Source organism: Candoia aspera, chromosome 5, assembly GCF_035149785.1.
Source record: "Candoia aspera isolate rCanAsp1 chromosome 5, rCanAsp1.hap2, whole genome shotgun sequence".
Lineage (NCBI taxonomy): Eukaryota > Metazoa > Chordata > Lepidosauria > Squamata > Boidae > Candoia > Candoia aspera.
This window is the reverse complement of record NC_086157.1, coordinates 41474311-41546399: the sequence shown is the minus strand read 5'-3', so window position 1 is coordinate 41546399 and position 72089 is coordinate 41474311.

Sequence of the window (72089 nt, the reverse complement as noted above, 5' to 3'; positions counted from 1 at the left end):
TGCATTATACTGTAGATGAATACAGAAAATGCTAATAGAGTATACACAGCATTTTCTTCCAATTACATTTTTTCCCTTTTTTGTTGGCAAGCACAAAACACACTGAATTTAAGTATTTGAATAATTTCATTTGGGGATTACAAAAATAAAATGAATTCTAACTATTTGTTGGAGAAAATTAATGCAATTCAAAATACAAAAGAAACAGTAAATTGCAATTATATGAAGTCCCAAACTAAGTATTATTTTCATGAGCATCTATGGGTTAAGGGAAAGGGGGACAAATGACAAAATGTGCACTATGTTATTAGACAAATTCCTTGACTTACACACAAGTATGTAACTGTAGTATTTATGTGGTGGCATCACTGCATGTGTGTCACCATGTTGGCATCTTCACAATCTGTACAGATGTTCCTAATTACCTGTGCAGATTGCTATCTCTGGATTTTGATTATTTTATTCTCTTTGAGACCATCAAGAATAGCAATCACAATTTGCTTGAGGAAAAAAAAAACAGCCTTTGGCAAGATGAGAAGAGGCTTGAAAACTGAGCAGTGGTAGCAGCATTAGAAAGGCGATGTGAAAAGGAGGTTCTGCATACTTTGTAGAAGCTTGTTTTCTGTTGTTAAGCAATGTTGGGCCAAAAATTAAACAAGGTGCATTTAAAAAATGTTAACCACACACTTTTACCTCAAGGAAACTGAGTTTGAAAGAAGAAGTGGATCCAATCTGGAGCCAGAAAATAACATTCAAGATTACCTTTGCTAAGGAACTTGTTGGATCAATCTAGAGTAGCTGGAGAGCAGAGAAGACTTGGATCTAAATCTCAAAACAAAAGAAAGGATTCAAATGAAATAACAACAGTACTGCAAAGATCTGGGATCCATTTTCTTGTCCCTCCTTAACTATGATCTCACTGCCATAACATGCATTTGGGCTTAAGCCCTTCAGAAACTGCGTCTCAGGTCTATGCTATGTCAGAGTGTGCTGGAAAGCATTTGGCCTTAGAGAGCAGAAAAAACACACATCAGGCATTTCTATAAAAATAAATGTATTTACAGAAAGCACAAAAACATAAACAGTTTCATATCCAGATATTCTGGATAGGCTTAAAAGCTTATTACATAAACATATTTACAAGCTCATGCATTCACAAGTGCAGAGCTGTGACTGGAACGAAGGCTGTGTGGAAAGGAAACTGAAACAAGTCCAGGCAAGCTTCCTCTAGGCAAATCAGGAGCTTTAGCTTATATGGTCATTCTTTTTTCACCCAAAACTGAGGATACTTAAGTGTGACCTTCTCACCCTGCCAGAGTGATTTGTTACCATAGTAACTTAACTTCTGTAGCAGAAAACAATATACCAACATGCTAGCAGTCCAAGTAGCAGTCCAAGTTATTCCTTTAGGCAAGTAGCAGAGGCTTGGTGTGTCGAAGCAACTGGCAACTGTGGCTTGGTCAGTCTTCCTGTGGAATTTTGTCAGAAATCCCTGGACATTTGACTTGGTATGGCTCACCTTGGTTGCTAGGCTTGAACTTGCAGAGGCTCTCAGACAGATGACCCAGCATGGCTAGATAAGATTTTTTCATGTATGTGAGAATGAAGATATATAAAGCAGTTGCTTGTCAGAGCGAAGGTGCAAACTTCCTGTTATACCCACAGCAATTCATTACCTTTTCTCATTGTCATTCTTCAAGTGATTTTTTTTTTGCCAAGCATTTAATGAAAGTTAGCTGTTGTTGATTGTTTATGTAACTGATTTCCTTCCCTTGGGAACTACAGGGAGCTTCTTCTCCCCACTCCTGTCTCTGAATGGCAGGAAGAGAATGTATTTCTCATCTTTCACCTTGAGTTGGAGAGACCCCCACCATTTTAGAACCCATTAGCTCCCTTTTATCCTGACTCTGAACAAGAAGTAAGAGATGTGTTTCTTCCATTCCTTCTTTGTCCAAAGTTGGTGAGACTACCACCATTTTACAATTCACTGTGTTTCAAGTGGTTCAGTCTTTGTGCCTTTCTCCTTGGTCATATCATCTTATCTCCATCCTCCATCCTTCATCCTTCATCCTTCATCCTTCTCAATGAAATGCTTCTCTTTCAGAGTCCAAATTACTGGCAGTTGTAGATTTTATTGTGAGACCAGTCAGTTTGAATTTGTGAGGGTGCTGCAAAACAACTTGGCAAATGAAGTAGTATGTGTGTATATTATCTGCTGCATCCCAAGAACCCTGTTGAACCTTGAATTCTATGTTCTATAATACCATTCCTGCCTCTTGGGCCAGTTGTGAGAGATGGAAGAATCCATACAAGACTTTATCCTGAACTCTCAGTACAGGATGCGCAGGCCTGAGTATTTAATTCACTGGAAGGGCAGCAAGGACTTTTTCCATCCTTGCCCCATTTCAGTGGACTCTGCTGTGCCTTTCAGGTCTTAAAGGCAAAACAGATTTTTAATGTTATAGAACTGATTCCTCAGCCCTGGGAAATGCACTGTACATAAGAAAAACAGAGGAATTTATGTTCTACAGGAATCTTACCTTGCTGAGGCCGCCAATACTCCTATGAGAACAGTGGCCTAGGCCTTCTCTTTCTAGGTTTGTGGTGTCTTGCAATTTCTTTGATAAGATTAGAGAAGAAAATGGAAGGTTGGGATCATGGAAATTCACTTCTGTTTGGATTAGGGTTATCCAAAGAGAATAAGTGGGTGAAGGCCATCTGCTGGTCTGAGAGACTGTAGCTAGTCAAGAGGAAACAAAGCAGGGTTTTTAAAAAATGCCTTTATTTATTTATTTATACAGAACATAAAAGGGGGGAAAAAAAAGAAAACAATACTAAAAGAGGAAGAGGAAGAGGAAGCATGTACACACAAAACAGTGACAGTAGATCTACAGATGTAGTAGCAAAGGAAACAAAAGGATCTTAATTGGCTTTATTCCACCAAATCAAAACTTGGGACACGGTGGCACTGCGGGTTAAACCGCTGAGCTGTCGATCGGAAGGTCGGCGGTTCGAAACCGCGCGGCGGGGTGAGCTCCCGTTGCTCGTCCCAGCTTCTGCACACCAAGCAGTTCGAAAACATGCAAATGTGAGTAGATTAATTGGTACCGCTTCGGCGGGAAGGTAACGGCGTTCCGTGAGTCATGCTGGCCACATGACCCGGAAGTGTCCTATGGACAACGCCGGCTCCAAGGCTTTGAAACGGAGATGAGCACCGCCCCCTAGAGTCGGACACGACTGGACTTTACGTCAAGGGAAACCTTTACCTTTACCTACCACCAAATCAAAGGTGCAATGTATGAAAAGGCAGGAAAGTAATTATTCAGAATAGTTTACCTTGGTTTGATTTACCTATTAAATGGAAAATCCATTATTAACACATGATCAGAAGTATTGATAAAGCTGATCTGCTAAGGCTGATTAGCCAGCTGGCTCCCTGGAAGTACACTTGTTTCACCTGAGTATTCAGCTTTCTTTTCCCAGAACATTTTTTTTTCAATATTTCTAAGATTTACACAAAGTATATCTCTTGCCCCCTAGATTCCAGTATTCAATATCCTGTCTCAAAAGGGAATATTCAGCAACACAACCAAACTAGAAAACATGCTGTATAGCAGCTTTCTCCCTTCTCAGTCTTTTCTGTTGCATGTAGCTTCCAGAGCGACCAGATGACCTTCTCAGATCTTCTGGTCCTGAAAGTTGCTGCATCACTACTTTAAACAAACAGCTTCCTGTTATCAGAATAGCAAAAGCAGACCCCTGATATTTTCCTTCATATAATCACCTTCAGAGATCATTCTCAGAACATAAGTAGCACAGATTTTAAAAAATACACTTTTTCTTCAAAGAATGAAGAGAAAGGATTTGGTGATTTCATGACACCGGCTTTGGTGATCCTGGGGTGTTCCAGGATTCATTGTTAACCACATATAAAATGTTTTAATTAAACATAAGAAAGAATGCTTGAAAAACTTACTGAAATTATTTAAATTTCCTTAGAACTCTAACAGAGTTCTTAAATACATTCACCAAGCTGATTGAAACATGACCATCCATTTCTTTCCTGGTATATTGCAACAGTTCTAAACTTCGAAGTTTTCCAATTCAGATAAGGCAGTATTGAAGTAGGTAGACTAAGCGTTAGGGCTTGACATCAGTATAAGGCAGATTCTCATGGTCATTTTTTTTCTCATACTGCATGCATTTAACTGAAACCAAACTACAAGATCAGCAACTGATGCTTTACATTTCAAATTCTTTTATACTTATTTTATGTCTGAATAAGGTAGTATCTGAAATTCTCCTGTAAGCCTAGACACGAGATATGTTATGCTCGGCCATCTGTCACCCAATCCGATCAACCACTTTTTCTGCCAGATCACATTATCCTTCATGCAAAATACATTCCTATAATCATTGTTCCATTATTCATACCCACTTTCAGACTTTGGAGAGATTACTCTAGTCAACATTAAATCCCACATTTGATTTTGGTAAAACATATGAAACAGTCAAACACAGCATATTATGGCAGCCACCTAGCACAATGTATTCACTTTGATACTGCCGTATGTAATGTGGGCATATCGGTTTAGACTGATACTTAAAATAATAAACTTAAACAGATCCCTAAAAACGCAATCCTGGAAGTGTATATGTATATGTATATGCATGTATGTGTGTGTGTGTGTGTGTGTATATATATATATATATATATCCACTGTATATGCTCTGTGTGTGTGTGTGTATACAGTGTGTGTGTGTATGTATGTGTATGTATGTATGTATATTTTTATTTTTTATTTTTTAAAATTTTTATTTATGTCTATATTTTTTATTTATTTATAAATTTATTCACTGCCCATCTCCCCCTCATGGGGGACTCTGGGCGGTTTACAATAAAATATATGTGTGTGTGTGTGTATGTATGTGTATATGTATGTGTGTGTATGTATGTATGTATGTGTGTGTATGTGTATGTGTATATATATATATATATATATATAACTTTATTTCTGTGCTTGAACATGTTTTGTCCCTGTTTAAACAAATGAAAAGGAAACCAGGTCATGTGTGTTTGTGTGTGTGTGTAAATCAACCCTTTAAGTGTCACTGAAGAAGTGTAACAACAGAGTGTTTTGGCTTTTTATACTAACTTCTCGGTTTCACTTCTTCAATTTTAAGACATTATTTAGCAAAAGGAAGATTGAATTCACACTTTAGTTGCTACTTTAGTTTAATTCATTCGCTTGAGTGAGTAGAGCAGTCAGAGAGTGGGATATTTGTGTGAACAGCAGCAAAAACAGTCTGGTATTTGTTGCTGTTTTTTTTTTTTAAGAAAACTTTTTCTAAGAATGGTGAATGAGTCCAATCAAATCTTCTTTTCATATTTTGAAAACTGAGAATTAATGTTTTATTTTGCAGTAATGTTTATCTGTAGAGCAGACACTTTGTCAGTTCCAAGTGCATTATGATGATCTTCAATGACACTCATGCCTCAGCAATATTCATTGCAATGCTACAGTGATCCCTTCTGTTCATGTTAGGTGGCAATTGCAATCTCAAGTGAATGCATTAGTAAGGATAACACTTCTTTTTCAGTGAGCCCCATGCGCTGCCCAAAGTTACATGCTGGTCATGATTATTTTAGTTCCTAAAAGACAGTGTTCGATTCTTTTTCGATACCTTTAATCCAAAGCTGTTAAACTGCAAAGTTTGCCTGCTCATTGTGGGATCTCACCATCCTCACAGACACAGTATCAGTTGCTAACAGGAGAAAAAGAGAATGGCTGCTGAACCTGCACTGTCTTTAATAGCGGCAGGAAAGGAATGTTGGGTAAGATCTCAGAGAAGGATTTAAGTTCCCACTGCAACCAAGATCACTATTTCTCTACAACTAAAAGCCATCTGAAATAAATTTTAACTCTGTGTACACTAAAGATGATTGAGGTTCTTCCAGCCCAGCAGTTAAGGTGGAAGGATACATGAATTCTACCTCCTGGAGCGTATAAGTAGTCTTGCAATTTTTTGTCCCAGAAGCTGGACAGAAAACGGTCATTTTTTTCCTATATGCCAGTTTTGCAGCCTTTCCCAGTTGAAAATATGTCCATTTTTAAAACCTCTACATTAAAGACTAGGACATATTTAATGTCATATCTCATTTGTGCTTCCTTAGACCAAGTCCTGTAAATAATTAAAATACTGTACTTATTTCAAACACTACTACCTTATGGCACCTCTCAGTAGAAAATCCTGCATATGGGATATAACAGTCCGGTGATAATGCAAAACTTCATTTCCTGCTTTGTAGGAAATACATAATGGAGTCATTCCCTGCCCACCGCCCCCAAAAAATCTGGCCAGTAGTTAACATGCCACAGTACACATTAGGGGGTTGCTGATCTGTTCCAATTTGAATAATCAATTCAATTTTAAAAATTTAGACAGAAGCTGAGTTTCTGAATCAGTTTAAAGAGTGAACACAATTCTGTAAATTCACTTCTGAAGTTGACTCAATTGATAAATACAGCTGAATCTTTAAATTTAGTATGTGAATATGTGAATGTTTGCACAGTCCTAATATACTCTGTAAGCCACCCAGAGTTGCTGTTGGGTGGCTATTTAAATTTGTTTAATACATACATACATACATACATACATATATTTTTAAAGTGTCTTTACTGGGGAAGTGGTGGCTAAGTGGTTAAGATGCCAGGCTTATCGACCGGAAGGTTGCAAGTTCAGTGGTTCGAAACCCAAGTGCCATGTGATGGAGTGAGCTCCCACACTCGCCCCAGCCCTTGCCAACCTAGCAATTTGAAAGCATGCAAATGCGAGTAGATAAATAGGTACCTCTTCGGCAGGCATGTGACAGCATTCCATGACTGTCATGCTGGCCACATGATGGTGGAACTTTCTTCAGGCAGTGCTGGCTCTTCAGCCATGAAACGGAGATCAGCACCACCCCCTAGTGTCAGACATGACTAAACAGGAACCTTTACCTTTACTTTACCTTTGCTAGGTAGGAGAACAAAACCTGCTATTTCTTGATAAAGCACAAATATAGAAGCAAATCTTTGATTCCATTATTCAAGTCTGCCAGAATGGGTGGATTTTTCACTTAATTTAACAGACTGGATTCTGGCTAGATCAGCCATGCTGAAGTTTCAGTCACTGAAATAAGGGACAAATCATTCACATTTATTTTAAATGCCATTAATTCCAGTGGGATTGAAGTTTACCTAACATAGTTTAGATTCTTTTTTAAAAAATGGATAAACTCTATCTGAACTTTAGAGGATTTTAAAGTATTTCTTTAATCCTTATTGATATACAGGAAGTCCTTGATTTACAACCATTCATTTAGCAACCATTCAAAGTTACAACGGCACAGAAAAGTTATTTATGACCAGTCCTCACACTTATGATAGTCGCAGCATCCCCACAGCCACGTGATCAAAATTTGGGTGCTTGGCAACTGCCATGTATTTAAACAGTTACAGTGTCCCGGGGTCATGTGGTCACCATATTCAACCTTCCCTGCTTGCTTCCAACAAGCAAAATAAATAGGGGGAAGCCAGATTCGCTTAACAATCACGATTCACTTAATCACCATGGTGATTTGCTTAACGGCCATGGCCAAAAAGTTGTAAAATCGGGCGAGGTCACATGATGCCTCACTTAACAACCACGTCACATAGTGACTGAAGTTCCACTCCCAATTGTGGTCATAAGTTGAGGACTACCTTTACTACTTATTGTTCATGGGAACAACATAAGTCAAAATGTTTAGCTCCCTCTTTGGAATGCTATCATACCATCTTTTCATTCAGTTAAATATTCCTTTTTCCCCTAGGCATATGGAAGTACTGTACTGAGATGTTAATTTACATTGCAATTTTTATGTTGTATTACTCTGGGTTTGTTCATTTGTAAGGAATTTAATGTAATATCTTGTTGTGTAGTGTTTTTCATTTTCTTCCCCTGCTTGTGTCTTAGGTGAAGAATAAGATTAAGAACAGTTACAATCAATAACACATTTTTAAAGCTTGAGCAAGAGCCATTTTGGTGTAGTGGTTAAAGCTAGAAAGCGGGAGACCGTGAGTTCTAGTCCCACTTTAGGCAGAAAGCCAGCTGGGTGACCTTGGGCCAGTCACTTTCTCTCAGCCCTAGGAAGGAGGCAATGGCAAACCACTTCTGAAAAACCTTACCAAGAAAACTGCAAGGACTTGTCCAGGCAGTCTCTGAGGATTGGATATGACTGAACGGATTTAAAAAAAAAAAAAAAAGCTTGAGCAGAGATTTTGTTTGTTCGTTTCTTTTACCAGACTGAGGGCATTTATAAATAGTATCCCTCAATTGCACTGTGAAAGGATACATTCTACTTCGTCATCTTATGAAGACATAAGGTGAATGTTCTTAGCAATTATCACCTGAAAATAAACCCAAAATATGGCACATAAAATAAAAAGAATAACTTCCACGTTTTGTTATCTGTAATAAAAGTTCTGCAAATGCAGGTCTAACAGGAATTATAAGCACTATTTTCCTTCCTCTTACCTCTACACTTATATTGTTTAGTTTGGTGATACAACTCTTGGCCAGAGTAGCAATTTCAGAATGTTTCCTTTACTCAGCTTGTCTTTTCCTTTACAATTGTACCTCTCAGGAATTGAAGCTATTGTGCTGGATTCTCCAAAAATAATTGGTTAAATGTCAGATCCTGAAATCATGCTATTAAGCTGAACATCTATCTTCTTCTTTCTACAGTCGTTGCTCTTGGTTTTATTAGATGCCAACCCACACTTTGGAAATAATTTCAGGGCACTTGTCTCTTCTTCTTTTTCCATTTAACAAATATATCTTCCATCCATCAGTGTTTGTCTAGAAAAGCTCCTTAAATTCAGAGGGGTATTTGTGGGGGGGCATGTTGGAAAAAAATATTACTTTACTTTCTTTTCTTCGCAAATAGAGACTCTCAATCTGATTATCAAGATGCATTGTATTGCGAAACTAAGCAATAGCCAAGAGGTAAACTAGGGATCTCATAACCACTGAACTTACTATCTGTCTAAGGGAACTGTCACAGCTTTCAACTGAAATCGAAATTCATGAAAATATATAGATTTAAGTATCAATTTGAAATATTCTCTTTCTGTTTCCCCACCCTTCCACATTCTTTATCTTTCCTGAAACTGTATGTCTTGTAGGCTTTTGCAAAGAACTTTCCTATATATAACAGCAAAATATCCCATAATCAAAGAGACCACATTCTAAATGAAAGAAATATTCTGGATTTGGGTTGGGGGGAGTGACAAGAGATGAATGTCAAGCTATGCTGTACTTGATTTCTCTTCATTAAGCCCATCAGTGAAAATACAATACAAATGAGTTTAGATTAATAATATATTAATAAACAATATAAAGAAACAGATTGGGTTTCTGAAAATGCATGTTTATACAGATAAGTTTCTTTTGGTATGCTAGAGGTTTGATATTCTTTTTTGTTATTGTTGAAAATGTGACAGTTCATCATGCCTTTTAATATTTTTCATATTTACACAGATGCAGAAAAGTTCACATTTGGCTTTAATTGCAAAGAAAACAGAAGTTCAAGAAAATAAAACATAAAGAGAATAAAAGTATGCGGATGATAGTCAGTTATACATCTCCATCCCAGGTGAGGTAAGTGATGCGGTGGCTGCCCTCTCCAGGTGCCTGGGAGCTGTGGGGGCCTCGATAGGGAACAACAGGCTTCAACTGAACCCTGGTAAGACAGAGTGGCTGTGGGTTGATGGCTCCTCGGTTTCTGGGAAATTGTCATCTTTAGTTCTGGAGGGGTGGCACTGCCTCAGACAGACCTGGTGCATAATCTGGGGGTTCTTCTGGACTCACAACTCCTGCTCGCAGAGGAAAGGAGGGCCTTTGTGCACCTTCGGGTTGTGCACCAGTTACGCCCATTCCTGGAGTGAGAGGCCCTCCGAACAGTCACTCATGCCCTCATCATCTCTCATATTGACTAGTGCAATGCACTCTACATGGGGCTACCCTTGAAGAGTATCCAGAAGCTTCAGCTGGTCCAGAATGCAGCCGTGCAGGTTATTTTTGATACCCCTAGATTGGCACATTTAACATCTTTACTGCGTGAGCTGCACTAGGTGCCAGTTTGCTTCCGGGTCCAATTCAAGGTGTTGGTTATCACCTTTAATGTCCTACATGGCATGGGGCCAGGCTACCTGAGGGACTGTCTCATCCCTACAACATCGACCCGCCCCACCCAGTCAGGCATAGAGGGCATGTTACAGACCCCGTCTGTAAGAGAACTTCATCTGGTGGAGTCCAGGACGTGGGCTTTCTCTGCAGTTGCCCCCACCCTTTGGAACATCTTGCCCCAAGAGGTGAGGCAGGCGCCTTCACTTCCAACCTTCAGGAGGGCCCTGAAAACTTGGTTCTGCCATCTTGCATGGGGCGGGAAGGTGGGCAACCATTCATCAGGTTGGCTCGCACCTTAGAGCCCCTCCCACCTGATTAGAATGTTTAACCTCTTGGATTTTATACTTATTTCTATTGGATTTTATATTTATAAATTGTTTTTATAGCATCTTAATTGTTTATTATTATAGTTTTAATTTTATTGTAAACCACCCAGAGTCCCTCTTTTGGGGGAGATGGGCAGTAGCAAAATTTGAATAATAAATAAATAAATAAAATAAGCTTGTATCTTGTCTCTTTCATTATGAAAAACAACAGCAGCAGCAATAGAAACTTGTGGGCTTCCATAGATTCCAAAAAGGGTTGTGCAATCATAGCATTTGGTAATGTTAAAGATCTTCTAAGACTCTACATTTAGCAACAGAGGCATGGGGGAAAGTGTTTGATTGCACAATTGACAATACACTGTAGCAGTTATCTCTTTGATTTGAAAATGAATAATGTTGAAGGCTACCTAAAAAAAAAAGTCCCAAAAGCATGAAAATTATGAATATGAAAATTAAAACATCTCATTGATTGTTGTAAAAATAATGTTGCAATTTGATATAAATCTAGAAAATCAGGATTTTGTAGTACAGTATGTGCTTGTCTTTAGAACTGTGGCTTACATCCTCCAGGTGATTTACACACACAAACACAAACACACGATCTGGAGTTTTCAGTTATTTCAAGGGTTGTGAACTCTGTGGGTGCCAGTGGGAATTAACTTCCATGAGAGCAATGTGTGGTTTTAAAAGCTGCTTGCCCAGTGGGGCATGTCGAATTTTCTGCCTCAGCTATCTGTATAAATCTGACTGAGAAAGGCAACCCAACTGAAGCAAGTAAAGCTCCCACACTTGTATGAATGAATGATTTGATACTCAGAGAGCTGGCAGATTTTTTTTTTAACTGTTGGCAACTCTTCTAGGTCTGGACTCATCTTTAACAGATGGATTATACCCATATTTGAAAGCTGACTATTTCTATTCATGCAGGGTAAGCTAAAACCTCTATCTAAAGCAATAAAGCATGGAGAGAAATTGGTGTGTATAAAAGTACATTGATTTCATTTTTAAATATATATATATATAGTACAAGTCAGATTAAGGTTTTCAGCTTTGTTTTCAGTGTCATGATATGCATCTCTAATTCTGAACAATCATGCATTTTATTTATTTGAATTTCAGTCATTTCTGAAGGAGGTCCAAGCACAGCTTCTTTTGTGCCTAAACCTAAAGAAAATATGTTAGGCTAGGTAAATAAAAATGTTTTCAGTCTTTTAAAGGTGGTACAAAAAGAAGTGGATTCAAAGACTGTGACTACATGTTTATCCATTATTGTATAAATCATGTTTTCCTGTATTAACCTAATTTTATGGGTTTGTATTACACAGTATACCATAACTCAACTCAACTATAGGGAGTGTACAACACAATCACCTAAAATGTGATTGTATAACTTGATGGACCATGAATTAACCACACTTATTCTACATAATAGCTGTAAAGATTCAATAAAATGTAAACATTCTTCTCAAAGGCCATTTCCATTGTTAGTTTCTATAGCAACAAGTCCAGAGTTACCTTTGTTTCAAAATTGCAACAAGGATCCAGTTGTATTTAACCAGCTCTTACAACCTTGCTCCCAATCTTTCGTTTTTGTTTGATGTAGCTCCCTTTTCTCTTTCATTCTCACATCATTGCAGGATTACAGTTCTTAGAAATTCATAGTCCAGCACCAGTATTGAGAAATGTAGCTCCAAAAGACCACAGGCTCCTTACATAAATAATCTAACATCAGTCTGATGATTTTCTTGCCCTTCTTTAAAGATACCATCAATTGGGAGACTGTCCAATCTAAATTTTAAAAGAACTGCATAAGAGACAAGTGCAGCTTTAAGATAATCATCAATAGAATCATACAGTGCTTCTTTTGAATATTTAATTTTCCTTTTCCTTAAAGATGACTGTTTTCCTATAATTTACCTAATTCACTGACTGTCACTTGGACTGGGTAGGGGAAATTAATATGTTGTTCCTTTTATTTTTCAAGGAACAACATATTCATTATATTTTGCATTTATATAGTAATGTATCTTCAGCAAAGGATTGTTACCTTGTCGTGGTGCTGGAGCTTGAGCACCTCAATGATGCCATGAGCTAAACCGTGAAGGGCCACCCAAGACGGGAAGGTCAGGACAGAGAGGTCAGACTAAATGCGATCCCTGGGGAAGGTAATGGCAACCCACCCCAGTATTCTTGCCATGAAAACTAAATGGATCAGTACAACCAGAGATATGTCGGTATACCATTGGAAGATAAGACCCCCAGGGCGGAAGATGGTCAAAATGCTACTGGGGAGGAACAGAGGATGAGCTCAACTAGCCCCAGACATGATGAAGCAGCTAGCTCAAAGCCGAAAGGACGGCTAGCGGCCGACGGCGCTGGTGGTGAACGGCGAATCCGATGTTCTAAGGATCAACACACCATTGGAACCTGGAACGTAAGATCTATGAGCCAGGGCAAATTGGATGTGGTTATTGGTGAGATGTCAAGATTAAAGATAGACATTCTGGCCGTCAGTGAACTGAAATGGACAGGAATGGGCCACTTCACATCAAATGACTACCAGATCTACTACTGTGGACAAGAGGACCACAGAAGAAATGGAGTAGCCTTCATAATTAATAGTAAAGTGGCGAAAGCAGTGCTTGGATACAATCCAAAAAATGACAGAATGATCTCAATTCGAATTCAGGACAAGCCATCTAACATCACAGTGATCCAAATATACGCCCCAACCACAGGTGCTGAAGAAGCTGAAGTAGAGCAGTTCTATGAGGATCTGCAGCACCTACTGGACGACACGCCTAAAAGAGATGTTATTTTCATCACAGGAGACTGGAATGCTAAGGTGGGGAGTCAAATGACACCTGGAATTACAGGTACGCATGGCCTGGGAGAACAAAATGAAGCAGGACACAGGCTGATAGAATTTTGCCAAGACAACTCAATGTGCATAACAAACACCCTCTTCCAGCAACCTAAGAGATGGCTTTATACATGGACTTCACCAGATGGACAACACCAAAATCAGATTGACTACATCCTTTGCAGCCAAAGGTGGTGGACATCTATACAGTCGGTAAAAACAAGACCTGGAGCTGACTGTAGTTCCGATCACGAACTTCTTCTTGCACAATTTAGGATCAGACTAAAGAGATTAGGGAAGACCCACAGATCAGCTAGATATGAGCTCTCTAATATTCCTAAGGAATATGCAGTGGAGGTGAAGAATAGATTTAAGGGATTGGACTTAGTAGATAGGGTCCCGGAAGAACTATGGACAGACGTTCGCAACATTGTTCAGGAGGCGGCAACAAAATACATCCCAAAGAAAGAGAAAACCAAGAAGGCAAAATGGCTGTCTGCTGAGACACTAGAAGTAGCCAAAGAAAGAAGGAAAGCAAAAGGCAACAGTGATAGGGGGAGATATGCCCAATTAAATGCAAAATTCCAGAGGTTAGCCAGAAGAGACAAGGAATTATTTTTAAACAAGCAATGCGCAGAAGTGGAAGAAGACAATAGAATAGGAAGGACAAGAGACCTCTTCCAGAAAATTAGAAACATCGGAGGTAAATTCCAGGCAAAAATGGGTATGATCAAAAACAAAGATGGCAAGGACCTAACAGAAGAAGAAGAGATCAAGAAAAGGTGGCAAGAATATACAGAAGACCTGTATAGGAAGGATAACAATATCGGGGATAGCTTTGACGGTGTGGTCAGTGAGCTAGAGCCAGACATCCTGAAGAGTGAGGTTGAGTGGGCCTTAAGAAGCATTGCTAATAACAAGGCAGCAGGAGAAGACGGCATCCCAGCTGAACTGTTCAAAACCTTGCGAGATGATGCAGTCAAGGTACTGCATGCTATATGCCAGCAAATTTGGAAAAGACAAGAATGGCCATCAGATTGGAAAAAATCAACTTATATTCCCATACCAAAAAAGGGAAACACTAAAGAATGTTCAAACTATCGAACAGTGGCACTCATTTCACATGCCAGTAAGGTAATCCTGAAGATCCTGCAAGGTAGACTTCAGGAATTCATAGAGCGAGAATTGCCAGATGTACAAGCTGGGTTTAGAAAAGGCAGAGGAACTAGGGACCAAATTGCCAATATCCGCTGGATAATGGAAAAGGCCAGGGAGTTTCAGAAAAACATCTATTTCTGTTTTATTGACTATTCTAAAGCCTTTGACTGTGTGGACCATAACAAATTGTGGCAAGTTCTTAGTGGTATGGGGATACCAAGTCATCTTGTCTGCCTCCTGAAGAATCTGTATAACGACCAAGTAGCAACAGTAAGAACAGACCACGGAAGAACGGACTGGTTTAAGATTGGGAAAGGAGTACGGCAGGGCTGTATACTCTCACCCTACCTATTCAACTTGTACGCAGAACACATCATGCGACATGCTGGGCTTGAGGAATCCAAAGCTGGAGTTAAAATTGCTGGAAGAAACATTAACAAACTCAGATATGCAGATGATACCACTTTGATGGCTGAAAGCGAAGAGGAACTGAGGAGCCTTATGATGAAGGTGAAAGAAGAAAGTGCAAAAGCTGGCTTGAAGATCAACCTCAAAAAAACCAAGATTATGGCAACCAGCTTGATTGATAACTGGCAAATAGAGGGAGAAAATGTAGCAGCAGTGAAAGACTTTGTATTTCTAGGTGCGAAGATTACTGCAGATGCTGACTGCAGTCAGGAAATCAGAAGACGCTTAATCCTTGGGAGAAGAGCAATGACCAATCTCGATAAAATAGTTAAGAGCAGAGACATCACACTGACAACAAAGGTCCGCATAGTTAAAGCAATGGTGTTTCCCATAGTAACATATGGCTGCAAGAGCTGGACCATAAGGAAGGCTAAGAGAAGGAAGATCGATGCTTTTGAACTGTGGTGTTGGAGGAAAATTCTGACTGCAAGAAGATCAAACCAGTCCATCCTCCAGGAAATAAAGCCAGACTGCTCACTTGAGGGAATGATATTAAAGGCCAAACTGAAATACTTTGGCCACATAATGAGAAGACAGGACACCCTGGAGAAGATGCTGATGCTAGGGAGAGTGGAGGGCAAAAGGAAGAGGGGCTGACCAAGGGCAAGGTGGATGGATGATATTCTAGTGGTGATGGACTCATCCCTGGGGGAGCTGGGGGTGTTGACGACCGACAGGAAGCTCTGGCGTGGGCTGGTCCATGAAGTCACAAAGAGTCGGAAGCGACTGAACGAATAAACAACAACAACATAGTAATGTATGGTGGATAGCTGCTAAAATGGCAAAAAGAATGTTCACCAAACTAGAAAGCAGGACTGTTTCATTTCTAGTGTGATAAACCATTGGAACATCATTTTACAAAGTTTTAACAGATCTCTTGCATAAGGATTAATGAGTTGATGGTCCTAATAATGGCCAATTAATATACCCAGAATATTACAACATTTGAGCTGAGCAGGTAGCAGAACATAAATTTCCACATGTCCATTGTTATTACAAGGATCTACCCCAATTTGGTAAGAATCTAAGCAACGAAGTATGGTATAAGGACTGGGGGAAAGCAAAATCCAAAACCAAGTGAATGTACAGTATGTTCATTTGAAGTTATGGACAACTCTTAAGGAGGAATCAAAAGCAGAGCAGTAACTGTTCTATAGCAGAGTCAGAAAAAGCAGAACAGGATGAAGTGAGGCAAACTGAAGAGACAAGAAATGCCACCCAAGTCTATCACCTTGAAACTGGAGACAGTTTAGATTCTTGTGTGCAATTTCATGAGACTTGTCCATGTCCCCTTTAGGTGCTCCATACTATCAGAACAGAATTCTATCAAGTTTCCCAAAATAGTTTAAGATTCAGAGAAGCCATCTGGCACAAAGGCCTTAGCCCCAAAGAACTAGATGCAAAGAAGAGTAAAGGGCTTTTGGAACTATATAATTAACTTTAAAAGAAGTACCTTTGTTAAAATTACAAAAGATATTAAACTTCCAGGTTTCATACAGGGCTCTGGACTTTTGTGTTGCTTTGAATTCAGAAAACTTATGTAAAACTGATAGGTTTCCTTGAAAAGAACTTGTGAGGAAGATGCTCTCTAGTAATTCTCCATCAATTAGCTCTAATTTCCCTAGGAGTTGTGACCTAACTTTGAAAACTGCTGCCATACGTGTCAAGTCAAAGGTGTTGCTTCTCCAAAACAAAGATTTATTTTCCAGTCATATTCGGAGCTTAAATCAACCACTTGGTAAATCTGTAACACTACAAGATTCTCCTATTCTGCAGACTGTAGGGTATATGAAGCCATCTGATAATGAAAACATGTATGCCTTTTTTAAAGCATACACTTGTGTCTCTGAATAGCAGCCTTGAGCATTTACACAAACAGAATAACAAGGTATCAATTTAATAATTAGAAAGCATATATCTTATGGTAAGACTCAAGACTGAAATAGGTATCTCAAGCAGAGAATAAGCATGGAAAGTCATGTTTAATATGCTCCCAAGCACTGAGGAACACTTTGTTCAATCCATGTACCCTAGTGACAGGCAAAGTGGTTAACTCAGATCAGGGCTTCTTAGAGCAGAATAATTTACCATTTGTGATGACCAACTATTTCATAAAACTGTCTTCACTCATTCTGTTTCAGCTCCAGCTCCATAGCTTCTTTGGCTCTCTCTTTAGAGCTTGAGAGAGAAACGAAATGGACGCTGGGCTGAGAGCAGAGCAATAAGTAAATAAAATTGTGTGACATATGGCACAACTACCACTATGACTCCATTTCTGATTGTAACATGTTAGGAGGTAGGAAACTTGGGCTTTCTACAACTCCTTTCTGATTATGAAATAGTTAAAACCACTTAAAATACTCTTCCTCTGAACTTCATGAATATTCTGCCCAAAGTGAAAATGCTAGGCTTGTAAAAGTAATAGGTGTTCTTCTATTTTTAAGCCCTGGCAAATATTTTACATTTGCTATCTTGGAAAGCTGAAGCTGTGAACAGTGCTCAGAAATTCATTCTTATTCTTGCAACAGTTCTTGATTGTCAGCATTAAAGAAATAGCATTTCTTTCTTGCACTGTTCTTAGGCTTAGCAGAGAACAGCATAAACAAAAGAAGCTGCAAAAGGAAAGCATAAACAAGTTCACTGCTTCACTATGATTCCTGAGATAAAAACAGTAACTTTGAAGCATGCAAAATAATTTAAAATTGGGGCTTAAAGGTTGTTTACATTTTCACGGAAAATTTACAAAGCTGAAGTAAGCTGTGAATCAATATACATTTTGAGCATTTGTTCTTCTGTGGCTTGCAGATCAAAGTTCCTTGCAGGAGTGTCCATGGGACAGGGTCAAAAAAGTCAACAGGGTAGCCACAACCATGCCACTGAAACCTCACCTTACTTTTTACTAACATTGGCGTTTTGATTGTGGCTACCCTCTTAACTTTGTTTACCTCCCTGCAGACACCTTTGGCTGCTTGATTAATCATACTGAAAGCTTATAGAGTGCAAAAGTTCTCCAGGATTTCTTAAGATAGAGGAAGATGAAAGACAGAAAAGCATCAACTATATCTCCTGTATGCAAAAGTTTGTTTAAATTTAAATTTGTTTAATTTTTTTAAAGTCTTATTTAAAAAATAGCTTTCCTAAGCTTTCTCCCTTATAGCATGGGTTTAATCTGAATGCAGAGAACATACAGCTTTTATGTTGTGACATTTTTTCAAGAGTCCGTCATCCTCTTTTAGTTGAGAATCAAAGGAAAGAGTAACAATATTGAATAGACAGACTTCTATAATATTCCAGACATGACAAGGGGAAAAAAAAGTAATGTTGTACCTATTTCAAACTTTGATTTATGAAAGACTATGATTACAGTGTTTTAAAAAATGCTTGAAAGCCTTAGGTCTTTTGATTATTATTTTAATCAGGTTTTCTTTAGCTGTACCTAACTTTACTTTAACTCCTCAATGTTATAAATATCTGTAATAGAACAAGGGCTGCAAATAGCTTATGTTATATTAGTCCAAAGCTTGATTGAAACAAAATGTAAGATTTATACTGACAAATGGAATGCAAGATTTATAATGGCATTTTCTTTTGTTGGGACATTTCTCATGCTGAGAAATGATACCCTACTTTTAAAATAGCAGCATGTTCTTGATTCCTCCCATCCTGTAATGGACCTACCCACCTGTGAATAATTGTTCATGAGAAGGAGGGACTGTGCAATAAATCAGCCACTCTCCTGAGTCAGTCATATGAAACTCTTCATGTTGTAATGAGTACAACGGAGAGCAAAAGTAGAAGGGAAATTTCAGCCAGCCACCACCGATTCTCTCTGCACAGTCTTCAGAAACAAGGAAGATAGAAAAGGTCCCCTGATGGTAGAGTTTAATGGGTTAGCAGATCTGAAGTGCTTCATGCAGTATGCCAACTGAACCACTGTTAGGTTGACATCATCAATTGCCAGTGATAACAAGAGGCCAGAGAGAATACATGTTAATAAATATTGCCTAGGCTGGGTACATTTGAAATGGATTCATTGGAGGCTAATTGCTTGTAAGGTGTTTCAAATTACAATCTTTGAACAAAGAGGATCAATTTCAATTTAAAACAAACATTAAGGAGATGAAGCCAGAGCCAAGAACTGACATTCACATTCTGAATCAAGCATTCAACACCATGAATTTGCTTAACTCAAAATTACTGTTTAACTTTCTTTTATTCAATGCTGGCTTATTAACAGATGGAATTGTGTTTGCAATAAGAACAGCACGTAACTTAGGAGGAAAAAAATATTCCATTATCTGTGTTTTTCTATAAGCATGGTCACTATCTGCTAAGGTTTAAATTCCTAATGCTTTAGACAGGGCAGTCACTCCTGTGTTATAGCATTGCAATGAATTGAACTGGATAGAAATTTTTAGAACTGAATTCTTATACTGAGTAAGGGTTGAAGTCACATTACCTGATGCCTTCTCCAGCTCTTTCATTGTGCTTGCAGAACATGCTGAACCACAATCTCTATTTTAGCCTAGCAAATTTGCAAAACGAGCCCCTGTGGTCAGGGCCGCAACTAGGGGGGGGGGCGACCGGGGCATGCACTGGTGGGGTGCCAAAATGGGTGCAGAATCCATGTTTGCCCCAGGTGACACAGACCCTAGTTGCGGCCCTGCCTGTGGTTCTGAATATCTTGTGAACCCAGTAAATTGGATTAATTCAGTAAATCGTGGCTAAGTTACGATTTACTGATTACTAGGGTAAATGTGTTGTGTTGATCTGCAAATACTGAATGTGCATTTTAGGATTGGGGATGCTCAGATTTGCTCACATTGTTCTTTTCACTGTAAAATCAAAAGATGAATGAAACTTCCATGCTGATATCAAACATGCTGGCTGGGGGAATTCTGGGAGTTGAAGCCCACATGTCTTAAAGTTGACACAGTTGAGAAGCACTGTTCTCCATGCTCATCTAGCTATTAATCCTGATAATATTCCATTAAAGATAATTAAGAAAATGCTTAACTTTTAGCATGCATGCGCTCAACTCATATTTTTATTCTTTGCAGTTATTTTGGAATTTCCAATGTGATGTGCATGAGTTCAGCTATGTATATGCACATTAAAGCAGAAGTTGGCATGATGCAAAGCAAAGGATTAACTTTCAGAACAATGCTTATTTTCCAAAATGTCTTGCATTCTTCATATTCTAGGAGAACCATGATAGACTGTGGTGATTAAAAAAAAGGAAATCAGGAGTCTCATAACACCTTTTCTGACTAACAAATATTATTGAAAGGCATAAGCTTTCATGCATTTATGCATCTGAGGAAGTGAGCTGCAGCTCATGGAAGCTTATGCTCTTTAATAAAATTTGTTATTGGAAAAACGTGCTATTAGACCCCTTTGATTCTTCATGGTTATTTAAAAAAAAATGAAGAGCTATATGCTTCATTTATAAATGTGTCCACCTTCCCAGAAAAAGACAAACTGGGACTTAATGTTGAGTATTTGGGGACCAATAGAAGGTCCTGGGAACAATCTCAATAGTATGCCTTCTGACAAATGGGTGATTTATAATTTGGGACTGGCCATACCCATTACAGTAGCCATTTTGTGAGCAGCCATGGCCCCATAACATGTCCTCTAAATGTCAATTTTGCCATGACCTAAAAAGTTAGGGATATGTTATATAATGAAGTTATGACCAAAATAATTTATTAATAAGTCTTGGTAATGCTTTTCACTTTTGCATGTTCTGAAGCACTTTTGCAAATCAAACACAAGAGCCAGTTTGGTCTAGTGGTTAAGGCACCAGACTAGAAACCAGGAGACTGAGAGTTCTAGTCCTGCCTTAGGCATGAAAGCTGGCTGGGTGACCTTGGGCCAGTCACTCTCTCTCAGCCCAACTTACCTCACAGGGTTATTGTTGTGGGGAAAATAGGAGGAGGAAGGAGTACTAGGTATGTTCCCCACCTTGAGTTATTTATAAAAATAATAAAGGCAGGATAGAAAATAAATAAATATTGCACAGCCCTGTTTTCTAATATATCAAACATTTTGGAAGCCTGCACTGTGGTGGCTATCTTCAAAGTGCTCATACATGGGAAATTTAGCCCATACATGTAATGGGAAGCTAGGCTTAGGGACTTTTAGAATGTATCTTGCATTAGGTTATTCATAAGTAAATCATATCACATTCAATGGGGTTTCTTTGCAATAAAATGCATAGAATATTATATCCTGAATTCTCTAAAGGGGGTCATGTTAGGTTAACACAATCTGGAATGCATTACAAATCAGAGCTTTGTAACACTGTCCTTTCAAACTTCTCCATATTATTTGTGAGCAAAGAAATTGGATCATTTTACAGAAGTTTTTCAGAAAGAAAACTTTTCCAACAGTTGTTTAAATTTAGAGAAGGGCTTCTTCTTTTCTTTCTTTCTTTTTTTAAAGATGTTGTTATTGTCTGCTGCTATTTGTACAAATAGCAGCAACATCTCTGTTGGTAACCTGGCCACCATGGTGAAGATTACTTCACCATGGTGAAGATTACTTAGAAAAAAATTGCAGAGTGTTCTTCTTTGTATAAGGAAGTAAGAAAAAGAGAAATCTCGGACACCATTCTGAGTTCTTTTGATTCACCTCTAGTACAAATAGGGAAACAAGGAAAATGTGTCTATAACATGATACTAAACTGCAGTCATCCAAATAAATTGACTGGCAGCTTAGACAAATAATATACTTTGCATAAATCACATTAAGCATATGAGATTGATTACTAAAAGAGGTAATGGGGACATCTACCTATCTATTGGAAGCAAAAGATAAAACCTCCTAATCTTATTTTATCAAATGCTGGGGGCAAGTAATAAAGAACAATTATTTCTCTTCTACTGCCTATTTTTGAATTTTCCAGAAAGAAATAATTGGCCACAAATAGAGACAAGATTTCTGGATTACATTGGTCTAATCTTCTGTTTCAAGATGCTGCCGTTTATATGTTCCTTCTGTTTTTCTGGGTTTGGACAGACTTAGTCATATCTAGAACAGATCCACTGAATAAATATTTCAGTTCTACACTATGGCCACTTCCACATTGGTAATGTAAATAGTGTCAAGCTGTCAAAGGCAATATAAAACCAATCACATTCATGTTCATTCCCCCAGACATTTGGACCAGGGGATGGATGGGCTCGGCTGCTGCTGGTGATAAGTAGAGTCAGTGGTTTCATTGGGCACTAGGCAGTGTTGGGGGCAATTGTTTGTTTTAATCTTGTAAGCTGCCCCAAGGTCAATTGTGTGAAATTATATAAACAAACAAAAAAACTGGCCTCAGGATGCTAAAAACATGAGAAACTAATCAGTTTTCCTTCTATCTGATCAATACTAGAGTGCAAAAAAACATCTTTAATCAGTAACCTGCTCCCCAACCACTTTCATAATTTGTGTTCTGCACATATGGGCAGGGGGTCTGCAAAAAAGTCTTACTGGTTTTTACAAGGATCAGAAGGTATCTGGCAGCACCTTTGTCAACTTACCCATTGTATTAAAAGACTTGGCTTTCATGAGTACTAGCTCACCATCAGTGGAGTGGCTATACTGATACAGGATTTAAGGTGGGTTAGGCAGTAAGGGGAAGGGAGGGGAAGACAGGTTGTTTATGCAAATGCATCATCTACAGATCATCACACATACCTACATGCTTCTGGCTTCCAGGCAGAACACATCACCAAATCTATCATCTATAACCAGGATATCCACTACAATTCACCATATTTGTTTTGATCCACCTGACAGAGTAGCTGAACAGATGGAATTAAAACAGGCATGCAGGAGACTGAACTACCCACCTAAATCAATAAAGCCAGATTGATTCCCAAGGGAGACCTATTAAAAGAAAGGCTACAAAAACAGAATACCAGTGGTTGTCACTACAATTCACAGCTCAAACCACTCAAATGTATTATTAATAAGTTGGAGTCCATATTGGACAATGACACCACACTTTCTCAGCACTGGATGGCAGACCCATACTAGCATTCAGACCACAACACAGCCTGAAGCAGATTCTCACAAGAAACAACAGGACAATGATGATAACCTGGAAACAAGAGCCTGCAACAAACCCAGATGTCACCCTTGCCTCCACTTCTATCCCAACAGCACCACTACAGGCCCAACAAGTACACATACAAAATTAGAGGTGCCTACATATACTCTTCCTCTAATGTGAGATTCTGTATGCTACCATTTGCCAGCAATGCCATTCTGGATTCTAGGTAGGACAAACAAGACAAGTTTTGTACAAAAGAGTGATTGGACACATTTGACATAAAGACTCAGAAGAAAACAAAGGAATATCAGAGTATTTCAACATCCCAGGATACTGTATTGTAATTCTCAGTGTGACCATTTTGGGAAAAAGAGACTTTATCAACATGATTGAAGAAGAGATTGCTGAATTTCCATGCATCAAAGAGTTTTAGGCTATCTTACAAGGTCTCAACAAACTCATGAGTTTTAACACAGTACAATTGTTAATTGATATGATGCTTGCATTCTGTTTCATCTGTAACCTGAATCTGCATAACAAACTTCTTTCCCTTTCTCTTCACCCCCCACCTCAACCCAATTTAAATTCTGCATCAGCCCAGCCACTCCTTCCACCTGATGAAGTGAACTGTAGCTCACAAAAGCACTTGCCTTTTAATAACATTTGTTAGTTGGAAAAGGTGCTACTTCTGGGTTTTTGGCTACCACAAACCAACACAGCCCACCTCCTGCAGTTTCTACAAGGAAGAACTGCAAAGTCATCAAGACATTATCACTTGGTTACATTTGACCTCTGGAAGGAAAAAAAAAAGACAAACCTGGTATGATGTTGGGGCAGCTGAACCTTCCAGAGAAGGCAGAAGAGTGTTGCATAAGCCCAGGAGCCAAAAGGCAGGGTGAAATGACAGTTCCTGCCCATGGAAAAATGACTAGCCCACAAAGTCTGCAAAGCTTCCACATTTTAGAAGTACTGCTTTACAGAAGCACAGCAACTGAGCTGGAAATAATTCATCTTAGCACAGGAAACAGCATGAGAACACAAAGGTCCAGAGCCAATTCCAGAACGTTGAAAAGACCCAGTTTGGAAGTGCTCTGTGGCCAGTCTGTATCAAATTAAATTCATGCTTCTAATTTGGCTATACTGAGAAACAAGAATAGTCTGAAAATCCTACCTGTGGTACCTGTGGATGTAAGTATGACAAAACCTTGATATTTGAAGCATGCAGGAAAAACACCATTACCCTCCGCCCCCTTTCCTGGCATTCATTCATATCTCATTAATAACCCATCTTTTAGGTACATATCTCCAAAACTAATTTAATTTTTCTAAGCCTCTCTAGAGTCTCTATTATTTTTCTGGCTGTGTATTACAATCACCTATGTGTAATTTATTTGTCCACATACGTAATTTAACATTTGTTAAAGCAAACCAGAGTGAATTTTAAAGGTGCTTATGATTAATGATATTAATATATAAAGTGCAAGAGGGGAAAAATCTACTCCTTAAAATAATTACATTCAAATTGGTTAAAAAAGGAAATGGAAGTAAAAAACAAAAACAAAACCCCTAAAATTAACCTGGAGGTTTCCACATTGCAGTATACAGGGCTCTGTTCACATTTAAATTCCTATTTCATTCATGAGCTATCTTTAAAGAAGAGTGCTAGTCACTTCATAAAAGTATTATTGTAGAAATGCCACTGTGTATGTCTGCATAAATACAAATATTTAATCTTAAACATTTAATGATGTTCCTAGCATTTATCCTGGTTAGTTACAGGATCCACATGCTTTGCACTGCATTCACCTAGTTCTTACAGTGACACTACCAATGCATGATGCAGGAGTAAGACCTGTGAATCAGTGGAATAGGTTATTTCATAGAGTGGTTTCTTTCCCTTCATTGGAGGTTTTCAAACAGAGGATCTCAGGGATGGTGTAATGAATCCTACAGTGTGCAGGAAGTTGGACTTGATGACTCCTTAGGTCCCTTCCAACTCTGTGGTTCTATAAATGTTGACAACTACTTGAATGTCATTCATTTCATGCAATCCAAGAAACATATACTAATATCAGTGTATGTTCTATTTATAAGATCTTGAAGTACTGATGTGTGAAAATGGAAAAATAAAAACAAAAGATCTATAAACTAAATATGATATATCAACTTGTCAGTGACAGAAATAATTCCATATTTGAACAAGCAGGAACAGAACAGTCATTTATTTATTTATTTAATGTTTATCCCATATTTATTATTTGTATAAATAACTCAAGGTGGCGGACATACCTAGTACTCCTTCCTCCTCCTATTTTTCCCACAACAGCAACCCTGTGAGGTGGGTTGGGCTGAGAGAGAGTGACTGGCCCAAGGTCACCCAGCTGGCTTTCATGCCTAGGGCAGGACTAGAACTCTTAGTCTCCTGTGTTTCCCAATTAAGATATTTTACTTTAAAACTTTCATATTTCAGAATGTATTATATTTAATTTTATTATACTGAAAATGACAAAAAAAAGCCCTCAGGAAAATGCCAATTAGTGCTTATACTATGTATTTATTAGCATCCATTAATGTTCATTTGTTTGTTTAGTTATATGATTAAAGGCTGCCTAACTCCCAATGACTCTGGGTGGCATACATTAAAAAGTAGAAACAACAAAAATGAGGATATTAATAAAGAACATTTAGGAGACATATCCATAATTTGCATATACATTTATTTCCTTATATGAAATACAGAAAATTATATATTTTTATTCCTTATATTTATTTGTCTGTATGTTTGTATGCATGTGTTTATTATTTTTGAAGAGCCTTTTTGCTAAAAGCCAACAACTGTAATCATGATCTATGTTCTCAAAAAGAAAGACTGAGAACTTAGTGAAAGCCAGAATGATGTAGCAATTGAAATGTCAAACTAAAATTTGAACTGGCTGCCATCAGTCATTTTAGACATGATGTTTTAACTTCCAGTCCTAATCCTACGTCTTTTGGCTATAGTGAGGATATATCAGGGAAAGGGGAACCTGAGGAAGGGACTAGCATAGGAATGTCTTTACCCTTGACCCAAAGGCTTATGTGTCAGCCCCACCAGTGGACCAGACCAGGAATCAATGCCACAGGAAGGCTAAGATTACTTTTATTAAGAGCAGCTATAATAACAGAATCTTGCATGCCTGATTGTGCTGTGCCTCCTCCTCTTCTTAACTCATGTTAATTAGGGAGGTGTCTATCTGACCTTCTTATGTATATTTTATGTTCTGCTTCTGTTAAATCCAAAACTCTTTTTTTTTATTTGAGCCATGTTCTTGTCAAGGTCATCTTCCTTATTCTACTTCGTGTTTCATACAGCTTCATCTGTCACCTCAAGATATAATGCTTAAATGGGCATTTGTGGGCATATTTCCTGTAAGGTAGTACTCAAGTTACAGCCATCAGCTACTATTCAAACTTACCACAGAGCTGAACAAGGGGGACTTACAACCGGTCCACAAAGTGTAGTCAATGGGGAAGCTGGCAGGGAAGGTCATAAATCACTCCTGTAAGTCACTCCCACCACTTTTTCTCCTGAGGAGTCCCACTACAGTATAAGATCCCAGGGATCTTGTACTGCATAGCACCTCTGGCCAGCCCACGCTCTGTAGCAGACCCTTGCAGCCCACCCGCATCCCCACCCACTGCACTCCCCACACCCCTACTGCACCCATGCACCCCCTGCGCTCCTTGCCTGGGACCCCTGCTTCTTCCCACTTAATGACCTGCCCAGTCCTGGGGTTACAATGGCAACTGGGACTACTGGGATTGTCATCACTAAATGATGCAGTCACGTGACATCACACTTTATGACACATCATTTAGCAATGGAAATTCCAGTCCCAACACTCCTGTGACTAAATAGAACTTTTGCCTCTCAAAGATGCTTTGATGGAACAGAATACATTTCTTAAAGTGCAATTATTTCTCATAGTGTAGTATTCTTACCATGGTTTATTGAACCAATATCTGCTGTTGAATGCAACATCTAAAATCTATAATACAACTGCTCATAAACTTGCCATTGGGTCTGTAGTAATTTTAGAACAAATAAAGCATTATTTTTCAGCACTACTAGAAAAATAGTAGTAATACTACTACTAATAGCACTACTAGAAATCTTCCCCTTAAACTATAAAAGACCAAGTCCTATAAGATATGGAATGAAAAGTTGGGATCAGAAATGATTCTTGACTTCATGTGCTCTTGTTCTTAAACCAATGCCACAGAAGCATCCTATAGTATAGGTAGGACTGAGAGTGGAAGTTCAGCACTCTCAATATATTGTTGAACTCAAATCCCATCAACACCACCAAATAACATATTTGGTCAAGTATGATGGGAACTGTAGTTAACAGCAGGAGAGGCACAGATTCATCAGTACAGTGCATTAAATAGAATTTTACACTACATTCACTGGATTAAAAAAATGAGAAAAATACTATGATGAGAATAATTAGAGCATTTAGCCTGGAGACTGAACTATTAAGTTGATTTAACAATACTTTCAAATCAAAGCTATTATTAAATTAAGCAGCAGGGATGCTTTGATAAATTCACAGTCAACAAACACGTTAAAAAAAGGTTTGGGTATAAAAAATTCATGAAGATCAATTGAAATGAACCAATGAATAGAAAAGAAGATTCAGTCTTACTGGTGCATTAAGAAAGAAAGAAGGAAAAAAGAAAGAGAAAAATAGGAACAGAAAATGCTAAATGGTAGTGAATTTTAGCAGCATTCAATGATACAAATAATTACTGCATCATAAAATCAGCAAATTGTACTTCTTAGGATATACTGTATATTCCAGCAAAATTAACACCTCAAACTAAAACAATGATAATATTTCTTTGACTACAGTCTCCACCTCTTGGATATTAACAACAGTGTAATTCAACACCCTAAATCTAACACTAAAAAAAGAGTAGAGATTGTAAAATAAATGCAATTTTGAAATAACAGCTCAATTTGAATTAATTATGCAATCATGTAGTTATTTATGCAAGCAAAATACTATATACTATATTTTGTTGTTGTTTATTCATTTAGTCGCTTCTGACTCTTCGTGACTTCATGGACCAGCCCACGCCAGAGCTTCCTGTCAGTCGTCAACACCCCCAGCTCCCCCAGGGACGAGTCCGTCACCTCTAGAATATCATCCATCCACCTTGCCCTTGGTCGGCCCCTCTTCCTTTTGCCCTCCACTCTTCCTAGCATCAGCATCTTCTCCAGGGTGTCCTGTCTTCTCATTATGTGGCCAAAGTATTTCATTTTTGCCTGTAATACCATTCCCTCAAGTGAGCAGTCTGGCTTTATTTCCTGGAGGATGGACTGGTTTGATCTGCTTGCAGTCCAAGGCACTCTCAGAATTTTCCTCCAACACCACAGTTCAAAAGCATCGATCTTCCTTCTCTCAGCCTTCCTTATGGTCCAGCTCTCGCAGCCATATGTTACTACGGGGAACACCATTGCTTTAACTATGCGGACCTTTGTTATCAGTGTGATGTCTCTGCTCTTAACTATTTTATTGAGATTGGTCATTGCTCTTCTCCCAAGGATTAAGCATCTTCTGATTTCCTGACTGCAGTCAGCATCTGCAGTAATCTTTGCACCTAGAAATACAAAGTCTTTCACTGCTTCTACATTTTCTCCCTCTATTTGCCAGTTATCAATCAAGCTGGTTGCCATAATCTTGGTTTTTTTGAGGTTCAGCTGCAAGCCAGCTTTTGTACTTTCTTCTTTCACCTTCATCATAAGGCTCCTCAGTTCCTCTTCGCTTTCAGCCATCAAAGTGGTATCATCTGCATATCTGAGATTGTTAATGTTTCTTCCAGCGATTTTAACTCCAGCCTTGGATTCTTCAAGCCCAGCATGTCACATGATGTGTTCATATACTATATACATATACATACATACATACATATATATATATATATAAATACTGTGTGTGTGTGTGTGTGTATTTATCTTTATTTGTACTTCTCTGGTAGCACCTTTAATAATGGAATTTTATTGCAATGCCAATTTGTGCTTGTTCAAGACTAACATTGTAGAAGTTAATGGCTAGTAGATTCAAGGATAAGCGATATTGCTTCCTTATCTTTTTGCCTCCTTCCTCAATACAGTACAGAGTCAGCTTCTTAGAATAACATTTAGAGCCTTAGCACTCTCATATATCAAAACTATGTTGCCTTTCAAACAGTGTATCTAATGTTCTCATCCCCTGAATGATATCCATGTCTTCCTTGAGGTTATCTTGTTTCCTTATCAGCTGTAAAGCAATTCTTTCTTGCCGGGGCTTTCTAATAGTATATACACATGCTTAAACTGTCTTCAATCAACATTCTCTATTGGGGCTCTTGTTCTTGGCTCATCTGGGTGTAACAGACCAGTGACTCACTGTAACCTGCTATCTCTGGAAAGTGAAATAATAATTTAGATCCTCTTCAATTGTTGGGGTTTACCTGGTGAGTTGTCCACCATATATCAACTATGATTCTGAAGAGTTGTGAAAAAAAAACAGAAAAATCTGTAAGGCTGTCCAATCATGAGGGCAAAGCATAGTGTGCAAAATTTGCTTCTTTCTGTAGACATGACACTCTCCACTGATGGAGGTGCAGGAGTTCCACATTATGTGAAACACCTCTTCTAGTGTTTCTGTGAGCAGAAAGCTGGTTTTGGTACATACTCACAAGCCCACTTCTTTCAATGAAATCAAAGGATGTATATATATTTACAAGGCTACTTTGAAGGGGTGCATGCAAACCTTTACTGAAGTGAAACATCAGTACAAACATCTGCAGAGACCTAATAACTTCTCTTCTCTTCTCTTCTCTTCTCTTCTCTTCTCTTCTCTTCTCTTCTCTTCTCTTCTCTTCTCTTCTTGTGGTGTTTTATCAATGGGCACACATGCACATATACTTTATTAAGACAGACAGTAAGCTGTTCCTTAGAAAAATAATGACTGTATTGAAGCAGAAGGGAATTTTATTTCGTAATGGATATGGGAAGTTTCTGAACTGATTCTTCTTGAGGAGCAGCCACCTTTTCCTCTTCTGGGATTATGTTCTGCCCAGCCAATTCAAGACTCCTGCCAGGACATCTGGAGGCTGCAATTTTTTAAAAAGCAAATCTCTCCTTGCAATCTGCTAGATTCCTACCTAGTTCACTTTTCCCTCTTCTTCCCTCTTATATAGTGGGATCATCCTTCAAGGACCTGCTATGTTTGCACACACATATCTTGAACCCATGTCTCTCCACTCCATCTTCTCTCTTTTATGGGAAGAATTAGCTACTTAATTTAATACTTATTTTCAATGTCAAACATCTCATGACTGATTCTTATATTGAAAATCGGTTTTCTCTAGAAATATAGTTTGTTATGCAAATTTTGGAAATATTGCAGGATTGTTTCTCTGCTTAGGATAATGATGGTTAACACAAGTCCCTATGGTTAGTAATCTTAGGAAATACTTCCTATCCTGATAAGAAACTTCCACTGTCTCTGACAACCATTAACTATCTAGTACTTGGCTTGATGATTCTCCATATAGACAGATGCTGCTCTTGTAATTATTAGCTGTGAAATTTCAAGTGGGGAGAAGGAGGTATTATTATCACAGCAATTATAAAACTAGTTATCAAGAAACAAGACCTACACAAGTTCCCAGAGCCCATATTTAATACTTTACTGCTTAAAAATATGTATCTGTAGGGAAATACGACTCAAATAATAATGTCAAAGCCTGTCTTTTATCCTTAGTGAGATAGATGATATACTTTAGGTAGACAAATCATGGCCAAAAAGGCTATATTTAACCAACTTAATACAAATCCAATATTATTTAATGATTTAAATGGTATGAAGCATATTCAACTCCACTTGATTTAGGTGCTTAAAAGACTAGATATTTTTTTAAAATTTAAATGTAGGATTTTAAATTTCTCTGCTCAGAGAACTAGCTGCACTATTCTCACTATTTCATAAATTGGAAGTGTCCATGTTATAGGGGATGTTTATAAATAGGGATATAAGTTTAAAAAATGGATCATATTTGCATTTGCTACTCTCCCTTGAACTTATTGTCTAGCAATATTTTTAAAGATTTTTAAAGACAAGCAGAAATGAGGGTAACCCAAAGGCTTAGTACAAACACGGGTGAGGCTGGATCTTCAAAACATCCACTGGCAACACTTCCTGACAGTAATTCAAGTTGCCGCCAGAAACCATCAACAGCCTTTACACATTAGTCCATGTACAGTCTCATCTTTTAAAAATAGCCAGTAGAGAAGTGCAATTCCTCAAACAAATTGATAATTCATAGCATTTCTTTTTTGCATAGGCCTGGATGGAGGAAGAGGCTTTGATTGCTGCAGGAACATGTTTAATCTTGTCCTTCTGCACTTATAAAAGGAAGGGAAGGTGAGATGAGGGAGATAAGCATGAGAAAGTCCCAGGCCATCGGTCAAGAATTGCTTATTGACATGAATGGTATGGGCAGGAAAGTCTGGTTAGTAAATGGGAGAAAATGAAGTCCATGCCTTACCATGCCTTAGTAAGGAAGAACCTAGACATTACAGGAGCAGAAATGAGCTGGAACAGGAGGCTAATTCACAGCAGTTAGGAAAAACAGGGAAAGGGCTCTAAGCAGTTTGTATACCGTATATTTGTTATTCTGAATAACTAAGTTTGTTTAACTGAAAGTCACAGGTCATTTATAAAGAAGACAAGGTATTGTTGTTTGCAATTATATACATTTGCAATTATATACAATTTTAAATTGACCTCCTGCATCATTGGAAAGGAAAAGGGAAGGGAACTGACTGAATGTACAATTCAGGCTTCATTCATAATTGGACATTTTGCTCTAGACCTGAAAAGAATTGTTTGTTTGTTTATTGCAGGACGGTTTCCTATTACTGCCCATTCAATCTGAGAGTGAGAGCAAAGCAAAAACAAATCAAAACCTGCAAAAATCTGGAAATGACAATTCAGGAACATTATATACAAGTAAAGCTACACCAATAATATCCAGCAAGTACTTCAGGCTGCCCTTCATCCTCAAGAATGAGCTTCTGCCCGACTCCATAACTATCTGTCTAACCATTTTATTTATTGGATTCAGAAGAAAGGAAAAGGGAATGGCTTATTATTATTATAAATAGGATCATCCCATGGAAAAGCTCAGGAAAAAAATAGAACATACAAACTACACCAATTTACTTCCTTTAACTTGACAGTTGAAATTTTAGAAGAGTTTTATGATATAGGTCATGCACTTATAGACATGCATTAATCTCTGTATAAGGTGACTGAATAAGCTTGCACTATTTGTTTCTATATAAGCCTTTGCTGGAATTCAGAAGAAGAAAAGTAATTTGTAATCTTCATTTCCAAGTACAATGCCTTTTTGTGCATGTGTGAGTACAAAAACCCTGATAAACGAAAGTGGTTTTTAAAAAGCTAGCCATTTTTCAAAACAGGCACCTTCAAAAGAAAATTAATTACATTATGTATAATTTACAGCTCTTTTGGAAGCATGTCATACAAAGTTACATGGGACTTCATTCCTAGTAACTATGCTTAGGATTGCAGCTTTGCAAGCCTGCCTAATGCAGCTTATTTGACATGGATCTGACTTTTCTTGGTGTTCACACTGGGGTATTGTGAGAACAATATAATCCATCCTCTGCTACCATGAGAGCCAGTCTGGCTTAGTGGTTAAGGCACCAAGATAGAAACCGGGAGGCTGGGAGTTCTAGTCCTGCCTTAGGCACAAAGCCAGCCAGGCAACCTTGGGCCAGTCACTCTCTCTCAGCCCTGGGAAGCGAACCACTTCCGAAATCTTGCCAAGAAAACTTCAGGGATTTGTCCAGGCAGTTGCTAGGAGTCAACACTGGCTAACCATCATCATCACCATCTGTCTCCTTTACAATAAGAGCATCATAGTGTAAACTACTCTCTTGATTTAAGTTGTTCTCAGAACTTTCTATAGAAGCAAACTTTTACAAAGAACTTCCTCAAATAGAAGTAGGACGACTGTGGCAAAAGAAAGCAAAGATATTGCCAATAGTAATAGGTGTAATCCCAAAACACCTAGAGCACCACTTGAACACCATCGGCATTGACAAAATCACCACCAGTCAATTGCAAAGGGCAGCTTTACCTGGAACAGCTTCCATCCTGTGATGATACCTTTAATATTATTAAACAACATCTGCCTTTCCCAGGTCCTTGAGAAGGACGTGATAAAAATGCCAAATCCAGTCTAAACATCTGGCTGACTGTGCAATCAACCATACTACTACTACTACTAATAATAATAATAATAATATTAATCTGTTTCCTTTACAATACGAGCATCATATTGTAAACTACTCTCTTGATTTAAGTTGTTCTTAGGGAATTTTCTATAGAGAGCAAACTTGTCCTTACTTCAATTTTCTGACTACTAAACCTGAAGACTTTATTAGTCAAAGTTTATCTCATATGAAGGAGCATGAAGTACAGTACAGTAGTCTTACTATGTCATGTTCTGTATTATTTGCAAACTTCATATTTGCTCTTTTGAAGAAAATTTTACCAAATTCTGTGCACTTCTAAGGTGGAACGTTATACAAACTGCATGCACAGAATAACTATATGAGTCTACTTGGAAATAAGAGAGTTTAATAGCAGCAGTACTTGTATTTGTGATTATAGTAAACACTTTGTCATTATAGTGTAATGACATTTTACAGTTGGATGGTGCAATAGACAGAGAGCAGGGCTATATGTAATAAACAGAAAATGCATAGTGTTCACATTGGCTAGATCAAATCCTGTGCACATAGGTATCCACTGACAGTCTTCCAATTTTCCCCTCCAATTTTCCCCTCCATATGGCTGATATTCTAAGTTTGGATCTGAAACTGCCTGCTTATCATAAATGTAGTTTATTTCTAAGGGCTAACCTATATGACCAGCTTGTCCCAGCATGACTATGGGCTCTGGCAATTTGAGAGCAGGAACATATGACATTGTCCTGTACCTGCCCCCAGTCTAACATGAAGGCAAACTCCGAACAATTTATTTTCTGTATCACAACAAAATTAGTGTTTCAAGCATTGCTAAAGCCAACCCTACTAGGTAGAAGAAACCAGAAAATCTACTCCTCGGGAAAAGTAGAACTACACTTTATTGAGATATGGTGTTGTTGTTTATTCGTTTAGTCGCTTCGGACTCTTTGTGACTTCATGGACCAGCCCACGCCAGAGCTTCCTGTCAATCGTCAACACCCCCAGCTCCCCCAGGGACTAGTCTGTCACCTCTAGAATATCATCCATCCACCTTGCAGTTGGTCGGCCCCTCTTCCTTTGCCTTCCACTCTCCCTAGCATCAACATCTTCTCCAGGCTGTCCTGTCTTTTCATTATGTGGCCAAAGTATTTCAGTTTGGCCTTTAATATCATTCCCTCAAGTGAGCAGTCTGGCTTTATTTCCTGGAGTATGGACTGGTTTGATCTTCTTGCAGTCCAAGGCACTCTCAGAATTTTCCTCCAACACCACAGTGCAAAAGCATCGATCTTCCTTCTCTCAGCCTTCCTTATGGTCCAGCTAACGCAGCCATATGTTACTACGGGGAACACTATTGCTTTAACTATGCAGACCATTGTTGTCAGTGTGATGTCTTTGCTCTTAACTATTTTATTGAGATTTGTCATTGCTCTTCTCCCATGGATTAAGCGCCGTCTGATTTCCTGACTGCAGTCAGCATCTGCAGTAATCTTCGCACCTAGAAATACAAAGTCTTTCACTGCTTCTACATTTTCTCCCTCTATTTGCCAGTTATCAATCAAGCTGGTTGCCATAGTCTTGGTTTTTTTGAGGTTTAGCTGCAAGCCAGCTTTTGCACTTTCTTCTTTCACCTTCATCATAAGGCTCGTCAGTTCCTCTTCGCTTTCAGCCATCAAAGTGGTATCATCTGCATATCTGAGATTGTTAATGTTTCTTCCAGAGATTTTAACTCCAGCCTTGGATTCCTCAAGCCCAGCTTGTTGCATGATGTGTTCTGCATACAAGTTGAATAGGTAGGGTGAGAGTATACGGCCCTGCCGTACTCCTTTCCCAATCTTAAACCAGTCCGTTGTTCCGTGGTCTGTTCTTACTGTTGCTACTTGGTCGTTATACAGATTCTTCAGGAGGCAGACCAAATGACTTGGTATCCCCATACCACCAAGAACTTGCCACAATTTGTTGTGGTCCACACAGTCAAAGGCTTTAGAATAGTCAATAAAACAGAAATATATGTTTTTCTGAAACTCCCTGGCTTTTTCCATTATCCAGCGGATATTGGCAATTTGGTCCCTAGTTCCTCTGCCTTTTCTAAACCCAGCTTGTACATCTGGCAATTCTCGCTCCATGAATTCCTGAAGTCTACCTTGCAGGATCTTGAGCATTACCTTACTGGCATGTGAAATGAGTGCCACTGTTCGATATTTTGAACATTCTTTAGTGTTCCCCTTTTTGGTATGGGGATATAAGTTGATTTTTTCCAGTCTGATGGTTATTCTTGTGTTTTCCAAATTTGCTGGCATATAGCATGCATTACCTTGACAGCATCATCTTGCAAGATTTTGAACAGTTCAACTGGGATGCTGTCGTCTCCTGCTGCCTTGTTATTAGCAATGTTTCTTGAGGCCCACTCAACCTCACTCTTCAGGATGTCTGGCTCTAGCTCACTGACCACACCATCAAAGCTATCCCCGATATTGTTATCCTTCCTATACAGGTCTTCTGTATATTCTTGCCACCTTTTCTTGATCTCTTCTTCTTCTGTTAGGTCCTTGCCATCTTTGTTTTTGATCATACCCATTTTGGCCTGGAATTTACCTCCAATATTTCTAATTTTCTGGAAGAGGTCTCTTGTCCTTCCTATTCTATTGTCTTCTTCCACTTCCGTGCATTGCTTGTTTAAAAATAATTCCTTGTCTCTTCTGGCTAACCTCTGGAATTTTGCATTTAATTGGGCATATCTCCCCCTATCACTGTTGCCTTTTGCTTTCCTTCTTTCTTGGGCTACTTCTAGTGTCTCAGCAGACAGCCATTTTGCCTTCTTGGTTTTCTCTTTCTTTGGGATGTATTTTGTTGCCGCCTCCTGAACAATGTTGCGGACTTCTGTCCATAGTTCTTCCGGGACCCTCTCTACTAAGTCCAATCCCTTAAATCTATTCTTCACCTCCACTGCATATTCCTTAGGAATATTAGAGAGCTCATATCTAGCTGATCTGTGGGTCTTCCTTAATCTCTTTAATCTGATCCTAAATTGTGCAAGAAGAAGTTCGTGATCGGAACTACAGTCAGCTCCAGGTCTTGTTTTTACCGACTGTAAAGATGTCTGCCACCTTTGGCTGCAGAGGATGTAGTCAATCTAATTTTGGTGTTGTCCATCTGGTGAAGTCCATGTATAAAGCCATCTCTTAGGTTGTTGGAAGAGAGTGTTTGTTATGCAGAGTGAGTTGTCTTGGCAAAATTCTATCAGCCTATGTCCTGCTTCATTTTGTTCTCCCAGGCCATGCTTACCTGTAATTCCAGGTGTCATTTGACTGCCCACCTTAGCATTCCAGTCTCCCGTGATGAAAATAACATCTATTTTAGGCGTGTTGTCCAGTAGGTGCTGCAGATCCTCATAGAACTGCTCTACTTCAGCTTCGTCAGCATCTGTGGTTGGGGCGTATATTTGGATCACTGTGATGTTAGATGGCTTGCCCTGAATTCGAATTGAGATCATTCTGTCGCTTCTTGGATTGTATCCAAGCACTGCTTTAGCCACTTTATGATTAATTATGAAGGCTACTCCATTTCTTCTGTGGTCCTTTTGTCCACAGTAGTAGATCTGGTGGTCATTTGATGTGAAGTGGCCCATTCCAGTCCATTTCAGTTCACTGACACCCAGGATGTCTATCTTTAATCTTGACATCTCACCAATAGCCACATCCAATTTGCCCTGGCTCATAGATCTTACATTCCAGGTCCCAATGGTGTGTTGATCCTTCGAACATCGGATTCACCATTCACCGTTCACCACCAGCACCGTCGGCCGCTAGCCGTCCTTTTGGCTTTGAGCTAGCTGCGTCATCACGTCTGGGGCTAGTTGAACTCATCCTCTGTTCCTCCCCAGTAGCATTTTGACCATCTTCCGACCTGGGGGTCTCATCTTCCAGTGGTATACCGACATATCTCTGGTTGTCCTGATCCATTTAGTTTTCACGGCAAGAATACTGGGGTGTGTTGCCATTACCTTCCCCAGGGATCGCATTTAGTCTGACCTCTCTGTCACGACCTTCCCGTCTTGGGTGGCCCTTCACGGTTTAGCTCATGGCATCATTGAGGTGCTCAAGCTCCAGCACCACGACAAGGTAACGATCCTTTGCTGAAGATATGGTAGAATAACAGAATCTTGCAAGTCTGATCGTGCTGCACCCCTCTTCCTTTTTATACCCCCGGGGAATCAAGGAGGCATTTGCCAGAGCCACTTCTGAATATTGTCTTGCTTCCTAGGATTTGAATAATGTTTCAGCCCTCTTTGCCTCGATAACAGTTCTTGCATATTTATGGCAGGGTCATCTCCTTACTTTTTCTATTGTCCAGTTCAGTTCATTTGCTGCACTTCATTCCATTACTTTTATTTTAATTGGTTACTATGCAGTGATAGATTTGCCTTCTCCTCTCTGATCACTGGTCATGCATTTTATAGCCATTTTGTTTTTAAACGTTCACCAGCAGAATGGTAAGAAGCTGGGCTTAGATAAAATAAAATACATAAAATAAACAACAAAAAAGTATACTAGTGACCCTGTTTTTCAGGTAGTAGTTTTTCAGCCAGATGCAATTGACAAGAGCTCTGTCACTTTCCTCTTCTAGTCCTAGTGACTGGAAAAATTGTATTTTTTTTCAAGTAAAACTTTGTTGTTGTTTTGTCAGTTCATGAAGATGATGAAAAAGGCAAATTCACCAATCATAGACCATGTGAAACATGTCCCGGACAGAGTACTAGGTCATTACCATGCAATGATATGAATTAACACCCAGAAAGGGAATTCTTAAGCCAGCTGTATACATGGGAGTCTAGCAGCTTAAGGCTGCCGTTCTGAAAAGTCCAAAGTCTGTATTTCGCCCATGCTTGTCTTCCTTCCAAAAAACAAAAGCTGTGTTTGTTGTCTATGTTTCAGCTCACTTTATTCCGAGGGGTAAAGATATATGTCTCTATGTTTCCTGGTGTCCTAAACCAAATCCTGACACTGCATACACTTTCCTATAAACAACAAATTATTCTGTGAACCAGCAAAACCACTAAACAAAAATTGGAAGAATTTTATCTTAGGTACTGGGTAAGAGGGGACGCGGTGGCGCTGTGGGTTAAACCGCTGAGCTGCCGATCGGAAGGTCGGCAGTTCGAAACCGTGCGGCGGGGTGAGCTCCCGTTGCTAGTCCCAGCTCCTGCACACCAAGCTGTTCGAAAACATGCAAATGTGAGTAGATTAATTGGTACCGCTTCGGTGGGAAGGTAACGGCGTTCCGTGAGTCATGCTGGCCACATGACCCGGAAAATGTCTACGGACAACGCCGGCTCCAAGGCTTTGAAACGGAGATGAGCACCGCCCCCTAGAGTCGGACACGACTGGACTTTACGTCAAGGGAAACCTTTACCTTTACCTTTACTGGGTAAGAGAGGCAGGAAACTTATTTCAGAACTTTGGTGTGAGAAGGCCCTTTTCCTAATAGCATTTGACCAGATTTTGATAGATTATCCTGGTAATGTATTTCTCCTTATGCTTTATTTATTTGGGCTGGGAAGTTATAATGGGGGCTGTGGTATGGGTCAATGGTATTAGTGGTTTCGAGTCTCAATATAGTTTTTATTTGGATTTAATGGGACCCTTTGTTTTATCTGGTTCACCACCCAGTATCTTGAAGAGATGGGTGTCATATCAATTACATAATATTTATTTCAATATTAAATATGTAACATGTCTGATTTTGCCTAGTTTTGATATTTTAACACATCTTCTGATAGTTCATTAAAAAAATGAATAAATAAAATAAGTAATAAAAATTGAAAGTTTAAAACCATTGTGACCACATGAACCAAACTGGAAAGCAATTCGTTAGAATTAAGCCAACATAATCAAGCCATCAGTTCACACACACTCATAATTTGCATTTGGAACATATGCTATTCACAAGCCAGAAGAGTAAAAAGGGTATCAAGATTGTCTAAGGAAATTATCCTTTCATTTTGGAGTGGTAGCTGTTTTGCTATTTGCAGCCTTATCTTTTTTATTTTTTATCTTTGAAAAAAATCCTGAAGCCCCACCAAAACTTACTCAGTGTAACTCTTGATTGTTGCCATCTTGATAGTAGCAACTAAAAGTGCACAGTTAAAGAGTACTGATATCTGTGTTAATTAAAATTTTAATTGTCTAGATAAATTGCCAAGGGCAGAAGTTTAAAAACAAAAAGAGAGAGAGTGTGTCATATGTTGAACTCTTGTAGGTAAATTTCCCTCTTCCCTTTTTTAAGCAACATTCCCTTGCCTTCCAAGTTCTTTGCCTCAACTAGGAGAGTACAAGAGCATCACCTGCAGGAATTTTTACAGGCATTTTTTCCTCTGCTTTTCTCCCCCTCTTTGCAGTGGTTCTTCGGTTAATTTGTATTCACTCGGCATGAAGCTCAGTAATTTTGTCTAGAGAATTAGAAAGGGATGGCTATTGCAGTGATAATAGAATTACTATCAATGTTCTAAGCTGTAAAAGGATTCTGAGTTTCAGTCAAAGGATTTAAAAATACATGCTGAAATATGTAGCAGATTCTTTCTTTCTCATTCTTCCTTTGCTCTCCTGCATCTAGCTACTAGGGATTGAAAAGCTATAAAGCTGTGGGGCAGTGTGAATCTGAGACATTTTAGTGATGCTAATGCCTGAATCATAGCAGAAATGCTGCCTTTAAGAAATATTGCTGCTTCATCCCAGCACTAATTCCTGCCTTCGCATATCTGCACTTCAAACTGTTGCCTGAACCAGATCACATCCCCCTGCCACATGACAGAGTCAATCCTGCTAAAGGACAATTCCGACAGGCATACTGGCCTGCGGCGGTGGCTTCACCAATGTTCATAATGGTCAGAGATATGCTGGAGAAAAGTCACAAGAACCCTTAATTAAAATGACTTCCAAAACAATCTGAGCAAATTGCTCCTTGCTTCTAATTAAGGAACAGTGAAAATTATTACTTGATAAATAACTAGAGAACTTTAATAAAAATGAAAAATACACAAAAGAAAGAAAGAATTAAATGGTGTGGAGTGGAAATATTATAACATTACTCCATGAACCATTCTCATGTAATACTTTCCAAGTATTAAAATCCAAGCTCTCCACAGCAAGAGCACCACAGCTATTCATTTACACAACTGGTCTCTTCAAATTAGCTTATTAGCACAGTGGCACAGTGGCAAATTAGCTTATTAGCACATTTAGGTAGCCCCTAAAAGGGCATACCACTATCTGCTTCTCTGTAAAAATCTGTGCCTAGATCAATGGCCCTTTTGTACCTGCACAAGGTAGATGTGTGATCAGACTTTAACAAGGCTGTGCCCATAAGTGTTGGCAAGGTAAAATCCCTTATGGAATAGAGAATGCATGGAACAAGATCAGTAGATAATTTTGCTCATCTGGAAGCAGTGGTATACCAGCTGAGAGTACACTTTAAAAGCCTGTTCCAACTGCTCAGTAGGAAGATAACAAAATTGCTGTGAGGAGGCTGCTGGACTTTTTATTTTAGCCATGGAACAAATAATTATGGCTGGATATTTTAACCAAGTTTTAGCTAAATTTCAATTTCATACATGAAAAATGTTACAAGCTGATGTTGTTGTTTAAACTGGTGACAATCTTTAACGGCAAGAATATACATTTTTTTTCAACTCCATGTCGATATGTAATATATCAGGATTCTGACTGAATTCCCCGATGAAAAGGAAATAATTTTATTTTTATACTTGACTTTACTATAACGAGTTAAAGGCCAAAGTGAGGAAGAACTCAATCATTTTTAAATAATATAGTTCTTTCAAATATTATATATGATCAGGCGGTTTATTTTAATACAATATTAAATCTTCAGGAAATAATTGATACTATTAAATTTATGAAAATAGGAAATGTTTCTGGTGCAGTTTCTGGTCCATCCTACACATATGTGTATATGTATATTTGTGTATTTGATTAAATATGTGCCATCAAGCCATTGTTGGCTCTTAGTGACCAAATAGTTATATTTTTTCCATAACGATCTGTCCTTAATCTGGTGTTTCAGGTCTCCCAATAGTGCACTCATTGCCACTGTAACTAAGTCAATCCATCTTGCTGCTGGCCATCCTCTTCTCTTTTTTTCCACTTCCTCCAGAATTATAGACTTCTCCAGAGAGCTAGGTATTCACATAATGTGTCCAAATGTGGGTAATTTGAGCCTGGAAATCTCTTCCTTGACCAAGAATTCTGATCTGTTCTATGTTCCATTTATTTGTTTTCTTGGTTATCCATGATATTCTCAGGAGTCTTCTCCAATGCCAAAGTTCAAAAGCATCAATACTCTTTCTATCCTGCTTCTTCAAAGTACAGCTTTGTTCCAGAGTGTCACAGGAATACCATTGCCTGCTGTGTTCTGATCTTTTTTTGGTATAGGTACATCATGGCATCTGAATATCTTTTCAAAGTCTTTCAAGGCTGCTATACCAAGTGCTACCCTGCAGCATATTTCTTGACTGCTTGTTCTGTTAATGGTTGATCCTAAAAGGCAGAAGTTATCCATCACTTAAATATGTTCACTGTCAATTCTGGTTGCTGTACCTGTTGTCATTAGTTTGGTCTTATTTATATTTAATTGCAGTCTCTTTTTTCACTATGCTGTTTGACTTTTATTACTAGAGCTTACAGAATCTTTGTATTTTTGGGAGATTGTCATCAGCACAAGTTATTGATTCTTTCTCCAGTTTTAAAACCATGTTTATCTTCTTCCAATCCAGTTTCCCTTAATATATATTCAGCATACAGGTTGAATAAATAAGAGGAGAGTATACAGCCTTGTCTTACTCCTATTTTTGAAGTGGTGTTTGTTCAGATTATAGGAATTTAAATAAATTTGAAATATGACTGTAGCATATGCTGTACAGTAGTTGCTGTTTGAGATACCAGCTAACCTTTTGAACATTACATGGTTAAAATAAGTATATGTTATAAAAATACAACTTAAATTGCTTATATCTGAATTCTGTTTTGTATAGGGGCTATAAATTGTGTCTCCTTGTAATTGGTATTAACAGATGTTAACTTACGTCACTTTTTTCCCAGTATATAGCATACATATATGACAGTACAATGTTATATCTGACTATCCATTTGAATAATGCAGAATACTTGAATGTAAGCAAGCACAGGTTTGCATGGAAAAAATTGCACTTTTCCACCCCATCACAGTCTTTTACATACAAATAAATAGGCTTTGGTCAGCTTCCAACTGTCTCAAGCAGATGTTGTGAGAAAGAAAGAAAGAAAGAAAGAAAGAAAGAAAGAGCACCTTCTTGCAGGGAAAAAACCAAAAACCAAAACTGCCTTTCTCTTTCCTTCCATTTCTAATATAAAAATATGTCCTATAAGATGTAATATGCAGATTTGAATGTTCTGATCTAGATTTTAACTATAAAGGGCAAAAAGTGCCTGTTTATATGGGAATGGAACTAAATATGGAATGAAAATATCAAATATTGTTCTAGATTGTTCTGAGAATATGGACCACCCAGAATGGATATCTTGTGAGGAAAAATTTATTTATTATTTTATTTATGTTATTTTCTATCCCGCCTTTATTATGTTTATTAATAACGCAAGGTGTGGAACTTACCTAATACTCTTTCCTCCTCCTGTTTTCCCCACAACAACAACAACCCTGTGAGATGAGTTGGGCTGAGAGAGAGTGACTGGTCCAAGGTCACCCAGCCAGCTTTCAGGCCTAAGGCAGGACTAGAACTCACAGACTCCTGGTTTCTAGCCCAGCACCTTAAGCACTAGACCAAACTGGCTCTCTTCAACAATATTCTTCAAGATAACAATATTCTCTTCACAAATACTGTACATGTTTTAGCTGTTATCAGTTTCTTATATACAAATGACAGTCTTATCAAAGGAAAGATATATTGATATATATACTTCTCAAAGGAAAGATATATATATCCACAATAGGATGCCCAGGTCTGTCCCTCTCTATGCACCATTAGCCTTTCCCTTAGTCTGAACATTCCTTCTAATTTCTTTATAGACTTATATTCATTTTTAGCCATACTACTTGTATCTGCTAGCCTTAATAAAGGTTTGATATGACAGCTGAATGTGAGATGTTTTGTTTTGTTTCTTTTTTCCAACTCAAAATGCAAAACAGGTCCTGCAGCAAAGTAGCAGCAAACAAAACAACTAGACAGCCAAGTGCTTGACAAGAAGCCAAGCAGTTAAGTTATTTTCTCACCTTTGCTAAATCAAGATTATTCATAGCTCTCTTAAAGAGACAATATACAATAGAACAAAGATTTGGAGTAATTGGACTTCTCATTGCTGGGAACTCTACTCTTGCCAATTCTGTCTTCAGGCTTCAAGCAAGTGCTAATTCTTTGCTTCTAATACAGTCTTCCTTCCATGGTACCTGAAGCATGAAGCATATGCTGCTTGCAACTAGAGTTAAGCTCTTGCTTCACTTTTAAATACAAACAAGGAATAGTGCCAATATGTCAGGGTGGTCTGAGTATTTCCTTCTGTTTTTGTAAAATATAGTATTTCACATCAATTCGTACATAACTTCCAATCAAGGCAACATCATTTTGGGGGAGATGGTCTGTCTCTCTGTGTGTGTGTGTGTGTGCATGTGTGTGTGTAATTTTCTTTTTGGTGTTATGTGAGTGAAAGGAGATTTTCCTTACCCCAGCACCCATATTAACTCGCTTGTGCTCTGAATAATGATTTTTGCATTTGAACTGATCACCCGGAAGAGGACCAATGTCTGTCATTCTCTCAGGATGTTTAAGTAGGCAAAAGAGAAGCACACATGACTTCAAAATGGTTTGAAGAGATTGGGAAATAGAAATGGTCCATACAGATATTTTTATAATTTCCGAAGTATTTGTATTCAATGTTAATTTCTGAATGTTTTCCATTTATATTCATGTGCGTTATTTAAGCTTGGCATTTTTGCAAACTAGAAATTCACCTCTTAGATGTTTGCAAAACACTATAAATCTGATCCATGTACAGAGTCGTTTTCGAGGTGGGCAGTGGGAAAATATGATAAATAAATAAATGTAGTGTTGCATATATTCATACATTAGTATATAATGTCCAATGAACTCGGCAATTCTGTACTTCTCACAGAGATTTTGGAAATCTCTCTTTACAGAGTAAAGATTTTGCTTTGCATCTTAAATATTTTTAAGTATGGTTTTCTTAGCCAGTTTTATCATATGCTATTTTCATATGCACCCCCTTCTAGCATATTATTTTCCCCCATGAAACTGTCCCTAATTTTTTTTAATTCAGATAGGCTATTTTACATTATTTTCATAAGCAGTCAATAGTAAGAGATGATAGTGTTCTCTTTTTATTGCTCCTGTCCATTCCATGGCAGAGTGAAACTGATAAATCATAATGTTTCAACATAAACAAAATATGTAATCTCTTATACCTCTAACCACAATCCCTGAAATGGAGAATCACATGTAGTAAACCCAGCTGAGATCAGTGAAATTTGGTTCACTGATTTATGTTCAAGTCAGTGAAAGCCAATTGACTTCTAGTCCTGCCTTAGGCATGGAAGCAACTGGATGACTTTGGATCGGTCACTCTCCCTCAGTCCTTGGAAGAAGGTGGCAGTGGAAGACCACTTCTGAAAATATTGCTAGGAAAACTGATGGATTTCTCCATGTAGTTACCAGCAATCAAGATTTACTTGAAGGCCTCCTCTCTTTCCCCCCTCCTTTTCTTTCCAGCCGCTAATTGCTAATTGCTACTTGAACATTTTTATACTTTATTTTGGACATTATTACTCATTTCTGTTTGGATCATATTTATTATTACTTTTTTAAAACAGTTTCTCTTTTTCTTCCAAAACCATATTCTATCTATCTTTCTGACACCAAACTGGCTTGATCTTCTCCAACAGAGCAAACATATCTGTAGGTTTTATCCAGTTCTGCTAATAAAAGTTAAAAAAAAAAAATCTTAGCAGCAATGCTTTAAAAAAATAAGGCAACTAAGATCAGTCTAAAAACTACACTTATTTTTTCACTCTTGTATACCTCCTTCAATATTGTAGAAAGTAAGGAAGGCCAGATGGATAAAAAAAGTCTTTATTGTTGATTACCCAGGTAGAGTTAAAAGGACTAGAAAGTGAATTTTTCAATGGTGTTTTGAATTTTGATCCAACTTGAGTTAAATTGGGCACATTCCAATGATCAGATGAATCTGCATGTTTTGCAGATCTATGATTGGTGGACCTCCGCAAAACTTTTAACAGATTGTGTCTCTCTGTGTGTGATAATATTAACATATAACTGTAGGGTTTACAAAATCATAATGCATGCAGAATTAAACATAACCAAAATATTGCATACAGTTTTCATACTGCATTGCATACTTATTTGACTAAATCAGTACATGGGTATACGATTACAGCTTCACACTGAGATGTAATATTGAAGCATGAGCAGTCTTAAATTGCAGTACTAGACATACCTACCTGAGAGTAAGAGCTACTGAAATCAGTGGGGCTTGTTTCTCAATTTTTCTTTTATGATATGATTTTTTTTCTTTTGGAAAGTAAATGTCAGTACTTTCTTACATTGTTGTGTGAGTTAATTTTTTTCAGAGGGCATCCATTAGCCACCTCTCCTTAAAGTAAACCATTATGTCTCAAGACACATGACAACATTGCCGAAGGTTCAGAAATGAATTTGAATATGATGGAATCAGAATCATCTCAGTGTAGCAAAGTAGCACATATTATTTTGGAATGTATTTATGGGTGGGTGGGAATGAAATTAGGGTCAAGAGCAATCTGAGTGGTCTACCAAGGATATCCTTCAACAGCAATCTTACTAGGAGGATTTAATAAGATGTTATTACACTCAGCTTTGGCAATAACTTTAGAAATACATGGGACTTTTATAATAATTATTGTTAAGAAACCATCAAGGAAATCTATTTATTGGAAGAAAATGAAGATGTAAGGATGCAGTGTGGTGTGAAGTGAGGAAGGCAGATTATAGCAATTGCACAGTAACTTCAAACTTTTTAATGTACTTTTGCACTTTAGCAAAATGGACTGTTATTACCCTCAGCTATTATGGTCCCATTTTATTCTTGTGCTTTCTTCAATGACATTTTCTCAACAAAAGGGCAATGTAAGTGGATATTTCTATTATACATCAACTCACAATGCCATTCATCTTATTATCAAAATGATAATACATGAGAGAAAAATCTCATTTTTATTTTGAATCAAATTGAATTATCTCAGATATACATAAGTACTAACTCCTGTTGCTGTAATTGGCTTCTTGGGAACACAGGATACAGTTAAAATTATCATTAAAATTTGGACCTGCATACCATCAAGATTACAACCTTTATTTAACCATTACCCAAGCAATTCCAAACCATCAATCAAGCAGTATTCTCAGGGCCTAATGCTGTGAACTTTCTTGAAGCAGATGCAGTAGAAGTAAGCACCCCCTTTAGATTCTGCTAGCAAAAGACATTCTTTTGGTAGAAGCAGCTAATCAAATATGACCCTATAAAGAGATACCATTTTTTTTAAACTGAAAAAGAAATGAGCTACAGACATATATTTAAGGCCTTTCTTCTGTAGGATTGCTGAAATTCAGTCACATCTCATTCAGTTCTTGCAGTTGTAAGGATTGAAGCATCATAGACAACTTGGTGAAAACCAAATAAGAGGTATCCAATGGTGATGAGATTCTTGGCTAATAATAATAATAATAATAATAATACCTGTGATATGATACATTGCTGGAATTATTAACTGGACACAAGCTGAAATGGACTGTTTGGACTGAAAAACAAGAAAACTCAGGACTATTCACTATGCAGTGCATCCCTGTTGTGATATTGATAGATTATACCTGCCCCGAAGAAATGGAGGCAGAAGTTTACTTCAAGTCAAGCAAACTGTTGAAGAATAAAAGCATGCATTAGCTGATTATGTAAAAACAGCCAAGAACAAGCATTGATGGAAGTTAAAAAATGGACCTTACTGAATGTACAGGAAACAAAACACGAATATCAAAATAATGAAATAAAAACACAAACAGAATGCTGGCAAGGAAAAGCATTACATGGTCAATTTCTACTAAAGATCAAGGGGAAAGTAGATAAAGATAAAACCTGGCAATGGTTTTCAACTGGAACATTAAAAAAAGAAACTGACGGCTTGGTTTCGGCTGCTCAAGAGCAAGCTATTCGAACTAGTGCAATCAAGGCCAGAACTGAAAAATCATCAAATGATTCAAAGTGCAGATTGTGCAAAGAAGCAGAAGAAACTGCAGATCATATACTCAGGTCATGCAAGAAGATCACACAAACTGATTATAAACAACATAACACAGTCGCCGAAATGATTCACTGGAACATCTGTCGAAATTGTCATCTGCCAGTAATGAAAAATTTGTGGGAACGTATAGTTGAAAAAGTAGTTAAATGTTAAAACAAATTAACAATTAAAGGCTTGGCAGAGGAGATACATTTTTACTAACTTCCTAAGTACTGGGAGGGTGGAATGGAAGCATATCTCTGCAGGGAGTGCATTTCACACTTGGGAGTCACCCAGGAGAAGTTCCTGTCCAACATACCAGATAGAAGATCCTCTGACATAAGGTAGAAGGGCATCTCCTGCTGATCTGAATAGGCCGGGAAATTCATACTGGCCAAGATTGTCTTGTGATGGTCATCCCCTATGCCATTTAAGACTTAATGTCAATAACAACCCTTTGAATTGCCAGTTGGCAGCCAGTGCAGATCTGAAAGAATCTTTGTACCATGCATTGATACAAATGTATAGTGTAGCTATACAAATGTATAGTGTAGCTGCCACATTTTGTACCAACTGCAACTTCCAGAATTTTTTAGGGCTAGCCCTGTGTATTGCACATTGTAGTAATTAGGATGGGTTGTAATGATAATTAAGTACAGCACATTGCAGTTGTCAAAATAGATAAAATAATTGTTGCTAATCCAGCCAGCTCATGAAAGATCACTGTTGGTGCAATTTGTCAGGCATGCTTTTCACCACAAATTCTGCTTGCAAGTCCAGGGACAGCCAGGGATCAAGGAGTGCTCATGAACTGCAAACCTGCTCCTTCTGAAGGAATACAATCCCATGAAGAGCAAGCTTGGAGCTTATTGCAAACACTTAATTTTGGAACATGGAACACCCATAGTATGAACTCAGACAAGCTAGATATTGTTAAAGCAAAATGACAATGAACTAGAGCAGAAATTATAGAAATGAACTAGAATTGAAGGAATGGGACATATCCAATCAGATGGATTGATTTGGTAGTTGTTGTTTTTTTAATTCTGAAAATGAAGCTCACAGAAAAAAATGGAATAGCAGTTACATATAGCTGCGTGTGTAATGGGATACAACCCTGTCAGTGACAGAGTAATTTCTACCAGGATTCAAAAACAGCCAGTCACTTTGACAATTACACGCACATATGCACCAATGGCAGATGTTGAAGGACAAGAGGTAGATTAATTCTATGGAAGATTATAGCAAATAATAGATCAAACACTAAATATGTTCTAATAATTATTGGTGACTTTAATGCAAATGTTGGAGAGGAACCTCTCTTGAAAACACTTGGAAAACTTAGAGGGGAAACCCACAGTGTTACAGGTCAACAACTGATAGACTTCAGGATAGAAAATAGGCTACTGTATGTGTTACTAAAAGATTATTTCATAACACACAAGACAGTTCTACACCTGGGTGTCTCCAAGTGGACAGTACCCTAATCAAATATAGTACATCTTATATAGCAACAGATGGAAAAGCTCTATGCTGAACTGCAAAACACTGTCAGGTGCTGACTAGATCAGATAATCAGCTACTAATCACAGAAATACACATCGGACTGAAAAAGACTTAAACAGATCCAATCCCACAAGATATAACTTAGAGCCCATTCTAGAAGGACATAAGGTTTGGGCTAGAAACAGATTCAAAGACCTGGACTTAGTGGACAGAGAGCCCAAGGAACTGTGGGAAAAAGTTAAAATGTTTAAAGAGGAAGCTGAAAAACACAGTAACAAAAGTCAGAAGGAAACAAAGAATGCACTGGCTATCAAACGAAACCATAGAAATAACTAAACAAAAAAAAAATTATCATGCATTGGGCACATCATGAGGGTTGATGTATCAATGTGATGATGTATCTATGGATGATGTATCTATGGGATGATCTAAAAGATGATGATGGGCAAGGTGGATGGAAGGAGAAGAGGCCAAGTAGCCCATGAGATGGATAGACGAAATACTGGAAGCCACAGAAATGCACCTGCAAGAATTTTGTGATGCAGCAAGGAATGGGAACAGCTTAGGGAGTTTTTAGCCATCACTAGGGATCAGCTACAACTCAGTGGAGCATAACAATAACAACTGAGGGAAAGGAGATGGCTGGCAAGTAGGGAATCACCTCTTCTTCTTTAATTGCTGAGATAAATTCCGCTAGAGAAAGTAAGAGGGAAAGACAATGCTAAAAATCTCCCCCAGTTGATTTTTGGGGTAGAGGGGATTTCATGCAAATTCTTTGTCTCCTTCTCTACTTTTCTTCAGCCTGCCATGCCTCATCTTATCCTACCTCTGCTTCTCCTGATTCAGCTCAAGGCAATTAGTCTCAGCCAACCCCTGCACATCCTTCTCCTGCAGTTTGGCCAGTTTATTATATTCTGGTTTTGGATCTTGACTAATGAGAAACCAGACAACCTTGGCAAGTTGCACTAATGTGAATGCTAATGTAGACTGGAGGTAAACAGTTTGGTTTTGCTGCTGGAGATCTTTAACTTTCCATTTAACATCTGCCTGCTGGATCCCTGTCCCTTCCTCAGAGAAATTTATTTATTTATCAAATTTGTCACCGCCCATCTCCTCCGACTGGAGGGACTCTGGGCGGTTTACAACACAGAATAAATATAGAATAAAAACTCAAATAAAAACACAATAAAATAGGAAGAATTTAATCACTGTTCACCCAAACTGGACCAAACTAATCAAATGACATCCCCGATTTATCCCCCTGCCTGCCTTCCTGCCTTCCTCACCAAATTTTATCTTCTAGTGAATGGAACTCATCACATTCTCTAAAAGTGCTCTGTAATTTCTAATGGATGAAGCTTAGATAGTTTCCACTGAGAAAACCATTGATACTTTAATAATGACATTTACAGGACAACCAATTTGTTTGGAAGCAACTGTAGTAGGTAGTTGTATCTATCAGTTATTCTGGTTTTCAGGTTATCACTTTTTTTTTTAATTGGGTACTGAAATTATCCTTCCCTATCATAAGGAAGATGGAAAATGTTCTTTTTTATTCTAAGGCTACTGTAAATTCTCTCTTTTCCTTCTTCAGTGGTTTTTCCTATAGACTCTAAGTGAAGAATAATCACCTTTAAGTTATGATTCCAGCATGCAAATTGCACTTTAACAATAGGACAGCAAAATAGGAAAGTCTTGCCAGATTTCACATTCACTGACTGCAGCATCATGATAAATTCTTTCAAATATCTTTTGACCTTGATAACAGCATCTCACATGCTATGCTGAATGCCCTCTGGTATTAAAAGCTGAAAGAACTAAAATTGAAACAAGAAAAGTGGGGGTTTAAGAAGACTGAGTGAGAATGTATCTGTTGTCTCTTATGTATTACTGTCTCTTTCCTTCACAGAAAGCAACCCAAAATGTTAATTTGCTGTAATTAAGCACACAGTGGGGTTAGAAGGAAAATAAAGAACAGAGTCTCTTTTTTTTATTTTGATAAAAGAGAATATCAGCTTTCAAGGTGAACGCTTAATAGAATCTTAAACATGTAGCTCTGGTATGAATCAAGTCATGCATTTGGAACAATTTAGAAGGCCCTAAGGGTCACCTGCTTTATTCTGTGGAGAACATGATACTTACATTATGAAACTCACTCAGTTTTTATATATGTACCTACCTACAGAAGTGTACATTTTCAAATGTTGCTTATAATTTCTTTTTTAAAAAAGTATTGACTGAGTTCTGAAACATTCTGATTTTGAAAATATTTTTTCAACTTTTGCCAATTTCTTTTAAGTTCGCCACACATTTCCACATATACAAGAGCTTAAATAATTTAGCATGATAATGTTTATATCATCATTACATTTTATTTATTTATTTATTTGTTCGTTCATTCATTCATTCATTCATTCATTCATTCATTCAACACATTGATATAGCTACCCATCTACCAAAAGAACTCTGATCAGCTATACACATTTGTTTAATGAAATAAAAGAAACTGAACGTTAAAATTCAGCTAAAATTTTAAAGTGAAATAAACAGTGAATTCACAAAATTTTATATAAGACACAGGGCAAAACTCAGCATGTAATACTTATACATGCTCATACTCATTTCATACAGCATTTGCTTGAGGTGTTACTTTTTTTTTTTCTTTTCAAGACTGATTTATCCCTAGAGGACCACAATGCCTTCTTCGCTATGCCCCATCCTTACTCTGACTGATAACTGCAGTAGCTTCAGCTGTTTTGAAGGAAACTCTTTTTTCTATTGAAAATGTTTTCAAGCTGTAATGTTGGCTTAACATACAGTATATGTAAATATACACATGTCTACTTGTGTATAACTACTTTTAAATAGAGATACTGTAAGTAAGAGGCTAAGCATTCTGCCTTTTAGGCTGCCATTGGCCTTGTCTCTCTAGCTGGGAGAAATTGGTCTTCCCTGTCTTTCTTCTGCATACCCTCCTTCCCAAGCCTTCTGTGAAGGAAAGAAAAGGTCCACTTCTTTTTTGTGGTCTTCATGCCACAATTAAACCTGCTACTCTTTCACAGTCTTCTCAGAAGATCTCTTTGGACCAGACTTCCTTCACAGTATCAAGTCTTAAGTATGGTGGCCAGTCCATCTCATCTTCACCAGAGAATACTGTTTTTTTACTAAAACCAACCACAAATTATCAACAGCCAATGCTGTCTAAATCCATCTTAAATTCTCAGACATCAATTTCCTTCTTTTTCAGGTCTCCATTCTTGCATATTGTGTTTAAGTCAAGTTCTTTGCCAGTTCCTGGCAACTGTATTTTTTTTTTAAAAAAAAAGGTTTATAAATATAATAGTATTGAAGATGAAATAGTACAAGGAAAGTATGTCTGAAATGTGTTCTTACATGTGACCTTTCCTGTTATTCATCACAGCCCAGGAATAGGAAATGCTACACTGAAAGCTAGTGGTATCAGTGGCAACAAGAAATAGATGGTTTCCCTACCCTCATGTATACCTACCTGTGACTAGTCTTGAGAAAAAATTGAAGCAGATTATCTTCCTAAGTTGACCCATAAGACTTTCATGTCCTCGTTTCAAAAAGAGCCAGTTTGGTCTAGTGTGGGGAAAATAGTAGGAGGAAGGAGTATTTGGTGTGTTCACCACCTTGAGTTATTTATAAAAAATAATAAAGGTGGGGCAGAAAATAAATAAATAAATAAATAAATAAGAGTTGTTAAATTCAACTTGTTTATCTCACTTCCCAAACTGCTGCAATCAACTTGCTGCGTGCTCTAAACAATTCTTTGTACATGGTAGGTAGAACTTGGTCAGCTTTATACTGCTTCCCAAGACTGGAACATAGTTAACCTGATTCCATTTTTGAAGGAGGATGAAGAGGGGACTTCAGAGCTCCTTCAGGGAAGAAAAGAGAGAAATCGTGCTGTCCCTGTGATTGACAGGATGTCTCATATTTCTGATTTGGCTAGTATGAGAAGATGAACATCAAGGAGTTAGGCTTCTGCTTTTGCCTGGTCATTAGAAAGTGTCTGAGGATATGCTGTATTTAAGGTTCCAACATTTCCTTACTTCCACTTTCTTTAGCATGTACCTACTTCCCATTTGTTCATACCACAGATCCCTAGATTAACCTCAATTCCTATCTATATAACACTACCTGGATCGGAACTCAGTCTTTAATACTGCCCTGTTTACAAGCGCTTTCTATGATGGTAACATTCTTTTTCAAATGATGTGTGCATTATACCTAATCTCTGTAAACAAGTCTCTAATATTATTAGAGGGATATAGAAAGGTTCAGTCAAGTCAATATTACATGGAGCATTAGCAATGGTTTCATTGTCTTTTATCTTGTTTTCTACAGTTTGCATTAAATCCAATTTGGATGATCCACCATTTCAGGGAAATCATGCTTAGGCCTAATCCTCTGCATTACAAATAAAGAACTGATTGTGTGACATATTAAGCATTTTAATGTGTGGTAAAACAGAGGACAGGATTCACTGTAGCTTCTAGAGGATATCACATCTAAGCCTGTGAAAACATAAATCAAATTTATATAAGTAGTTCAGAGATAAGGCATCAGTATCATAACTGATTTAATTAAAATCTCCCAATCTCTTTTTTATTCTCTGTTGGCAACTAAATGTGCTTCCCTACCTCTTCTCATTTCCACCTTATTTTATTCTTACCCCCCTGTAAAGCAAATCATTTCCACTGGCTCCACTAACATTTCTGAGTTTGGCTCAAAGTGGATTCCCATCAGAATCTCTTTTAATGTGGATCCAACTGCATTCTCAAAATATTGATACATCACTCATCAATTGTTATACGCTGTCCAGAGTCACTTTTTGTGAGATGGGCAGCCATATAAATTAGATAGATAGATAGATAGATAGATAGATAGATAGATAGATAGATAGATAGAATTTCATTCTTCTAGACCTGAAACTTGTGTTCTCTGCATAAGAACATCCCCAAAGATACTGGGTACAATTTTTCTTTTAAATAATAGTATACTTTATTGATTAGTCAATTGACCATATCAAAGCATAGGCATCTGCCACAGTAAGATACAATAAAACAAAACAACATGAGATACAATAAAATAGATAAAATAGGCTACAGTGAGATAAAAAAATTCCCTTGGAATCTGAAAATGACAGCTATTATCCAATTTACAGTTTATCCTAACTAGAACAAAAAACAATACATCACTGTACTTTTGATGGTGCGATAATCACGATAAGAATCGCTGACACAAATTACCTAGGGAAGAGGGAAGAATGAGCTTCTGTGCCTTGGAAAGAATGACAATGAGAAATGGCTTTGATATGTAAGTTAAAATAGGCACTTACAACATGCAAATCATGCCACACTATATTTTTTGTTGAAGCGAATACAGTAATACCTAACATCAACATCCGGAAATGTTTTGTGACTAAACACGCAGATATAATGGGGAGAAAATATAGAATTCACAACAATGCTAAAACAATGTGTATAGTATATAATTTGGGGGGGGGGGGGAGGGAAGACACAAAACTATCTGTAGGGAAAACCATAATTACAGGCTTAGTAAAGGTAAAGGTTTCCCTTGACGTAAAGTCCAGTCGTGTCCGACTCTAGGGGGCGGTGCTCATCTCCGTTTCAAAGCCGAAGAGCCGGCGTTTGTCCGTAGACACTTCCGTGGTCATGTGGCCGGCATGACTACACGGAATGCCGTTACCTTCCCACCGAAGCGGTACCTATTGATCTACTCACATTTGCATGTTTTCGAACTGCTAGGTGAGCAGGAGCTGGGACGAGCAACGGGAGCTCACCCTGCCGCGCGGTTTCGAACCGCCGACCTTCCGATCGGCAGCTCAGCGGTTTAACCCGCAGCACCAACGCATCCCCTTAATTACAGGCTTAAACAGATGTTATAATGAATACATATATACCTACATACTTGTCACCCTATTCCCTTTTCGGGGTAAACAATGTTAAGAGAGCAGAAAAAAGAGTAAGAAAAGGTAGCAAAGACATTAAAGGTATAAGATAAGAAAAGGAAAGAAACCATAGCTAAATCTAGTTTACACCAATGCCATTAACTATACTCCTCCATACATTTCTGTCCTTACAAATCATCCTTGTCTCTACCACATCTCTAAACTGCTTCATACTTTGCCTTTTGTTCTTTAAACTTATTGCCTCTCTCTCTTTGAGGATTTTACTCAACCATTATTTTTTCAATCTTCCCTTCTCCTCAATCTATTCACTCTTTTTTGTTTTTGTCTCTATATGATCGAATTGGTCACTCATCTTTGTATTCATAACACATTTATTCAGCGCCTGTTCATTTTGGTCCTTTCTCTTCTTGTTTTAGTACACACTCACACAACGTACACACTTCTTAAGTACGTCATTCCCATTGCATTCAATTTATTTCTAGGTTTCTCTTAGTGTGCTCAACTACAGTCTTCCATTTAACAGAGAAGGAAGAAGCAAGCTCATAAATAGCCATTTTTGTTTCTTTTGACCATTATCAATATTAGGGACAGATTACATAATATCCACTAGTTTTCTACCAGTATATGTGCATATATACTGGTAGAAAACTTAACAGTTCTCCATTTCTTCCTCTTCAGTACACATTTTACCAAGGTGCACAAATTTATTTAGTTGCTCTAGTTTTTAATCATTAGATATTACTAGTAATCATTCATTCCACTTTCCCTGCCAAATGTTGTTTTTTGATTTATTAATTTTCAGATCCATATTACTTGTTGCATGATACAATCTATCTAATATTTGCTGAAAATCATTTAGGTTCTTATCAACAATGCATCATCTAGATATAAATGTGCATGTACATTCACATCTTCAACCAACATACTTGTAACATCACCTCAATCATTCCTTATACATTAATCCATAAACAACCAAGGACCTATCACACATATTTGTCTTACTCCTTGCTCAGTGTTGAACAACTCACTGATCAACCCACTGATTCTCACATATTCCTTACTTTTCATCATATACTGATCTTAATACATTCAGCAACCAACCTTCACCTCCTTATTCATATCAAACTTTCTATAATTGAAACCTCTCTGCTTTATCTTATGCTTTTTCAAAATCAACAAATGAGCAACAAACTTTTTTTTCTGAATTTGTACATATCTCAACAATTTACTAAAGAATAAAAAGAAGGACTGCTCATCCCCTGCCTAGCATAATGACAAACTGAACTTCCATAAATTTGTTCATTGTCACCTCTTATATACACTTTTAATGAGAATTTGGCCAAATACCTTTCCAGGCACACTTAACCAGCAATCCCTTGTAACTCTGTGTTCATTCTTGCTACCTGTCCTTTCATAAAGGGGAGCAATAAGAGTGTTTTTCTTTGGGGGGAGGGGGGTCTGGCATAGATAGGTCTCACACATATGTTGAAGAAGGCAAACAGCCAGTCCAAATGCAGACCACAACCATATTTTAAGATTTATCAGTTACACCATTTATACCTGCAGCCTTACCATTTTTATTTTGATTTGATTGATTTGATTTGATCTGTATAGCTGCCCATCTCACATTTGTGACTCTGGGTGGCTCACATTTGTGAGCCACCCAGAGTCACAAATGTGAGATGGGCAGCTAAACAACCACACACACACACACAAACCATCCAATAAACCAATTTTTTCAACATTATTATAGCATTTATGACTTCTTTCTATCATTTTTTTTTTTCTTGGACACTAATATTTACAATATTCATTTCAATTCATTCTTCAATATAACACTATCCTTCCCAACAATCATTAAAGTACTTCTAGTCTTCCCATACTATAGTTTCATCCAGATAATTTAATCCCTTTCATTTTTAATTTCATTCACTCAGCTGAAAGCTTCTTGTTTAACACCCTTCACCCACTTCTGAATCATCATCATTATTATTATTATTATTATTATTATTATTATTTTCTATGAAAATCACTCTGAATTTTCTTGGCCTTTTTGAATCTTAGCTTTTTCATGTTCTATTTGATTATGCTTTTTGCAACTATCTTTTTGTGCCTTTACACATTATACAATATGTTTCCTTCCTCCTCCTCATTTTGTTTCATCTTTCATATCATTCATTAATGTATGCTGTTGACTGTCCCAAGTTGCAATCTTCCATATGCCATAGCAGAGCCCCTACAGTAGTTATTGACTGCTGCTACCCATCATGGATTTGGTCAATCAAAGCTTTCCTATAATGCTTTACAGTAAGAAATAATGTTTGTTGAGCCTAAAAAAAATCATTGCTCTATTCCAACTTTAGCCCTTTTCAATCATCTTATGATCAGTAAACTCATCTATAATTACCAATAAACCTTTCAATGCACTATTAGATAAATGCTTTTTTTTTTAATAAAGAGAACCCTGATGCACTGTTTAAAATGTTAGGATAGAATACCTTTAATCTTTCAGCTTCATTAGGTATTGACAGGCTGTCACTGCTTTTCTTATTTTGCTTGACTTGCCAACCATTCCTGTGGTTATTAATGATGACACATAATTTATTACTTCAGAAGAATACAAATAGTTTCCTATATCAATTGTACACCTTCTCTCCATTTTGCTCTCCCTGCCCCTTAAAAACCTTTAAGAAGTTAATTTAGAAAGCTGTTTGCTCTTCAGGAAACAAATCCTTATGTGGGTTTTTTGGCATATACTGAATTATGTCATTAAGCTTTAGAATTAATTATGGGATGCTTTAGCATTGCCTGTTATCAACATTTTATTTTAGACAAAACAAAATCGTTATCCAAGTCCTCTTGTCTGTCTGTCTATCTATATCTATCAATCAATCACATGAGGAACATGTTGTATTTCAGATAAAGATGAACCAAAGTTGCACCCTTTTGTTCAACACAAAATGAGGTATGTTTGACTTTCTAAAGCAAACCAAAATACAAAAGTCAGAATAAATAGGATTGCCTTAGAGGCAGATTACTGAAGGGAGAATGATCTGTAGTGAATCATTTCTATGAAAAGTAAATCAGACCTTCCCCATAATGACCACAATGCTATTCATTAATCATGATAGGAAACTGTGTTTATGATCACACTGGCTGTGACATGCTAAGAAGACAATTTCAATTTGCAGAAAATTATGCATTTGCTATTGAAGAGATGCTAGTTTGAGATACAGAAAAGGCAAACCATCTTCTTCATCTCACATTGTAGAAATTGCTAGCCTAGGGAAGCAAATTGGTGGTGATAACAGTGGAGGATAATTTGGATTGTCTGGAAACGTTTTTTTACAAGTCACTTTGTAATCCAGATCTCTTTCCTTTCTCCCTTAAATCACTGGATTGTAAGATTAGAAAGGACTTCAGTGTCATCTGAGATAACCTTCTCTATTGAAAAAGGCGTTTCCAACATTTTTAATAGATCTTACAAGATAACAGCATTCTTTGCCATCCTGGCTGCACTGTGAATAGTCTGAACATAGGAAAAACAACATTAATGCCTATTCATGACATAAATACAATAAAGAACAGGTATAGATTTATAATTTTCTGTAACTGTAAACTCACTAGGTTGAGTGACAATCAATATCACTTCACTGGCACAAAAATCTATATGTTTGTAAAATAAGACAATTTTTAAACATTTTGTTTTTAAAAGGATCTAAAACTAATAAAATGCTGATTAAAGCCTATTGAGCAAGTTAAAGGAACAACAACCAACATAAACAACAACAAATAGACTATATGGGCCATTCAGTGAATGCCTTTCAGTGAAGCAGATGAGACCCTAAATATTAAACTATCAGTTCAAGTAATATTTGGTGAACAGTAAGGATGGCACATTAAATCATAGTCATTTGACATCCAAATATTTAATGTTAGATAGTTATATATCTCATAGTCCCTCTTTTAGATCAATCCAACTCTATACATTATATACGTATTAGTATCCTTTTATGCTGACATCAAGTGTACAGCTATCAGGTAAACAAACAATGGACATGTGGTGTCAGAAAGATATCAGTTGTGACCTCAAGCCTGTTCAATGTACAAAAATGTATTAGAGTACTCTAACAAGCTTGTTCGGAGTCTTATTTTTTTTTAATGACATTCCATCTGGATAGCTACAGCCTTATTATCAATTTTGTGTGCAGCCACAACCATATATGTATCTTGTATGCAATCTTGACTCCACATTTACTGATAATCTGCAAGTCTTTCCCATAATATTCCCATGTTGTTTGTTTGATAATTCTTTTGCAAACATCTGAGATTTCCTCTAGGACAAATATAATGGCCTCAAGTTGATCAGAAACTTCTTGGTCATGCTTACTCTGTGGATATGGTAGAGTCATTAATGAGAACTGAAAAAGTTCATAAGATGATGGATTGAAAGAAAACATTAGCCCATAATAGAATAGAAACAAGTTGTCAGATTATAAAATTTGTTCACAATTTTATCTATACAAGTGTAAAGAAATTCATAGGAAATACGAAGCATAACTTTTATATTAGGTACATTGCATTTGCTACATAGATGCTACAGAACAAATCAAATTAATTCCTTAGTTATTCTGGGAAGAGGTGATACTTGATTCTCAAACTTTCCTTTGGATATCCGTACCCCAGGATTTCTTTCAGGGGCGGAGTGGAAGGAAGAAATCAAGCTGGCAGATACAAGCTGAGAAAAAAAAAAAAAGAACTGTTACTCTTTCCTGAAACATGTTTCAATTTTCCAGCATACATTCAGATCTTGCTAAAACATTTAACATCCCTCTGTGTATGCTGTAATTCACTCACCTTCTTTTGCATATAAATTGCACAAGGTATTACTTGACAAATCTGGCAATGACCTCAATGGAAATGTTACGGTGCCCTGAGTATTGGCTCCAGGCAGACTTTTAGCAACACTTATTACCAAGGATGTATCTCACTATATTAATTAATGAACCTTAGAAATACCATCTCAGTGTCATCCTTATTGAACTAATTATGTGCTTTTACTGTCAGACCCTGATGTAATCACTGCTCCCTGGGTGGCTGAAAATAGCAACCTACCTCGCCAGGAATCAGGCAGTCAGTTATGCTAACCAATGTCCATGTAAGACAGGAAACGATTGCTATAGAGGCAATAGACAATTAATTAGAACTTCGTTCACAGGATTTTAAACCAGTCAGATCCTTATTTCATTTTGTTTTTACAATATATTTTTAGAGGAGAGACTAAGTTTCTGCTTTCCTTCTCCTTTGGAAGCAAAGGAAAGGCACATGGCTATATGGGTCTGCTTCAGTGGGATGTTTCAGTTGAATCACTGTGGAATCAAAGCTTTCTACCCACCAAAAATATCAAGGACAACTTGAATATTTCTGTTATGTAAATAAATACTAGGATAATATTGATTTATCCACACCAGTTCTGGAAAAATCTAAGATTACTGAAATAAGTATAAGCTTTATCTTAAACTCAGGTTAGTTCAGGGCCTCTCCCCACCCACCCCCCCTCTTAAACTGTTAGCTTTGGATTCTGGGAACTGTCATATTCCCACATTCAGAAAGCAGAAAGTTGGAGAAGGGTGATTTATTAGATAGGTGGTCAGAGTAGGATGGATCGATCTATTTCCTGCAATGAGGCTTTAGGAAAATCTCAGCATGAAATAGTCATAAGTCATATTGCCGATTGTAATTCAAAATTCAATATATTTGTCTTCAAGAAAGCTATTCCTTTTGATTTCTGTTCTAAGTAAAGCAAACAAGCCAACCTCATGGCTGCTATTGCCCAGGTATCAACAGCTGGTCAGGTAATAAATTTAATTATTTTACCCACCAGCATGAATTAATAGCTGAATGCATTTTATTGTGATAGGCAGCCAGCACAGAGGCAGAGAATCTCTAAATATTAGCCATATGTGATCTCTTCTTCCCTTTTAATTAATTCAAAATAAAAACATGGCTGAAATTAACATTATTTACATTGTATTATAAATAAATCCCATGATCCTTGTCATTCATTCTAGGCTCCAGCTCAATTTGGATGTGGATAAACCTACTTGTCTAAACAATAATTCTTGCTTGTGTCTTTAAATTGTTTGCAAACGTACCTGTGCAAAGACATATAGATATAATCATGGTCTATAGCCTGTATTACAGAAGAATTAATAGATGGCAAGGGGTCATCATGACCCTGCAAAATGGTGCTAGCATGAGAACTTGTATTAGCAATCCCAAATCCACATATAATTGTGAAGTGATTAGCAATTGTTTTTCAGCAAATACACTGTAGATTAAGTGTATTACACACGTTCCTGTTCCTGCCTCCTGGTATGATCAGGTAGCTGTATTTGGAAATGTAATGACACTGGAAGAACCATGTAATATAGTTTCAATAACCATTCTTCCTTATTCTATATGCAGTGGGTGAATTTCAGCAATGTGGCTGAATTCACAAGTACACTTTCCTGTTCTCTTCCCCAGTACTTCCCCTACATTCTTCAAAATCCACCCCTAAGGGACAGATGAAGAATAAAATAAGATCTATGATATATCCAGGATTGGAGAGGTGCAACCGTCCTGGTTCTCCAAATTTCTCAGAAGCTTTCAATCCTGGTATTCATCAGGACCATTTGCAGTAAATGGGGGTGGGAAACACGGTGTTATAGTGATTATCTTCCTTTGTCTGTGGCCAATTCCAGATGGTTGGGATGAAAGGTTGAGTGCAAACCTTCTAATTTGTGGGATGCCAAAGGCCTCAGCACTCTCACTCCTCTGGGAGAGGTCATCCATTGGTTTTAGGTCAGGTGTTATGCCAATGATACTCAGTTGATGATCTTAACCCCTGACTGGCCAAGTGATGCATCAAAGTCTTGTCCCAGTGCTTGGAGGCTATGGAGGCCTAGATGGGGAAGAACAGGCTCAAGCTCAAGCTGTGATTTCTTGCATGACTTTTTAAAGAATTACTTATGAAAGTTCTTTTGCATTTTCATGCAATGTTATTAACATATGCAATTCAGATAGATGCTTTTGTACACTTAAAAATATGAAGAACTATGGCACAACATTCTGAATATTAGAGTAAACATTCTTATTCACATATTTATTGGAGAAGTGTGTAATAAATTCTTCTCAAAAGTTGAACCCAATTGAAATACTCTGACTCTGTAAACATTTTCTTAACCATCTTTTTATCAACTAGATTTGTAAATCCACTCCCATGTTTGCACCACGTTACACTTATCCTGATATTTTTAGTTTTGGTATCACAAGAAATACTTGCAGTTGAAACTGTCATTCAACTAAGCATATGAAATAGTGCCATATACTGTGCGTGTGTGTGTGTGTGTGTGTGTGTATTTGTCCAGCGAAAAAGATGGCCTATGTATGCCTATGTCTTTTCAAGTTAGAGAATAGCACTCTAAAGGAATTATGTAATGCATAAATACATCCATGGAGAGACATATGGAGTCAGATAATTAATACTACACTGTGAAAGTTTTTTTTGCTACATTTGAATACAGCTGAAGCAAAGCAAACAGAGGATTCAGAACTTGGAAGTGGAAGTCAATTTCAACACTGTTCTCCCACCAGCTCAAAAGATGGAGGCAAGTTCAGTGCCACAAGAATTCAGATCTGCAAAGTAATGTCCCAGAGAATGTGCAATTTGTTTTATATTCTCATCTTGGGATTGGAGAAAAGGTATATGTCCATATCCAGCTTCAACCTAGAGTGACCAAGGTTCTTTCAGATCAATGTCTGCCACCCATACAGAAGGCTAGAACGGTTATGTTTCCTGCTTGTAACAAGCTAGTCTTCATTTTCTTCCACCTTGGGTCTGCAGTATTTTGTGTCTAGCAAGAGCTCCACTTCACTTAGTTGGAAGTTATAAAGATGCTGTCCAACCGAGAACACACACTGGGTAGTTTAATGAGGAGGGAACTCAGCAAGGGCACTTGGAAATCTCAGAGATGTTCCGTAGTGTGACAATATTTTACTTCAGACAATCACTTTTTGAGTGCATAATGAACTTTATAGGCATTAGAATGCCAGTGCCCTATCACTTGTTAATGGAAAAAAGAAAAAGAGTCTGATGTTTTGTATTTTAAAATAGCATTGCAAATGGGATTTGTCTTACAAAGAAATCTGTGGAGGAACAAGGCTTTGAAGTCCATATATTCCTCCCTCTGCATTTCCTTCCATTGGAGTATCACTCTTATCTCTCCTGCTCTTGTTCTCTCTTTTGTTTTCTTTTTTACACTTCACATGAAAGAGGTTGTTGAAAGAAGCCAGTACATGTATATTTAAATTCTCTTGAAAGGTTCAGTGTCTCTATTTAAAGATATAATACTACTAAATTTTGTACCATGGAAGTCCCTTAAACCTGACTTAATTCAACAGCAAGGTGTCTGCAGTGTTTTGAAGGACAAAGCTTTGATCAAAAGCCCATCAAGGTAGATCAGCAAATCAAATCAGGAACACGCCTTGAATCATGAATTAATATGTGGCTTTAAAGCATTTCAACCTTTTGCAGGTTCAATGGTGGTGGGTTTGGGGTTTTTTTTTAAAGAAGGGGGCTTCTGGGGTTCTTGCCTATAATAGGCAGTGCTGCCACTTTACTTCCAAACAACACTGAAGGGGACCAATTGCTTGAAAAACTTACACTGAGGTCTGTATATTTACAGACGTTTCAACTCTATACATATCAAAGCACTTTTAACATTTCGTTGGTCTTTATTTACCTTTCATTCACATCCAGAAAATTCCAGAAAAAGGTCTTTGGTCATAGTTACAGTGTTTTAAACAATGAATGTCATGCCTTCCTTCCAGTCCTGAAATTAAGGTTGCTGATGGACCCAAAACAGATATTTGCCAGGGTGACAGTTTCATCCTTATTCAACCAGGTCTCAGTGATACATGACAGGTCTGTCTGTTTGTCCAGTCTGTTTGTTGAGTGGCTATTCTTACTCTGATGCAGGATCTTTAATTTTATAAGTATTAATAAAGAAAAGTGAAAACATGAGAAGAAAACAATAGAGTTCAGCAACGTTTCTGCAAAAATGTGAGTTTCTATCATGAAAAGGTCCTCTCAAGCTTTTAAGCTGGAATGAAACTTTTCTTTCTGACTATTGGCTATCTTAGCAAAATAGAAAGGAGTTTCATAACAAAATCCTCTCAAAGTTAAAAATTAGAATTCACCAGATTATTCTAGTATTGCTGTTAGGCTTAGTGAGTGGCTTTAATTCACTTTGATGCCACAAAGATGATGATGTGACCCAATTTGCTTCAGTAGCAAACCGTCTCACATTACTTCATAGCTTCTTAATTGCCCTCTCCAGTAGTTATAAAAGCTGGAATAATTTTCTGCACAGAAGAAAAGTTGTTTTGGGAAGCAGCTTCAAACAGACATTTCATTTGAACTTATATGGAAGCAAAGTACTTCTTTCAAGATGTGCATAATGATTATTGATGGACCTAATCAATTAGATCCCAAGATAAAACCTCATATTAATCTAGTCAATTATAATTATGCATGGTATAAATTACCACTTCAGTATACTGTATATGTATAACATATTTTTCAAATTAGTCAAAGATTTGGCTTATGCATTCCTGATCAGAGTTTATTCCTTGCCAACATTAAGCTTCAGAGTCATGTTGAATTGTGACACCACATACAGAAGATACTGCTACTGTTTATTCTAATCTGAAAGGGCCTGGATCAAATTCCTTTATTTTCAGCATTTAGAGAGAAAACACCGTTTGACAGCAGCTGTCAAGGGACAAGAAGTTGCTTCTTGAACTTTATTAACATCAGCAACTTTACCAGGTCACATGATACTGACTTCAAAGCTTCCATGAAATAGAAAACACTTGGCATTAATTCTGGGGAAAGCAGGAAGCTGGAGAAGAATAAATTCTTGGACTTTTACAAAGTACATTGGAATCCTTTCCTGAAGCTGGAAAGAAACAATACTAAATTCAGTAAATTACTACAGTCAGCTTGGTACCAAGTTCATTAAAATACTATTTAAATTATTTTTATTAGAGATTTTCACAGAAATAAAAGATAAACAGGAAATAATATAAAGTAAGATTAAAGAAAAGAAAAAGACAAAAGAATAAGGTGAAGTGAGAAAGTAAAAAAAAAGTGTGAAAAGAAATACAAATAGGAAAAAAAGAAAGAAAAGATATATAAAGAAGCGACTTCCAATCTTCTTTACAGCAGTTACAAACAAACTTATCTTCTTTTCTCCCTCATTAAAATTACATCATATTCTTCCCATCTCCAACCCTTTTTACTCAACAGATCCATACAGTACCAGTTCATTTTTGTTCCATTTTCAGCAAAAAGTCCATAAGATGTTTCCAGTCTTTAACAAAAGTACTTATTGTTTTATCCTGATCAAACAGGTCAGTTTTGCCATTTCCCCAAGTTCATTTAAAAACTTTAACTTTGCAGTCCAATGCAGTTATTCTTTGAAACAAGATCCAGGGAACAATTGACATTTTATATACAGAATAAATATACATTATTCACTTGGACTTCATTGTTCCACATCTCATTGCATTAAAGCTACAGCATAAAGCAGGGTTCCTCAATCTTGGCAACTCTAAGCTGTGCGGACTTCAACTCCCAGAATTCTCCAGCCAGCAAAGCTTAGAGTTGCCAAGACTGAGGAACCCTGGCATAAAGTATATAGTCAAATGATTAGCTGGATTTCATATCAACATGCAGAATCTGTACCACCACTGCTGTGAAAGCATTTAGCATCCCTTCAGATCACCAGGTCACAAAGCTACAGTAACAATACAATCCCTAGAAGTTTTCTTCCATGAATATATGGTTCCCAGCTCCCTTAACAACTTCTACAGAGCCTTGTTTGCCTCAGTGTGAATGCAAATGCTTTTGTTCTTCCTAATTCCACTGAGAAGTAGAGGCTAGGGAAGTGGGGGGAATCATCCTAAATGACTATAGAGCAAAACCACCACATCTAGCAAACGGATTCTGTAAACAAGGTGATAAGACCTAGTTAGGCTGCATGCACTGGGAGAAGAGAACATTTGATTGCCTCCACATTATCTGGATAGAGAAGCCCCAGCATATCTCTAGCTGCTCCTGATCTTTTATTTTCAAAGGACACGACTAGCAAAGAGCCATATAGCTTCAGCGTACCTGGCATTTCTCCTGCAAAGGGGAAGGGACAGGAACAGCTGAATGTAGCAGATGTGTGGCTTTACTCCCACTGCATTTATCCTTTCCCCTGCAGAGAGCCACATGGTTTTGATTGTACTTATTTTTTTCCCCTTTGAACAGAAATTTGTAATCCCTGCCATCTCTGTTGGAGGGATGCTTTTGGGAAGAAAAGTGAGATCTCTACAAACCAGATGACCTGGCCTGGAGGGTCAGGTTACACCACTGAACCAGGTATGTTCAATCCATACCTTAAAATGATTTGGTCTATATATAATTGGATAAGATTTGGCAGGAGAAAACCTTATTGGATCTTATAAAAAAGCAAGCTTCCTGAAGCTGGATGCTATTAAACAAAAATAGCAGGGAAGCAGGGGATGCTGTGTTTAAAAAGTGCTATTACAGAAATTGGTTAAGATTTCAGAATTGAACAAGTGTTAAATATGACTGCATGTAAGGATGGAGTCATGGTATGTACTGTATATGGGTGGGAATTCATATTAAAAGTTTGTAGTGGTCTTATGCTTGGATCTTGCATCTAGCAGTTAGTGATTAATGTTGAAGTGCTAAGGACTCTGTCTCTTGAATCAGAATGAAGTGAAAACAAAGAATCAGAACAAATGGAAAAGGAAATTAATGGAAATGAGAACTCTTAATGAATTTGAAAGATACTTATTCATTGAGCTCTAATAACCAGCTTTGAAGAGGACAGAGCAGTTGAGTCCTGTGTAGCCTTTCCAATGAGACAATGTTGAATACACAAGCAAATGATCAGATTCTTTATTCTTACATGTATGTCCCAGATTTTATATTCCAGTGCCTGATAACGTTAAGATTTTACTTAGACAAGAGAAAGTGTAGTATGAAAAGGTCTTCAAAAATATCCCTAGATGTATCAGAGACCATGTGCAATTCAAACAGCTTTGATTATTTTGAATGTTTTGCTCTTGGTAGAGGTAATGTTTGTGATATTTATGTGTTGACATCTGCACATATGGTAGGTGTTTGAAGTTTATTAAGACAGCTGCACAGCACTTTTTATCACCTCCAACTAGAGGCCTGAAAATAACAAATAATTTATTTTTAATAACTTTATAATTGATGATCAATATGCCACCTGAACCTTTGAAAAACGGAAATAGGGATCCATATTTTTATTACCATTATTTTGCAATACTGAAGTTTGGATACTGTCATGAATGTGGAAGCCTTTAAAATATTTAGAGTCTCAAGGTCCCTCTTTGCCACCCCTGTTTCCAGATGTGCCAGATGCCTCCTGTAACTAATAGCATACTTAAGGAGCTAAGCCAAAACTGTTGTGACGGCCATCTGCTATTTGCTATTGCAGCAATACAAATGAAGTTTCTGAGAATGTAGGAAAAACAAAACAAATACAGGCATTTCTTTAAATATACTCCCCTTGCCCAATGAATGGAGGAATAGATTGTCTGTCTGTCTGTCTATCTACAGTATCTAATCTCAGTAGGGGTTCCAGCATTACAACAGCAGAGAAGGTATACATTGTACATTCATTCTCCCATTTTCCAATCCATTACTTGAAAGTTCATTATAATAGGCACAGCTGAAATGATTACTGAAATTTTAAAAAAATCAAACAAAACCAATCCCTGTATATAGAAATGACAAAGATTAATTAGAATTTCTCTGCTTTTGTATTAATTTAAAACAAAGGCCCTCTGTCTGCTTTTTTAAAAGCTGATAACACATCCCAAGCATAACTTTAACTGGAAAATAAAGCTAATGCTAAAATCATATCAAACCTCAATGTTGCTAATTTGAAACAAAGACAAATCAGGAAAATAATCTTTAAAAGCAACTGTTTTCCTTGCTTCAAAAGTTCCATTTAAACAACTGTAACTTTGTGTTCTCTTTCAATCTCAGAAACTGGGGAAAGGATTCACAGGAAAGAATTCTAAATTCATTGTTCATTTCTTATGTTGTAGGCTGCTTTCTACCACATAATTGACCAGCTATGTAGATCGGAATAATTATATCGATCTATGGAGTCTTTGGTGACTCTGAGCTTGGCTGTTTGCTTGCAGACATTCCAATACCCAGCTAAGTAACATCATCAGTGCTAGTGAGTGTGGGGTTTGCTGCCTATTTATATACAGTTGCTTGCCCTGCCAGTTTTGGTGGGGATGTGGTTTCCTCCTTGGTAGCTCCTTAATTAGGGCATTGTTTTCTGCTTGACTGTTTGCCTGGTGTTAATCCCTGCTTAACTGGGTGTTGGCTGCTGGGGAGGACGTGTTCTGCTCTTTTTGTTTCCTTCTTAGCTTTTTATTGTCTCTTTTGAATGGTATGTAAATGTTGTTTACCTCTATGCGTCTGTTGATGGCTGATGTGTTTGAGTGCCAAGCTTCCAGGAATTCCCTAGCATTTTTGGGTTTAGCCTGGTCTAGGATGGTCATAATTTCCCAGTTGAAAGTATGGTTGAGTCTGTCCATGTGTTGTGAGATTAAGGAGTTTTCATTGTGTCTTCTGACTGCTAGTTGGTGCTTATGGATGTGCTCTGCTAGTCTTCTGCCTGCCTGTCCTACATAGTGGCTGTTACAGTCCTTACACTGTACGCTGTAGATGACTCCTGTTTTTTCTTCTTGGGGTGCTGGGTCTTTTGGGTTGCTTAAGAAGTTTTGGAGGGCTTTTGTTGGTTTGTGTGCTTCAGTGATGCCATGTGGTTGTTGTAGTCTATTGGTTGTTTCTGAGATGTTTTTGATGTATGGTAGTGTGATTCTTTTCATAGCTTGTGTTGGTTGTGCTGTAGTGGGTCGAGTGGTCAGGCATGGGTATCCATTTTGTTGGAAGATGTTATATAGATGGTCTGTTTCCTTTTTGTGGTAATCTGGGTTGCTGCACTGTGTTTGTGCTTGTCTGAATTCTTACACAGCTCCTCTTGTGGGAGGTTGGGTTGTTGCTTTGGTAATGGAGTACTAGGTTAGCATGGGTAGTTTTTCGATAGACTTGTATTTCTAATTTGCCACCATTTCCTCTGCTGATGAGGATATCCAGGAAGGGTAGTGTGTTGTTGTTTTCTTCTTCCCTTGTGAATGTTATTCCTTTGAAGATAGTGTTGATACTTGCATGTGTCTTCCCTAGTTGTTCCTTCCTTATTGTGATGAAGGTGTCATCTACATACTGGATCCATACTTTTGGTTGTATGTGGGGGAGTGCTATCCTTTCCAGAAACTGCATTACAATCTCTGCTATGAGTCCTGAGAATGGTGATCCCATGGGTGTTCCTCTGGTTTGTTGGGATATTTGTCCATCAAACTGGAAGTAGGTAGAGGTCGATGAGTCCATGATTCTGGTCCATGATTCTGGGTTTTTTGATCTTAGTGTATTTGGCTAGGTTGGGTGTGTTGTGCAGTACTGCTGCCATGTATTCTTTCACTAGTTCTGGATCTATCTATCATCTATCTATCTATCCTTCTCTCTTATTTTTAAAGGTCATTTCTACAACTAGCAATTGCATATCGAAATATATTGGCATAGTGATGCCTTAAAAATTAAAAGTTATTCAGAGTAGTCCCTGGCTTGATTTAAGCCATGTCTATAATATTAAAAGTAAAGTCATCTTCAAGTTGAGCTTGAAATTCTGATAACCTAACAGATATGTCTATATAATTTCCTTAGCAATACTACAGAAATAGTTTGTACTGTTTTTTGTTTTGCTTTTTTCAGAGATTCTTTTCAAGCTCTGAATCTATCATGCAGTCTTGGTTTACCTAGTGATCCCCCACCCAAGTACTGATAAGTCTAACCCTGCTTAACTTTGGGGAAAAGAACATCAAAGATCAACTATGGGATGCCATCTGGGTGTGTTACTCATTATTTTATTATATACACTAATCTAATTCAGCCTGCTAGTTAGCCAGGGCTGAAATTGAAATTTAATTGAACATCTTCTCAGACACAGTTTCTATTTGTGCCCCTTAGTTCACAACTATGAAAACAAAGGAGGTTTATTGCACAAATTCTTCTTTAATTAAATTGAGCAGCATAGGAAAGAAAACAATGATGATCAAAGAAATTAGACAGGAGAACTTTCCTCTGGATTGTACCCAGCATGCACACAAAAACACATTGTATATGTGCCATATATACTCCTAAGAGTTAAAGTTCAGATAGTTTTAGGAGAGTTTTGAATGATTTTAAATCAAAAATAGTTTTCAAGCCTATTTATGGCATTTTCCATTCTGCCAGCAAGTCTCAATTTGGCATATGTTATCTCTAATGCTTGCTGACACCTGCACACACACACACACACAAACTGCAGCAGGGTTGATGAATCTGTTTACACAGCTCAGCAGCACTCTTTTAATAACCAATTCAAGCTAGCTGACTTTGGTAGGCTAGAAATACTCTGACAGCTTTTGCAGAAAGCAACTTCATATTGGTGATGAAAATACAAATGCTTTTCTTTTCTTTTCTATTGAAATGTAGGCAAGAAATGTAAATGTTTCACTCCCCACAATGGTATTGTTTTACAAAATCTTTGCAATCAGTGAATACGGTTTTGCTCAAAGGGGTATTGCTGGTGAACACCTCTGTGCCATGCATTTAAACTGTCAGGCAAAGATGAATTAAGTTCACTGCAGGACCACACCACTTTTTCCAGATGAAGCCACTCCACATAGAATCCTCCTTGGTAAGGAAGACAATTGTCCGGCTGAGGAAGCTTACCTGTCCCCCTCCCAGTTTTGGAGAATGGTTATTATTAGCATCTCACTCTTACTGCATTTCAGAAAGAGGCTTTTTTGAACACTGAAATAATATTTGCTTAGCTTTCTGTAGTAGGACAAGGTTTCTTCAGTTTCTCAGGAGGTTAAACAAAAACAATGAAGGAGGTAGGAGAAGTTGGTCTTTAGCTGGTGTTGGCCTTCATTCACATCAAGTTCTTCCCAAGAACCTTGGATGTCATAATGTATCAGGGTAGTATATATGTGGATCCAAGCAGTGTGGCCTTTTGTAATTGACAGATGGAAATTTTGTCAATGCACAGATTTTCTAAGTGCCATCCAAGATTTTTTGGTATGGATCCATTGTGCCAATAACTGCTGGGACCACCACGGCTGGTTTATACCATAAATGTTCAACTTCAATTTTCTGATCTTGATACTTTGTGATCTTCTCCTATTATTATTATTATTATTATTATTATTATTATTATTATTATTTCCCTGACTAGCCTACTTTCATAGTATTTTTGACACTCCCCAATCAAGTACTAATGTTAACCCCCCTTAGTTTTGGTGACATCAGCCAAATAACTAAGATTATAATATAGGAATCCTAAGAAAAAAGAACCACAGAATGTCTATGGAAAACAGTGTGCTTCAGACCAGTGTTTGAAATATGGCCAGATTTTTATAGGGTTATGTTAACTTTGGACATGCCAAAAGAACAGAACTAGCCCTCCACCCGACCAAAAATCTATATATTTCAGACTATTTAAATGGAGAAATATGAAGTTGCACAAAAATATTTACATTACAGAAAAGTGTACAAAATTTATTATTTATTTATTACAATGACCTTCATGCCTCTCCTATCTGTCTGACTCTAAATATACTTTTCTAGAGAGGGACAACTCTATGAAGAAAAAGATACCTGCTACAGAAATGTATGA